Below are 60948 nucleotides of genomic sequence, written 5' to 3' on the forward strand. Positions count from 1 at the left end.
ATATGCTTATCTTACAAAAATAATTGTATTTAAGGGGTTAATTTTCTATGGTCACCTTCACATCTATCTTTGTATCTGATAATACCAACAGTAGTTAGAGTTTCACTGTAGGCCTGTTACAGCACTAAAGGAGAGTCTGGCCCTCTAAGGATTTCCACCACCTATAAGAAAACAGAGCATGATTCTAATTCTAAATCAAAATAAAAAAAGTAAACCGAGACTCAAAATCAAAATCAAGAAATAGAAACAGAATCAGAATCGATGACAAACACACCCTAAATATAGATTTTATAATGATTTTTTTGCAACGGGTAGCACTCCTTTCGTGACGGGTTCTAATATCCCACGTCTCGTACTTATATTAGAGTAAGTATTTTACAAATCATTGAATAAAGCAAAATAGAAAGTTTAGGTTTGTAGGCTTCTTAGGTTGTTAAGTACGAGTAGAATAGTTGTTTTACATAATAGCAAGTTTTGGAGAAAATAGAGTTAGGAGGTGTAGTTAAAGGAGGACTCAAAGACATCTTTGTAAATTACCTACGTGCAAGGGGGTGTGGCACGATTTCACACTTATTTTAGAGAAAGAGTTAGTTTTTCTTGTTCTTTATGGATTCAAAGAACACCCTTCGTGGACTCAAAAGTCTATTTGATTGGAGGTCGACGGCGATCAACCCACCAACTTGTTCTTTGCGCTTCCGGCTTCCCTAGGTGGTATCAGAGCCCTACGACTTTCCATGGCTTCCCACGAAGAACTAGAAAATCAAGAGACCGTGATGATAGAGATGTTCAATACTCTCCGGGCTACCGTTAATCAAATAGCGAAACAATTGGCACGATTAAAACCTATTGACTGCGAGCAACCCAATATCGACGACGATGATCGACGACGGCACGCTCAAGCTCTACCCCAAGTTTTGCCCCTTGGCCCTAGAGTTACATATTTTCAAAACGATGATTACTTTAGCGAGGAAGAATTCAAAGACACCATCCATCCGAGGTATATCCATCGAGCTCCGCAAGCCACAGCTGGTGATCGCGACTAGGGGTGGACATGGTTCCGGTTCGAACCGAGGAACCGAGCCGAACCGGCACATATGGTTCGGTTCGGTTCGGTTCCATATTTATATGGTTCGGTTCCGGTTCTGATATCCTGGAACCGATGGAAATTCGGTTCGGTTCTGGGTTTGAGATCCCGGAACAGAAAACCGAACCGGGAACCGACCCTCACCTTAAAACCCAATGCCTCATCGCTTGATAAAATCACCCCACGCCCTATTAATTCACCCCTCTTTAACGTGTTGTTTTGCCTTTAAAATTTTAATTCACCTCCCAAATTTGTGCTTGATTATTCCAAATTTGTGCATGTTTGTAGGTCATATATAATTTTTGCATTGTCCAAATTTGTGCAAATTTGTGCCTGATTATTCCAAATTCGTGCATGTTAGTCTTTGTAGTTCATATATAAACAGGACCGAACCGATTATATACGATTAGGCAAAATATCTACATTTGGTGAAGGTTGGGTAAACCCAGAACCGAACCGAACCGAACCGATTATATATGGTTCAGGTTCGGTTCGGTTCGGTTCCAAACATATATGGTTCGGTTCTGGTTCCATTTCAGGGAACCGATTATATATGGTTCGGTTCTGGGTATAGCCCAAAATCGAACCGAACCGAACCATGTCCACCCCTAATCGCGACTATCGTATAGAGGTGGAATTGCCCGAGTTTAATGGCCTACTCCACATCGAAGATTTCCTTGATTGGCTTGCGGCGGTCAAGAGATTTTCCGACTACATGGAAGTATCTGAAGAAAAGAAGACGAAACTCACCGCTACCAAGATAGAAGGAGGAGCTTCGACATGGTGGGAGCAACTACAACTCTCGCGTACAAGGATGGGAAAGTGACCAATTCAGACATGGTCCCAGATGCCTCAAGTCCATCGTGAGAGGTTTCTACCTATTGATTATGATAAGATTCTATTCCAGCAATACCAAAATTGACGACAAGGAAGTTGATCAATGCGGCAATACAAAGAGGAGTTCTACAGACTATCGTCTAGGAACCATATTGCAGAGACTGAGACACAATATGTAGCATACTACATCGACGGTCTTCATCAAGAAATTTATGATCATGTAACTCTTCACCCGGTTTGTACACTATCAGAAGCAGTAAAGATCACTCAACACAACAAACTCTTCAGATGCAAGTACAAGGTTAAGGACAGAATTTGCAACGTCATCATTGATGGAGGGAGCATGGAGAACTTAGTGTCAAGGAACATGGTAAAGAAGCTCAAGATAAAGATAGAGAAGCACAAGCACCCTACTCCCTACAAGCTTGCTTGGATTTCAAAGGCTAATGAAAAAAGGTAACTGGACATTGTCGCATCCCTTTCGAAATTGGTGCCTTTAAAGATGAAGTACTTTGTGATGTTATTAATATGGATACATGCCATATTTTGTTGGGGAGACCTTGGCAATTTGATAGTGATTCAATTCATTAGTGAAGAGGTAATGTCTTCGTTGTTTGCCATGACAACAAGAGTTAAGTGTTCAACCTTTGGTGGATGAGAAGGACCCCAAAGCTTCTCAAGTGGAGGGGCAATCATGTTCGATGGTAATGGAGTCACTTGCCAAATTCAAGAAGAAGAATCAGATATGAAAAGACGCCAAAAGGAAGCATAAGAAGCTGCTTAAAGCTAATGCTGAGTACAATACCAAAAAGACCAAGCGTCGACGTGCCAAAGTCTTTCAAGTTGGAGAACGACTTCACCACTGAACTCAAGGTCGAGTTCTCCTAAAGTGGAGGGGATTGATGTGGTCTAACATCCAACGTTTGCTAGTCATGTTGGGATAAGTATTTTACAAATCCTTCAATGAAGCAAAATATAAAGTTTAGGTTTTAGGCTTCTTAGGGTGGTTGAGTCGAAGTAGAATAGTTGTTTTACACAATTAGCAAGTTTTGGGAAAAATAGGGTTAGGAGGTGTAGTTAAAGGAGGACTCAGAGACTTCTTTATAAATTACCTATGTGCAAGGGGTTAGGGCAGGATTTTACACTTATTTATATGAAATAAAAGCAAACTTTCTTCTTTCATGGAGTCGAAAGTCTATTCAATCGGAGGTCGAAAGCGACCAAACCCAGACTTGTTCTTCGCACTTCCGGCAACACCATTTCATTGGGCAAATTTTCGTCGACCGTCTATAATAGTCGAGGGGCCAACAAACCTCTTGTCGGCTTTCGTGTGTTGCAGGCGGCCGCATGAAATGACTTTTCCAATCTCGTAAATATTAACTTGTGGAAGTAAGGATACTTTTTATGTTATTAAATTGATTTTTTTCAACTATTTGACTTTTTTTCTAGTTTTTTTTGTTATTAAAATAGATTTTTTCCAACTATTGACCTTTTTTCAGTTCTCGTAGGGACCGTGCGGGTAATGAAAACAAGACTGTATTTTTCTAGAAGCTGCCTATAGTAGAAATTTAATAGTGTTTGTTAGTGTGCTTTCTCTTGTAATTGACTAGCTCCCCGTTTTCCCTTTCTTTTTTTAATAAATCTCTATGGGCGCTGATATCCCCCCCCTGACGGTTTGGCTAACGTTAAACGTTAGGATTTAACGTGTATGCCACTTTCCCACCATTTGACCTCTCTCTCTCCACACACACACACAACTGAAACAGTTGGTGGGCCCAACAGAAACCGTTGGTGGAATGGTGGGCCCATCTTTGAACAACATAGGCCCCGCCCATACCACACCATAGGATAATCCAAACCGTCCATTTGATGGGCCATAAACGTAAATAGTTTGCGTCCCAAAATATCATTTCCATAGGCTGAACTTAGCCCTCCGATCTAAATAGAAACTACATCTTATGCAACCTTTATAGATTGTAGGGTTGTGATCATCCTATGGAAATGATTTTTGGGGCACAACCTATTTTCATTGTGGCCCATCAAATGAATGGTTTGGATCATTCTATGGAGTTGGTCGTAAAGTAACATTAAGGCCCGTCCACAACATAGGACGATCCAAGCCGTCCATGATTTGGATAATCCTATGGAGTTGGTCGTACAGTAACATAAAGGCCCAATCGTAAGCCCCACCGATATTTTTTCAAGTTGAAGCGTACCGTCCACAACATAGGATGATCCAAGCCGTCCATGGTTTGGATCATCCTATGGTGTGGTTCATACAGTAACATTAAAGCCCAATTTAGGCCCCACCCATATTTTTGAAAATGAAGTGACCGTCCAGACCATAGGATGGTCTGAGCCATCCATTTGATGGGCCATAAAGTAAATGTCTTGTGGCCCCAAAAGGGTTGGGCCATCAAATGAATGGTTTGGATCATCCTGTGGTCGTACAATAACATTAAGGCCCGTCCACAACATAGGACGATCCAAGCCGTCCATGGTTTGGATAATCCTATGGAGTTGGTCATACAATAACATTAAGGCCCAATCGTAGGCCCCACTGATATTTTTCAAATTGAAGCGTACCGTCCACAACATAGGATGATCCAAGCCGTCCATGGTTTGGATCATCCTATGGTGTGGTTCGTACCAATTTAGGCCCCACCCATATTTTTGGAAATGAAGTGTACCGTCCAGACCATAGGATGATCCGAGCCATCCATTTGATGGGCCACAATGTAAATAGGTTGTGCCCCAAAAATCATTTCCGTAGGATGATCAAAACCCTACAATCTATAGAGGTTGCATAAGATGTAGTTTCTATTTAGATCGGAGGGTTAGTATCAGCCTATGGAAATAATATTTTGGGACGCAACCTATTTACGTTATAGCCCATCAAATGGACGGTTTGGATTATCCTACGGTGTGGTATGGGCGGGGCCTACGTTGTTCAAAGATGGGCCCACCATTCCACCAACGGTTTCAGTTGGGCCCACCAACTGTTCCTGTTGTGTGTGGAGAGAGAGAGAGAGAGACGGTCAAATGGTGGGAAAACGTTAGCCAGCCGTCAGAGGGGAGGGGTGGGTGGGAATATGAGCGCCCATCTCTTTGCCGTTCAAGAAAACATAGATGGGCCCATTAGATAATGCATTTTAAATTTAATATATATTATCCATGAGATTAGTGAAATTATTTTGCTACCTGATAATGTTCATAAAATAATAAATCAAACTCAGCTCATTCAATTTTTAGGCAAACTAAAAATTAAAGATGACATTCAAACAGAGTAAAACAAATTAATTGTAAGTAGAATTCAGGGGAAATCGATTTACTAGCATCCAAATGAGCCCTTAGGCCCTGCACGTTATGGATTTTAAGAACTGATTTTTAGTTTAAAACTGATTATTGGTCTCAAAATTAAACACAATTCTGAGTCAAATAATCAGTTTTGGACCCTAAAATCAATTGTCAAAATCCAAAACAAAGAGGGCCATGTTACTGGAATGATAGGACCCACATCCGAAATGACGGATCCTACCCTTCGTCTAGCAACAATTGACGATGAAGGCCTTTGATCAAAGGGTTAGGAACAAACTGAACAGTCGATCAGAGTAGATTTATAAGATTCTCTAGATGAAGGTTTCGGACCATATTAATTTCATGTGGGTGGGCCTAGATCAGGTTGCTAACAGCATGAATGTTTTGGGGACTGAAAAGTGTATGACCTGCAGGGGTGTAAACGGATCGAATTCGAATCGGATATGGCTATATCCGAATTCGATTACAGTATACACTATCCGAATTCGGATTCGGATTCGAATTTGACGGATATTTAATATCTATTACCGAATTCGTATCCGTCGGATATTGTTCGAATTCGGATATTATCCGTATCCGTTTATCCGGTAAATTCGAACATTGTATTGCAGCTTCTATAGTCGTCCATTTACCATCAATGACTATGGCCTTTTTGCTCTAGAATTCTCTAGAAACTATGACATCTTCATTCAATCACCATCATCCATTTGTCTCTTTCATCCTACAACCCACATTTGTTGCTTCATAAAGAAGGCATGTCAAATTTCAAGAATGCCCTTAAAATGGGAGATTACTTCATTTCCTGCCCAAAACAATTTTTGTTTTTGTTTTTTTCTAAAAAGAAAATTCACTTTTCTTTTAGAAACAAAAGATAGTGTGTCATTACTAAAAATAAATATTAATGATGTTATTAATAATAAATAAAAGGGATTTACTTCTCGGATTCGGATGTTAAACGGATCGGATATACCATTTACCAGATTCGCATCTGCTAAGAGCCGGATATCTCATAAACGGATTCGGATAATATCCGCTTGAAATGGATCCGGATAATATTCGCTTTAAACGGATTCGGATGCAGACGGTAATCGAATTTTCGAATATCCATTTACACCCCTAATGACCTGGTATTCTTGTGGTAAGAACTCTGATTTGTGTCCTGGAAATTATTAGGAAATTGGAGTTTTTATGCTGAAATTTTATTTTTAATATTTTGGAAATTGCCTAGTGTAGAACTTGGTATTCTGTAGGTAAGAACTCTGGGTTGTACCTAGGAAATTATTAGGAAAGTGAGAGTGTTTAATTTTTAAGCTGAAATTTTATTTTTAATATTTTGGGAATTGCCTAGTGTAGAACTTGGTATTCTGTAGGTAAGAACTCTGGTTTGTACCTAGAAAATTATTAGGAAGGTGAGAGTGTTAAGCTGTCATTTTATTTTTAATATTTTGAGGACTAACTACTTTGGAACCTTGAAAATGTGAATTTTTTGCAAGAAAAACTACTTTCCGACGGAAGTCCATGTGTGAATTAAGGAATCAAACACAAAGAAAGCATTTACACAAGAGAATACAAAACAAAATTGCGTGGAAAACTCTCCGGGAAAAAACACTAGGAGAATCAGTCTAAAAATCTACACTAATTAAAATGGGAAATGCAACGTCTCTATCAAGTCTTCACCCAAAAACTTGAAGAAATACACAAAATTAGAGAGATACAAGGGTTATCGTCTTAGAAATTACAATTCTCAACTTCTCATAGCAAACACACATTCTAATTTTAAAGGTGGAGAAATAAGAAATCCCCGTGAAATCTCCATGCCTCAAGAGGATTCAATGGCACAATAAAAATCTTCAAGACTCTCTCTTACTTTCTTTGTTTCCTATTCTAATAGGATTCTAATGTGCGTGGATGTGGGGCTCAAATCATGGGGACGGACCCAATCTCCCCCTTCATACCCATGAGGAGGGAACACCAACCATGACCCCTAACTTCCAGTGTATATATACTAGCTATGTTTATGTTGGTATTTTAATACAAAAATCGCCCTTATTGGTATTTTACAAAGTTCTTTTGTTTACAAAAGGAAGCCACTTTGGTTTGGAAAATGAGTTTGCTCAATTCCTTTAAAAAAAGCGAATAGTCCTGTATTGGAAAGTAGAGAAAAGTTTCATGTGTTTATATAGCTTTTGACTTCTTTAGCTTTGTGAATGAGAAGAAGAGAAAGGGGGTCTACGCGCATGAGTCATCAAGTGGACCCGGTGGGCTTTTGGCTATACCACACGCGCGCCGCCCGGGGCGGCTAGGCCGGCTGCGCATTTGAGTCAAGGTTTTTCCTTCCCCTGTATTTTAATTTTTGTTTCTATCCGTTTAACTTCCCTTTACCTTCACCGTTATTGATTAGGTAAGTCAGCGTACCTGAGTAAGCCGGCTTACTTGAACGTCATTAACTGGGTAAATAAGGCCGCCATTAATTTTACAAATGACTGAGCCGTTCCTAAACGTTGTGACTGTTGGAATGCGACCTTTGGCATCTGTAACGTCTTTTGAACGACTCTGTTCTTAAAAGGCGTTCTTACTCCAATAAAGGGTATGTTGAACGAACATATTTGGTTTATAAAAGATGATGTTCTCTGTGGTTTATAGACACTACAACAGAACGAAAAAATACTGTTTTCTTCTTGTTTTTCTTATCTTCTGTAAACAGAGATTTCTCTGTTTTCTTTTATTTTTACGTATTTTGTTGGGCGATTGGAGTGTTCGGGTGGTTCGAATCTCCTTGATCGTGCAGTTCTTGGAGATCAACGGTGCGTCGGGCAGTTGTATCATGGGGGTGATTGCGGCAAGTAATCTATTGCATCAGAATTAGTTTCCGCAGAGGAGCAAATTCACCTTAAAGAGAGCGACATAGTCCATGCCTCATCTCGCCGCATCGGAAAAGGTTTCACTAACATCGTTTGTTTGTTGTTTCTGTTTCTCAACAGAAGTCTGGTAAGCCCTATTATTCCCTAAATCTACAAAAAGTTTAAGGTGAATTTGATTATCTCTATATAATATGGCATCACGCAATAAAGTTTTATCGGATTCCTCCAATCCGAATAAACATTTTCGTTTTAACGGTGCAAACTTTAAGAGATTGAAGAAGAAGATGTTCTTTTATCTATCCATGAAAAGGTAGCCCATGTATTAACTGAAGCAAAGACATGGAGATTGGAACTGGAACCGACTCGTTCGGTATTGAAAAAATAGTGAAAGAATCTGATTTTTTGTGTCAAAATTTTATTTTGAATAGCCTTTTCGATGAATTGTATGATTTTATAGTGACTCTCAAGACTCTAAGTCACTATGGGAAGCATTACAGAAAAAATATAATATTGAAGAGGCGGGTTCAAAGAAGCATGTTGTTAGTAAATACTTTAGATTTTATATGGATGATGAGAGGACTGTTATATCACAGACACATGAATTACAGAAATTGGTCCATGACATTCTTCCAGAAGGAATGGTCATTAGTGAATAATTTCAAGTGGCTGCTGTGATTGACAAGTTGCCTCCTTCATGGAAAGATTTTAGAAATTCTCTTTTACATAAATCTAAAGAATTTTCAATGGAAAGTCTTTTTGTCCATCTTCGGATTGAAAAAGAGAATCGTAACCAGGATAAGAAAGAGAAAAATGTTAGTATTGTAAATGTTATTTCTGTTGTTCAAAGCCCAAACCAGAAACCGCAAGTGAATCTGAAGCCTAAGAAGAAGTCGATGAAGAGGAAACATAACCAAAACTGGGGTACCAATAAGAGTCAGAACCAGAACCCCAAAAAGACTAGTGATTATTCTAAGGTTGTGTGATACAACTGTGGCTTGAAAGGGCATATTGCCCGGATGTGTCGGCAAAAGAAAGGTGCACAAGTTTCTCAGGTCAATGTGATTGAAGAGCCACTTGTGGCTATGATCACTGAGGTGAATGCCGTTGGCGGGTTTGATAGGTGGTGGGCCGACACAGGGGCTTCTCGTCATGTTTGTTTTGACAGAAGTTAGTTCAAGACTTATGCACCTGTTGAAAGTGATAAGAAGGTATTGTTGGAAAACTCTCACACCACTAAGGTACTTGGAACTAGGGATGTTGAACTCCGATTCACTTCTGGGCGGAAAGTGCTGTTGAAGGATACTTTTCATACTCCTGAGATGAGGAAGAACTTAGTTTCTGGTTTTCTGTTAAATAAGGTTGGATTTAAACAAACCATTGAATCTGATCAGTACATTGTAACTAAGCATGGATCATTTGTTGGAAAAGGATATACTTGTGATGGGATGTTTAAACTTAATGTTGAAATGAATAAAATTTCTTTTTCTGCTTATATGCTTGATTGTGTGAACTCATGGCATGCTAGATTATGTCAAATAAATAAGATGTATGGTATGAGTACACTTGGTTTAATCCCAAAAATAAAGTTAGAAGATTTTCAAAAGTGTGAAACTTGTAGTATGGCAAAAATAACTAGAAAACCTTTAAAAAGTTTTGAAAGAAATTCAGAGTTATTAGAGCTAGTCCATACTGATATCTGTGAGTTAGATGGTATCTTAACCCGTAATGGTAAAAGATACTTCATAACATTCATAGATGGTTTTTTTAAGTATTCAATCATTTATTTGATAAGACAAAAGAGTGAAGCCTTGAAATTATTTAAAGAATATTTGTTAGAAGTTGAAAATCAGTTTCTCATGAAAATTAAGAGACTTAGAAGTGATAGAGGTGGTTAGTGTGAATCACTAGAGTTTACTGGATTTGTGAAATCTCTAGGGATTATACATGAAACCACTGCACCTTACTCTCTCGCTTCAAATGGGGTTGCAGAAAGGAAGAATAGAATATTAGATGAACTTATTAGATGAACTTACAAATGCTCTATTCCTAAGTTCAGGAGCCCCTTGTAACCTATGGGGTGAAACAACTCTAACTTCAAACTATGTTCCTAATAGGATCCCAAATTATAAAACTAAAGTATCACCACTTGAGTTATGGAAAAATATGAAACCTAATATGAGTTACTTTAGAGTGTGGGGTTGTTTAGCCTATATGAGACTTCCTGATGTTAAAAGCCCAAAACTAGGAAGTAGAGCCATAGAGTGTGCCTATGGGTTATTCATTGATAAGTAAAATATATAGGTTTCTTGACCTAAAAAATAATGTGATTGTTGAATCAGTAGATGCTTAATTTTTTTAGGACAAATTTCCTTTTAAATCTAGAGTAACTGAAATTGAAACTATTGTAGATAGTGGGGGTACTAAACATAGTTTAGATGAACACACTGAAATTGAAATTGAACCAATGCAAAGTAAGAGGGCTTAAATAGTTAAAGATTTTGGCCCTGACTTCTATGCATTCACCTTATAGGGAGATCCATCTTCCTTAGAAGAAGCTTTATCCTCTTCGGATGCTGATTTTTGGAGAGAAGCCATCAATGATAAGATGGAATCCTTGATATCTAACCAAACATGAAAATTGGAAGACTTGCCTCTATGATGTAAAACTATTGGTTGTAAATGGGTTCTTAGAAGAAAACTAAAACCAGATGGAACTATAGATAAGTTTAAAGTAAGGCTTGTGGCCAAAGGCTTTAAACAGAAGGAGAACATAGATTTCTTTGACAGTTACTCTCCAGTTACAAGAATCACATCTATAAGAGTCTTAATTACAATGGCAGTCATCCATAACCTTGTTATCCATCAAATGGATGTAAAAACTGCATTTCTGAATGGTAGTTTAGAATAGGAGATCTATATGGATCAACCTGATGGTTTTGTTGCCTTTGGTCAAGAAAACACAGTTTGTAAATTGTTGAAATTACTTTATGGTCTTAAACAAGCACCAAAACAATGGCATGAAAAGTTTGATAATGTTGTTATATCAAATAGGTTTAAGCCTAATTGAAAAAGGTAAGTGGGAGAGAGAATTTAGTGGGTGTGTTACGGTGGAGAAGGAATCCCACTTATGGGTTTCTTTATTTGACGAGTGAAAAATCGTTAGTAGGTTAGAAAGAAAAAAAAAGGAAAGAGAGAGAAGGAAGAGAAGAAGAAAAGGAAGAAAATTAGGGTTTTTCTTGGTGGCTCTTTCGAGGGTTTTGTGTGGGATCAAAACCAAGGATTTGGAGCATTCTTCTTGGAGATTTTCCCCATGCCGTTGAATCCTCTCGTTGCATGGAGACTTCGCGGGGATTTGGGCTTCTTCGACTTGAAGAACGAAGTGGGTATTTTTTGGTGAGAAAGTGGGTTTTGTTGTTCGCAATGAGGTAACCCTTTATCTATCTTATTTCTTGTATGGTCTCAAGTTTCGGGTGAAAACTTGAGAGAAAGATGTTGTATTACTTATTTTGATTAGTGGATATTTCGTCGGATTCCCCACGTGGTTTTTCCCTCTTCGTTTGAGGGCTTTCCATGTAAATCTTTCGTGTTCTTTTGTGTGATTGCTCTCTTGTTGGTTTGGTTTCTTTTATCCACATATTTATTTGCTTCGTAATTTGAGTGGGTTTTCTTCGGCTAAAAACCCAACACTCTCTTCCTGCCATAGTATGGGTGATGTATTCTACATCTGTCATAAATAAGGCAACACACTTCTAGAATTTCGACCGGTAAAAAATGTTTCCCTTGAAAAAGTGAACAAATACTCCGTAGTTGACTTTCTACAAACAAGTTCATCTACCCTATCAGCATCTGTCAAACCTTGTAAGACTGATTTTGAACCGCCAAAGCTAAAGCCGAACTTGGAATTTTCCCTCAAGTACCTCACAGTCCATTTCTACTATTGACAGCTTTGGTTGCTGCTTTGGGAGTGTGCAAATCTTGCACATTTCCATAGTTAATACATTTATGTCTAGTCATCAGGGATAAGAAATTATCGTGACATCTAAAAACCTACTCAAAACTACAAACCATATTTGAGTTTTCCGCTTCTCATTTCGGTGACGCTTTTTTTCTTTCCTTTGAGCGTCTTCCCTCTTTCCTCCGATAACCCTAAGCTGTAACTGGACCTAGAGCATTTCGACGGATGGTCCGATTTGAAATGGATTGTGACTTAGACTCAAAATATTATCCGAATGACACTTTGAAAAGAATCAGATAACAGGTTGTTACAATTCAAAGTGGATCCTTTTTGACACCCTTACTGCCAAGTATATACAAGTACTAGCATTCCTTGCCATGTTATGAATGGGTGTAAAACAATGGCCCCACCTATCAAAAGATGAAATGCAAAATGGAGGGCCCCACCCTATGCATGGGTTTGGATGGAGATGGTGGGACCCATCAATCAAAATATGAGGTGTGCAATGGTGGGCTCCGCCCCATAAACAGATGAGGAGTGTAATGGTGGGTTGGAGAACAGGAGAAGGTGGGCTCTACCCATCAAAACATGGTGTAAAATGGTGGGACCTGCCTATCAAAATATAGGGTGTAAAATGGTGGACCCTATTATTTGTTTGGGTGGAGATTCTGGCCCCATCCCATCAAAACATGAGGATGGGCCCCACCCATTGCTTGGTATCACGCGAAAAAATTATTTTGAAAAACAATTTCGATGTCAAAAGACCAACAAAATAGTGTGCCCCACTTCACGTATTTCCATTTTAAACGGTTGGAAATGGGAAATGATATCTGCGCCAAGGTGTTTCGATAAACAAGCGCTCCACTTGTTTGTCGTGTAGTATTTAAAGGGTTTAAAGAGCTTTTTGAGAACCGTAATTTCCTCTGAAATCCCTTTAAATGCTACACGACAAACAAGTGGAGCGCTTGTTTATCGAAACACCTTGCGCAGATATCATTTCCCTTGAAAAATTAGCTGCATTAGTAATAGAAAACCGGTTTTCAAGGGCATAAGGCTGACATTAGCAAAATCGAAGCAGAGTAATGCAACTAAAGAAAATTTAAAAGTTAGCAAAACCAATTTTTTAAGGAGGAAAGGTTGACATGTATATGGTGTTGGGGAATTCCACATGAAAGCAAATATCCCACATCGGATGAGTGGAAGGATGTGGATGGGCTTATAAGGATTCGGGCTCCCTCCCCTTAATGGCTAGCTTTCGAGGAAGAGTTCTACCCGGGTCCAAACATATGGACCAAGGTTTTCAGCCAAAATCAAATTAGTGTACAAATAAATAACGGCAATACATGGGGAAAATGTGATCAGTGACAAAACCAATTTTCTAGTGGGTCAAAAACAAGCGAGTGTGGATATCATTTTCCAATGTTAATTTCAATAGTCAAATAATTAAAAGTGTAGATATGCTGCCGTGGAATCTAGTGGCACTCAAATGGCCTAATGCGGGATTAAAAAAAGAGTGGGGTGGAAATAAGAAAAGGCCAGAAAAGGGCAAATTGTCAATAGCTTTGGCAGGCCGGTGTTGAACAATAAAGCCGATGAGACTTATGAATGTCGATATTCACATTGCAGCTTGTTTTGATAATTGATAGATACAGCCATTTTCTTTATTTCAAACTCTTTTAATTCATTGAAATCGGATTTAATGCCCCTCTCATAGTAGTCTTTTCCAAAGTGCATAGGCCAACAACTGGAGGGTCTTGTCTTACCATATATAATCTATTTCAAGCTCTAACTAAATTACATTGCACTTAACTTCCTTATTTTTGTTTAGGGGACTGATATTGAGGCCACCATGTTTTGATACTCATCTTGTTTTCCGAGTTTTTATATGGTGTATGGGCGTATAGTCCAAGATTTTAGTCCCTTATTTTTCAAAAAGTACTGTTCGGGTCACTTCATAGGATGATCAAAACCGTTCATTTATTGGGCCACAACATAAATATGTTGTGCCCCAAAAATCATTTCCATAGGATGATGCTAACCCTCTGATATGCAGAGATTTCCATAGTGTGCAGTTTGTATATAGATTGGAGGGTTAGGATCATCCGATGAAAATAAATCTTGCAAATGAACGGTTTGGATCATTCCATGAAGTGGGTTGTACAGTCCTTTTTTGAAAAATATCGGACCACCCGGTCTCACACCATATAAAATGTCCTTGTTTTACATATTTTATCCAGCTGTAAAAGGCAATTACCATTCCTAAAATGCTCTCAGAGGTTAATAGAAAGTGTAAAAGAAAGTGAATTATCCCCAATATCAAAATGTGGTTGTGCCGACATCAGTAACCTCTATATAAATTCCAAGTATAACATGAAATCCATTAGCAAAACTCTCTCTCTCTAGCTGAATGAAAATAAGCATATGTGCTTGTTTTTCAATGCCATTAATTTGATGGGCCATCACAGAGCAACCAAGAGGAATCCTTTTTTTTATTGTACTTGATCAAAGGTCTAGAATCATCTGATGAAAGGAAACCAAGGGCGATATGCTGAACTTGTGATGGCCACCAAAATTCATGAACCCATCAAATTCATGGCCACTGAATATCCAACTGACCAATAAATTCCTTACAACGACTATTCATCTTTGACAAATAAGTAGGCTGCTATTGGTGCGGCATTAGTGCCGTATGATAATTAGTTTTCTTTAAATAATGATAGTCAATAATATTGTCAGCTAATACAAGCAAGAAAAAGTAGAAGTGGGGTGTAGATGTTCAATGATTCAAAATCTTTGTCTCTCCGCAGATATCCAGTAAAATTGGAGTAATACTGAGAAGATTCATGGCCCTACGCAAGGATGACACACTAATCGAGAAATGGTCCAAATTTATACTCTTAAAAAAAAAAAAAAGGCGAAGATATTTTCACCCCCGTAGTACCCATGTGCCCCCCTTATAACATGATTTGACGACAAAAAGTGTTAAAGTTTCCCACTAGTCACGTGAAATTACGTCATAAGGGGGGCGCATGCCTACTGCAGGGGGTGAAAATATCATCTCCCAGAAAAAAGTGTCATCTTTACCGAGCTATAGATCAAATTACAAAATTCTACAAATAATCTAAACATTTTTTAAAATTAAAACTTTCCAAAAAAAATAAAAAAATCCAAAGATTGATCTGGCGGATCATGGACTGGCGGGCCCATCTCAAGATAGAGCATAACAGCAACCAAGGGTCCCACGTGTCTTTTTGGCCACTAGATTTTTTGACAAGTTTTGGCATGTTCTAATTTTATATCAAGTGGTATTGTAGCCACAAGAATATACATCATCCAAACCCATTTTGGATGAAAGATTATCACAATTTTCTAATTAAAAATGAATTTCAACTCTAATCCGCCAAATTCACTTTTATATATTACTTGAAAATATGGCAAGAAACTCAACTTCTTTGAAAATTTAGCCAAACAACATGCTATCTCTTTCTTTCTTATTCAATAATAATAACAGATGCAAACAACCCAACTCTTCCCAAATATATTTAGACCTTTTCAGACTCTGTAACTATACAATAGACGTGGTAGGTGAGAGAGAGAGAAGAAAACAAAGATATATACCTTCTCTAAACTTATGTAGTAACGCTCACAAACCATCTTATAAATACTTCTACATCTTCCCTTATTTTTTAGGAAGAGATCGCCATGGAGACTCTTCTACACTCTCTTGTGCAACCTCTTCCTTTGCTGATCTTATTCCTTTCTCTATATTTCCTCTCCAAGGCTTTATTCAAAAGCAAAAAACTTCCCTTCCCGCCAGGCCCGACGCCGTTGCCGATCATCGGAAACATGCTAATGATGGATCAATTAACACACCGCGGCCTAGCCAAACTTGCTCAAAACTACGGTGGCCTTCTCTACCTCCGACTTGGTGTCCTCCACACCTTCTCCGTCTCTACTCCGGCCATGGCTCGCGAAGTCCTCCAAGTTCAAGACAACCTTTTTTCGAACCGGCCCGCGACAATTGCCGTCCAATATTTAACCTACAATCGAGCCGACATGGCCTTCGCCCACTACGGACCATTTTGGCGGCAAATGCGCAAGCTATGTGTCATTAAACTCTTTAGCCGTAAACGGGCTGAGTCATGGAACTCAGTCCGTGACTCGGTCGAGTCGACTCTCCGAGTTATCTCCGACAAGGCCGGATCCACAGTTAATATGGGGGAGCTCATTTTTGGACTGACAAGAAATATAACTTACCGGGCCGCATTCGGGTCCAACTCGGAGGATGGGCAGGACGAGTTTGTGTCCATTTTGCAAGAATTCTCTAAGCTTTTTGGGGCCTTTAATATTGCAGATTTTATTCCTTGGGTACGATTTTTCGACCCACAAGGATTCAATAAGAGGATGAAGAAGGCTAGGGAGTCTTTGGATGGTTTTATAGACAAAATTATAGATGATCATATGGCGAAGAGAGAGAAGAGAGAGGAAGATAAAGATATGGTGGACGATCTACTCACCTTCATCGGTGATGGCCGGCCGGAGAACGTTGAATCCGACGATCTTCAGAGCTCACTCAAGCTGACCAGAGATAATCTCAAAGCAATCATAATGGTAAATGGCAGTCCACTTATTACCGAGTTGACTCAGTTTAGTCGAGTTTTAGGATTTTAAAAGAGAGTTTTCTTTCATGGGTATTGCCAGCAACCCAGAAGGAATTTCTTTGATTCTTCAATTCTCTCTCGAGTTTGATACAATCTTATCATATTATAATTAGGGCTTCGACCGACAGTTCTTCTCTACCTTGAATATTGCCAACAACCCTAAATGAATTTCTTTGATTCTTCAATTGTCACTCGAATTTAATACCATGGGCTTCCCCAAGTCTAGTACCTTTTACGTTGGCAAAACTCCTTTGAATCTCTCAAATTATGGCCACAGTTAGCCGAACGCCATTTCAAACCGAATTTTTGTTTTTGTTTTTTTGAAAAAAAAATGCATTTTATCGGTTTGCCGTCTAATACTCCATTTAAAACATTTACAGTAAAAAAACTCCTTTTTTCTGAGGAAAGCATTTTAATTAAATGCATTTTTTGTCTAACTTTCCAAGCTTACCCCACTATATTTTGTAAATGACAATTTTAAACACTTTTTTTTGTGTTTCCGTTTTTTAATACGTTTGTTTTTAACCAATACTGTATTGAACTCGAATTTTTCCTGTCCCGTTTTTTGCCTAATCACAATTTGCTAACCGTGTCAACCGAGTACTTAGCCATCAACTGAGTACCCTACAGTAGTGTGCCAAGTTGACTACCTAAGGTTTGCTTTGCATGCCTTTTGACCTGCATCTGTGTTCTGAAACATTGTTTGATACAATCTTCTCATATTATAGGACGTGATGTTCGGCGGCACAGAAACAGTAGCATCCGCGATCGAATGGGCATTATCGGAGCTGATGAAGAACCCCGAAGAACTTCAAAAAGTTCAAGAAGAACTTGCCCAAGTCGTGGGTCTTAACCGAAAAGTTCACGAGAGTGACCTCGAAAATCTCTCATATCTAAAATGTGTCGTTAAAGAGACTCTCCGACTCCACCCGCCTATCCCACTCCTCCTCCACGAAACATCCGACGAATGCGAAGTCGCCGGCTACTCAGTCCCTGCCAGGTCAAGAGTAATGGTGAATGTGTGGGCGATTGGGAGGGATAAAACCGCATGGCAAAACGCGGAATTATTCAAACCTTCGCGATTTGAAAAAGAAGGAGCTGCAGATTTTAAGGGGAATTTTTTTGAGCTAGTTCCTTTTGGGTCGGGAAGGCGATCTTGCCCTGGAATGCAATTGGGTCTATATGCTTTGGAATTGGCTGTGGCGCAATTTCTCCATTGTTTTACATGGGCTTTGCCTGATGGAATGGAGCCATCGGAGCTCGATATGGGAGATGTATTCGGCCTCACGGCGCCGAAGGCTCAGCGGCTTATTGCTGTTCCAACTGCCCGTCTAAATTGCCCTCTTTTTTAATTATTGATGTGGCAGAAGCGTGCGAAACAAAGGCGAAGATCACTGTCTTACATCTATTGTCAAGGTTTCTGTGGTTATCTCCCATTTTAAATTTTTCGTTCATATGTACACAGACAATAACCCTTTTCAAAGCTGTTCCATCCTTTTTGTTTCACTTCTATTGAAAATAAGATCAGTTCTTAGAAAGAACAAGCTAAAGGGGGTGAAAATATCATTCAGAGAGAGAGAGAGAGAGGCATGTATGTAATTTAAGAGAACTGATTCAGTAATTCTCTCTTTCTATAATAAATCTGCTTATCTTCTTACGGAAAATTTATCTACGAAAATGCTGATTTTTCGGCCAATGTAGAGGCAGATAGACTAGCTCGGTCCGGTGTGTCTAGATGTGCAATACAAATTTTTTATTCTTACAATGTTTTTATAATTGCACTAAATCATGATGTCTCTTATTATTTTACCAGCTGTCAAAGTTTATCACAATTCCGAAAAAGCTGTTAGAAGCCAATTAAAAAGCAAAAGACAAGGTGAGTTAGTGCAATTATCAAAATATGGTAGTGACAACATCAGTTGCCTATTTTTTCCTCTCAAAGAAGTGCACTTATTATCCCCCGGCAAATTAAAAGAAGTGGGAAGCACAAATGCTGAAAACTTCTCTAAAAAGTAATAAAATACCACTAATTTTGTTGTTATTTCTAGGGTTGGTGGAAAACACCAAAAGACCTCAAACGATATCATTATCAACGACTATGAGAGAATTTTGCTCGGCCATATTTGGATTGCAGGAATTTTAACGAAAAGTTTGTAATAGAAAATATTTCTGAAATTTTGTATTTTTTTATGCACAAATAATATAACTTGGACCAACCCTTAGAAGGGCCACTACCTACATCGGTTGTGCCCCAAAAATAATTTTCATAGGTTTATCCGAACCCTCCGACCTATAGAGGGTTATACGTTGATCCAAATCGTCCATGTGATGGAACACAATTGGTTCTGCCCGTAAAATCATTTCCATTGGTTGATCCTAGCCCTCCAATCGATATAGGCTGATCCTAGCCGTCAATCGATAGAGGTTTCCATAATTGTTGTTCATCTTCAATTACCTGGAACCCGTCAATATAAAGTAGTTCTTTCCCCATTGTCATTTGTCTTTACCTCTTCTTGATATTTTTTTCCGTAATTGTCATAGACAGGTACCCGTGTCGGTACTTTTCGTATGTAGATTACAATTTTACCCTCAAATAATTTCTCATAGAGATAGATGTTAGATATCAGCAAAGGGGTTAATGGTAAAAGAGTAATGCTGTGTAAATCTAAGATAAAAAGAAAAGAAATTCCTTTTCTCTCTCTCTCTCTCTCTCTCTCTCTATATATATATATATATATATATATATATATATATATATATATATATATATATATATAGAGGAAAATGATTGTGAGCTTGAGCGTTGGAACCTTATGGTGAGCTTAAGCTCTCAAACCAATGAGGCCCACATTGTTAGGATGATCCAAGGCATTCACTAGAAAGGGCCTTACATAGATAGGGTGTGTACAAAAATCAGCTCCATAGGATCATCCTAACCCATCCATCTGTGGAGGTCAAAATAGACAGACCACAAATCTGCTCATTTTTGCCCTCCACTTTTGGAGGGGTTAGGATGATTCAATGGAGCTGATTTTTGGTACACACCCTATCTATGATAGGGCCTTGCAAATGAATGGTTTGGATCCTCACAGAAATTGTGGGACCCATGTGAATGATGCAGTCAAGCGCACCATTTGGTTCCAACGCTCAAGCGCACGAACATATTCCTCATATATATACATATATATATATATATATATATATATATATATATATATGTATATATATATAGAGAATAGAGTTCCTAAGGTGTCACCTCATATAGCTTATATGAGGTGGCGCTTACAAAACATAAGGGGCCCACATTTTTGGGGTGATCCAAACCACGCATTTGAAAGGCCCTTAGATGGATATGGTGCCTGCAAAAAATCAGGTCCATAGGATCATCCTAACCCTTCCATTTATGGAGGTTAAAAATAGGCAAATTTATGGAGGTTTATACCCATCCATTTCAACCTCCACAAATGGAAGGGTTAAGATGATCCTATGAAGTTCATTTTTTGGGCACACCCTATCTATGTGAGGGCCTATCAAATGAATGCTTTGGATCATCCAAACAAAGTAGGCCCCTTATGTTTTTAAGCGCCACCTCATATAAGCTATATGAGGTGACACCTTAGGAACTCTATTCTCATATATATATATATATATATGTATATATATATATATATATTAAGGTGAAGAAATGCTTTCGTATCGTTTCTTTTTTTTATCATTAAACCCCATGACCTGCGGAGAATGCCAAAAGTGGTGAATTGAAAGGACTTACATCAGTGTGACGGATTCAGTGACGGGTGCATTTAATGACTGTGCATAAGTGTTTTCTCCTTGTCTTTTGCTGGACAATTTGGGCTTTTCCATATTTTCAAGGCTCCAAGGCTGCTATTGATCAGCATGTAGACGCAATCACAAATCTGGTGAAAAGTGAACCTGTGTGGCTGCTCTCACGTGCAACAGCCCATCCTCCTAATGCCTTTTGGGATGGACGTCCTTTTCTTCTCAAATAATAGCATTCTGAGTAAAGTCTATGGAACGGGGCAGGATTTGGATGTCATGTAAACCTTGGGAAAACCATGAGCTTTATTTTGTTTGGATGCAAGTTAGCTAAGAGAGGGAGAGAGGGAGAGAGAAAAAGTTAGAGAGAGAGAGAGGAGGATTTCCTATGAAATCTTGTCTTTTTGAGATATTTTATACGAAAAAAGAAGTGATACCATGTCACCAGACATGCAATTATTCCACATTTTTGTTGTCACGTAATCTCTAATGATTTGGCTGTTACTTTTGCAAACAAACACACCAAATAATCTAAAAAGTGCATTTTTTTCCTCAGGGATTGCTTGAGGATCCCTTGCACTTGGCATCAAAACAGAGCCAAGACAAAACGAAAAGTAAACTGAATTTTCCTTCTATTTGGTCTTTACTTTGACACTTAACGTGCATCCAAACAGACCTAAATGGATAAAGCCATCATTCCGATGCAAAATGGAAAGCACCAGTGAGAACACCTAAAGCAACAAGACTTATTTCTTTACATGATTTTAGGGGCAGTGATAAATCGACCCCCAAATATCTTAAATAGACCCCCGTCTTTCTCTATCCCCTTTCTCTCTCTAACCCAAAGGAGAGAGAAAGACACATAGGGGGGTCGACTAAAGACATATGGGGCCGATTTATCACTCCCTAATTTTAGACAACCAATGCTTTTGACGTGGTTTTCTTCTGTGTCCTCTCTTCGACAATGCTCTAGTGGCTTATTCTCACTTTTTTTATGGCACCATTTGCCAGCTTTGCGGTTGTATTAGGCACTCAGCTGTCACTTTTTCTTTTCTTTTTTTTTTGATGAGTAAGCTGGGGTTAGGCGGGACCCAACCAGAATTCATTAAAAGAAAAAGAAATATACAACAAGATTAGGGAGGCTCAAAGGCCAGCAAGAAGGGAACAAGCTCTCAGCATAGCAGTATCCAAAGAATACAAGAGATCAAAACAGACCCCGCAAAACAGCAGCCCGGTGGCCAGAACAATCTACATTCGGATATAAATCTTCCCTTGGGAGTCATTTAGCATGATCTAGTTCTGTTCAGGCGCAGCCGAGGAGGGGATGAGATGCTCCCCTTTGGGTCTGAATTCACGCTTGGATAGCATGTCTGCTGCTTCGTTTGGTGCGTCACTCGGATCGCGAGGAAGGAGTTCATGGCAGTATGAATGTGGTAAATTTTTTCCAGTTGAGTCCATGGGATTTCGGATCGGCCATTGATGATGTCCACAGCAAATTTTGAATCGGATTCAATCCAAACCTTTCTAAAATTGTGAGCAATTGCAAGATCCATCCCCTGTTGGATAGCAGTCAGCTCTAGCGCAAAGATCGGCTCAGGGTCTGAATTGATCGAGAACATGGCAATGCATTCCCCCAAGTTCTGTCTTAACAGACCTCCAATACTACCTCCAGCCTCTACAAGGGAGGCGTCGACATTGACCTTAATCTCGTCGATCTTTGGAGGCTCCCAGACGCAGAAATTCTGAGAGATCTCTTTGGGCCAAAGCTTGTAGTTAAATAGGCGAGCAGCACTAAGGTTTTGGGGATTGGGATCATCAGATAGCTGAAGCCCATTCAACTGGAGCTTAACTTCAGATAGAAGTTCGTTCAGAATCTGAGATTTGTGGGAGCTTTTGTTCTCGAAAATTCTGAGATTTCTTTCCCGCCAAATTTTATACGTAGCAGCAGTGGAGCATTGACCATGACCATTACATTTCTCTTTGAGCCATGCTATTTCATCGATGAGAGACTTCTTCGGCTTTCTTCTGAATCCAACACGCCACAGAATCGAACGCCATATCCAGGCTGAGAAACTGCAGTTAAAAAAGAGATGATTTATAGATTCATTTCCAGAGTTGCAGAGGACACAATTTGTATCAAGCTGGTCTCCGAAGTTAATTCTACCCTTGGTGCTGAGCTTATTCATTATGGCTTTCAAAGTGGTGAGTGAATATCTCGGGATGTGGCCTTTGAACCAAATGATATCTTTCCAAGGAACTAGGGGGGAGTGGATTCAAATTGATTCTCATGCGCTTCTAGTAGTGAACAATCCAGCTGAGCTGGGTTTCCAAATTACTCTATTTCTGCCGTTGCAGTTGAAGGAACCCTTTTTCAGGAATTCGAATACTTCACTGAGAGATGGCTTAGATAAGAAAGGTTCTCAACCATTAGCGCTATGGATTTGGGAGAGAAAATTTGCTGAGGCAAGAGAGGAGTCGGTACAGGATCGAGAGAAGAAAGAAGAGAGCACACCATGAGGGTGCCACGGTTGGTCCTAAAGCTCGATCTCTTCTTCATTGCCGACATTATAGCATATAAAGGGCATACCAAGACTCCTTGCTTTGAACATCCCTCTGACTCCCCAAGAAGGTTTCGGCAGGAACTTCATGGTCCAAAAGTTTTTTCTCTTAACATACTTAGCTTTGAACCATTTCAACCAGAGAGAATTTTTATCTTGCATCGAATTCCAAAGGATCTTCAGCTAAAAAGCATTATTAATGTCTTCAATCTTTCTAATACCAGCACCACCTTCACCTTTTGGTTTGCAAAAGTCATTCCAACCCGTGGAGTGGAATTTTTTCTGAGAGGGGTCATGGCCCCACAGGAAAGCTCTGCAAATTTTTTCCAAGCAATGGATTACACCTTTTGGGAGATTGAAAGCAGAAGCCCAGAAAACTTGGAATGAGTTGATTACTGTTTTGATAAGCTCCCCTCTACCAGCTTGACTGAGGTGGGAGCTACTCCAACTGGAAATTCTTCTTCTAATTTTTTCAGTAAGGGACCAGCAGTCCTGAGCTCTGAGGTTGGATGTGAAAAGAGGAATACCTAAATATCTGATTGGCATCCTGGCTTCCCTGATTTTGAGCACTTCTAAGATACTTCTTTTAGTTCTCGAATCAGTCCCAGAGAAGAACACCTCACTTTTATCAAGGTTCGCTTCAAGCCCAGTAATCTTGGAGAAGTTTTTTAAGCAGGAAAGAATGCCTCTGGCTGAGGAAAGATCCCCATTTAGAAAGAGCATCAGGTCATCAGCAAATAATAAATGGGTTATGGAAATGTTTCCTTGGTGAAAAGGGATCCCAATGTGATTTTTGAGCAGGGCTTTTTCAATGATAAGGGATAGCATCTCCATGGAAATACAAAAAAGGAGGGGGGACAAGGGGTCTCCTTGACACAAACCTTCGAGGAGTGGAATCGCCCCTGGGGGATCCATTAATGATTAGAGAAGGCTGGGTTGTTTATACATGCTTGGATCCAATTGATCCAAGTACTATTAAAACCTTGCCGGGCCATGAAGGAGAGAAGAGCTTCTCTGTAAATACCCAAAAATACCCTCCACTTAAATTTTCGTCCCCCTCCTTAAAAGAGGGGCGTTTTTGTCCGTTGAAATTATCTCTGATTAGGGCTTCCTAATAAAGCCTATAAATACATCTTATGAGAAATTAAGAAACCCTAAACCATCCTTGCAGCCCTAAGAAAAGATCTTCGTGGAGAAAAAGAGGAAGAGCGCGATTCAAAAAAAGATATCGCAAACCAAGGTAAGATTGTTAATCTTTAATGGTTAAATGAATAAAAAGAACCCAAAATTGGGAATTTGATATGAAAAGAGGTGTGATTAGAGCCTTGGTTTTAGTCTATGGCAAACTCCTTTTTAGATCTTGGATTCCTTGGGATTCGTTTCATGTTGAACCCCCCAAAGAACTCAAGTTCAATTTGTTTGCATCCATAGAAACCTTGTTATTTGAGGATTTTCGAGTATAGAATTGGATTAGATGGATTACTCTTGTTGATACGAGTCCAACGGATCCAACCACGCGCGAATCGGACGTCAAACGAAAGAGTTATGGCCATTTTAGTGCAAAAGTGGAGAAAATCGCGTTATGGAGAAATCTGGGTTCGAGCGTGGGGCAGACGTCCGGAAAATGGGGGGGTGCATTCCTACTGCATGGGATGAAAATATCATCTCCCAAAAAAAAAGTGTCATCTTTACCGAGCTATAGATCAAATTACAAAATTCTACAAATAATCTAAACATTTTTTAAAATTAACACTTTCCAAAAAAAAAAAAAAAATCCAAAGATTGATCTGGCGGATCATGGACTGGCGTGCCCATCTCAAGATAGAGCATAACAGCAACCAAGGGTCCCACGTGTCTTTTTGGCCACTAGATATTTTGACAAGTTTTGGCATGTTCTAATTTTATATCAAGTGGTATTGTAGCCACAAGAATATACATCATCCAAACCCATTTTGGATGAAAGATTATCACAATTTTCTAATTAAAAATGAATTTCAACTCTAATTTTCCAAATTCACATTTATATATTACTTGAAAATATGGCAAGAAACTCAACTTCTTTGAAAATTTAGCCAAACAACATGCTATCTCTTTCTTTCTTATTCAATAATAATAACAGATGCAAACAACCCAACTCTTCCCAAATATATTTAGACCTTTTCAGACTCTGTAACTATACTATAGACGCGGTAGGTGAGAAAGAGAGAAGAAAACAAAGATACATACCTTCTCTAAACTTATGTGGTAACGCTCATAAACCATCTTATAAATACTTCTACATCTTCCCTTCTTTTTTAGGAAGAGATCGCCATGGAGACTCTTCTACACTCTCTTGTGCAACCTCTTCCTTTGCTGATCTTATTCCTGTCTCTATATTTCCTCTCCAAGGCTTTATTCAAAAGCAAAAAACTTCCCTTCCCGCCAGGCCCGACGCCGTTGCCGATCATCGGAAACATGCTAATGATGGATCAATTAACACACCGCGGCCTAGCCAAACTTGCCCAAAACTACGGTGGCCTTCTCTACCTCCGACTCGGTGTCCTCCACACCTTCTCCGTCTCTACTCCGGCCATGGCTCGCGAAGTCCTCCAAGTTCAAGACAACCTTTTTTCGAACCGGCCCGCCACAATTGCCGTCCAATATTTAACCTACGATCGAGCCGACATGGCCTTCGCCCACTACGGACCGTTTTGGCGGCAAATGCGCAAGCTATGTGTCATTAAACTCTTTAGCCGTAAACGGGCTGAGTCATGGAACTCAGTCCGTGACTCGGTCGAGTCGACTCTCCGAGTTATCTCCGACAAGGCCGGATCCACAGTTAATATGGGGGAGCTCATTTTTGGACTGACAAGAAATATAACTTACCGGGCCGCGTTCGGGTCCAACTCGGAGGACGGGCAGGACGAGTTTGTGTCCATTTTGCAAGAATTCTCTAAGCTTTTTGGGGCCTTTAATATTGCAGATTTTATTCCTTGGGTACGATTTTTCGACCCACAAGGATTCAATAAGAGGATGAAGAAGGCTAGGGAGTCTTTGGATGGTTTTATAGACAAAATTATAGATGATCATATGGCGAAGAGAGAGAAGAGAGAGGAAGATAAAGATATGGTGGACGATCTACTCGCCTTCATCGGTGATGGCCGGCCGGAGAACGTTGAATCCGTCGATCTTCAGAGCTCACTCAAGCTGACCAGAGATAATCTCAAAGCAATCATAATGGTAAATGGCAGTCCAGTTATTACCGAGTTGACTCAGTTTAGTCGAGTTTTAGGATTTTAAAAGAGAGTTTTCTTTCATGGGTATTGCCAGCAACCCAGAAGGAATTCTTTGATTCTTCAATTCTCTCTCGAGTTTGATACAATCTTATCATATTATAATTAGGGCTTCGACAGACAGTTCTTCTCTACCTTGAATATTGCCAACAACCCTAAATGTATTTCTTTGATTCTTCAATTGTCACTCGAATTTAATACCATAGCTTTAAAACTCCCCCGCGTCAGCCCACGCATGGGCTTCCCCAAGTCCAGTACCTTTTACGTTGGCAAGACTCCTTTGAATCTCTCAAATTATAGCCGTAGTTAGCTGAACGCCATTTCGAACCAAATTTTTGTTTTTGTTTTTTTGAAAAAAAAATGCATTTTATCGATTTGCCGTCTAATACTCCGTTTAAAACTTTTACAGTAAAAAAAAACTCCATTTTTTTGAGGAAAGCATCTTAATTACATGCATTTTTTGTCCAACTTTCCATGTTTACCCCCACTATATTTTGTAAATGACAATTTTAAACACATTTTTTTGTGTTTCCGTTTTTTACTACGTTTTATTTTTTAACCACTGTATTGAACTCGAATTTTTCCTGTCCCGTTTTCTGCCTAATCACAATTTGTTAACCGTGTCAACCGAGTACTTAGCCAGCAACTGAGTACCCTACAGTAGTGTGCCAAGTTGACTACCTAAGGTTTGCTTTGCATGCCTTTTGACCTGCATCTGCGTTCTGAAACATTGTTTGATACAATCTTCTCATATTATAGGACGTGATGTTCGGCGGCACAGAAACAGTAGCATCCGCGATCGAATGGGCAATATCGGAGCTGATGAAGAACCCCGAAGAACTTCGAAAAGTTCAAGAAGAACTTGCCCAAGTCGTGGGTCTTAACCGAAAAGTTCACGAGAGTGACCTCGAAAAGCTCTCATATCTAAAATGTGTCGTTAAAGAGACTCTCCGACTCCACCCGCCTATCCCACTCCTCCTCCACGAAACATCCGACGAATGCGAAGTCGCCGGCTATTCAGTCCCTGCCGGGTCAAGAGTAATGGTGAATGTGTGGGCGATTGGGAGGGATAAAACCGCATGGCAAAACGCAGAATTATTCAAACCTTCGCGATTTGAAAAAGAAGGAGCTGCAGATTTTAAGGGGAATTTTTTTGAGCTAGTTCCTTTTGGGTCGGGAAGGCGTTCTTGCCCTGGAATGCAATTGGGTCTATATGCTTTGGAATTGGCGGTGGCACAATTTCTCCATTGTTTTACATGGGCTTTGCCTGATGGAATGGAGCCATCGGAGCTTGATATGGGGGATGTATTCGGCCTCACGGCGCCGAAGGCCCAACGGCTTATTACTGTTCCAACTGCCCGTCTAAATTGCCCTCTTTTTTAATTATTGATGTGGCAGAAGCGTGCGAAAAGAAGGCGAAGATCACTGTCTTACATCAATTGTCAAGGTTTCTGTGGTTATCTCCCATTTTAAATTTTTCGTTCATATGTACCCAGACAATAATCCTTTTCAAAGCTGTTCCATCCTTTTTGTTTCACTTCTATTGAAAATAAGATCAGTTCTTAGAAAGAACAAGCTAAAGGGGGTGAAAATATCATTCACAGAGAGAGAGAGAGGCATGTATGTAATTTAAGAGAACTGATTCAGTAATTCTCTCTTTTCTATAATAAATCTGCTTATCTTCTTACGGAAAATTTGTCTAAGAAAATGCTGATTTTTCGGCCAATGTAGAGGCAGATAGACTAGCTCGGTCCGGTGTGTCTAGATGTGCAATACAAATTTTTTATTCTTACAATGTTTTTATAATTGCACTAAATCATGATGTCTCTTATTATTTTACCAGCTGTCAAAGTTTATCACAATTCTGGAAAAGCTGTTAGAAGCCAATTAAAAAGCAAAAGACAAGGTGAGTTAGTGCAATTATCAAAACATGATAGTGACAATATCAGTTGCCTATTTTTTCCTCTCAAAGAAGTGCACTTATTATCCCCCGGCAAATTAAAAGAAGTGGGAAGCACAAATGCTGAAAACTTCTCTAAAAAATAATAAAATACCACTAATTTTGTTGTTATTTCTAGGGTTGGTGGAAAACACCAAAAGCCCTCAAAAGATATCATTATCAACGACTATGTGAGAATTTTGCTCAGCCATATTTGGATTGCAGGAATTTTAACGAAAAGTTTGTAATAGAAAAATATTTCTGAAATTTTGTATTTTTTTATGCACAAATAATATAACTTGAACCAACCCTTAGATGGGCCACTACCTACATCGGTTGTGCCCCAAAAATAATTTTCATAGGTTGATCTGAACCCTCCGATCTATAGAGGGTTATAGGTTGATCCAAATCGTCCATGTGATGGAACACAACATCAATCAGTTCTACCCGTAAAATCATTTCCATAGGTTGATCCTAGCCCTCCAATCGATATAAGCTGATCCTAGCCCTCCAATCGATAGAGGTTTCCATAATTGTTGTTCCTCTTCAGTTGCCTAGAATTCGTCAATATTTTGCAAGTGTCCTGTATGAGTAATATAAAGTAGTTCTTTCGTCATTGTCATTTGTCTTTACCTCTTCTTGGTATTTTTTTCCGTAACTGTCATAGACAGGTACCCTGTGTCGGTACTTTTCATATGTAGATTACGATTTTACCCTCAAATAATTTCTCATAGAGATAGATGTTAGATATCAGCAAAGGGGTTAATGGTAAAAGAGTAATGCTGTGTAAATCTAAGATAAAAAGAAAAGAAATTCCTTTTTTCTCTAGTTATATAATAGTAGATATATATATATATATATATATATATATATATACACTAGCAAAAAACCCCGTGCGATGCACAGGCCGACAAAGAATTGTATAGACCACATCATAGGTTGATCCAAACCGTCCATGTGATGGAACACAACATAAATAGGTTGTGCCCCAAAAATCATTTCCATAGGCTGATCCTAGCCCTCCAATCTATAGAGGTTTCCATAATTCCTCTTCAATCGGATGGTTAAGATCACCCTATAGATTTTTTATTAAAAAAGCATAAAGGAGGGGGGTAAGATTGAAATTATGTGGCTTTAATGGGTGCCTTTATTAAAAAGCATAAAAGAGGGGGTAGGATTGAAAATATGTGGGTTGAATGGGTACATTTGTTAAAGAAAGTCAAAAAAAATAATGTGTAATTCTCATAGAATTTTCAAAAAATTCAAAAAATATATTAATTAGAGTGATGAAATGCTTTGGTATCGTTTCTTTTTTTTATCATTAAACCCCAAGACTTGCGGAGAATGCCAAAAGTGGTGAAAGGAAAGGACTTACATCAGTGTGACGGATTCGGTGACGGGTGCATTTAATGACTGTGCATAAGTGTTTTCTCCTTGTCTTTTGCTAGACAATTTGGGCTTTTCCATATTTTCAAGGCTCCAAGGCTGCTATTGATCAGCATGTAGACGCAATCACAAATCTGGTGAAAAGTGAACCTGTGTGGCTGCTCTCACGTGCAACAGCCCATCCTCCTAATGCCTTTTGGGATGGACGTCCTTTTCTTCTCAAGGGCGTTTGGTTGCCATGCATGTACTATTCATTTTACTTTCCTTGCCCAAGGGTCTATTTGGATGCACCAAAAAGTAGGAGAATAAATGTAAAAGTACATATTTTTCATTTCCCAGCTTTATTTGGGGGAAGTGATATTTACGCCCCCTCTGGTCACTAGGGACACCCAGTGCCAATGTACGTGGCAATCAAAACCCCGGGATTCTTTTGACGTCAAGTACATTAGCCCCCTTGTATTCATTGATACACTGGCACTGGGTGTCCCTAGTACTCAAAAGGGGCGTAAATATCACTTCCCCTATTTGGTTGTTATTTATATTATCACATGGCTGACTTGGTCCAAAATCCAAATACATGCCATTTTGTACTGTTTCAATTTCCTCTTATATATATCAAGAAAAAAGGGAAAGTAAAGAGACGGGAATCCATATCCCTTTTCTTCTACATCAATATTAGGCAACATCCAAACGGACCCCAAATAATAGCGTTTTGAGTAAAGTCTACAGAACGGGGCAGGATTTGGATGTCATGTAAACCTTGGGAAAACCATGAACTTTATTTTGTTTGGATGCAAGTTAGCTAAGAGAGGGAGAGAGGGAGAGAGAGAGAGAGGAGGATTTCCTATGAAATCTTGTCTTTTTGAGATATTTTATACGAAAAAAGAAGTGACACCATGTCACCAGACATGCAGTTATTCCACATTTTTGTTATCAGGTAATCTCTAATGATTTGGCTGTTACTTTTGCAAACAAATATACCAAATAATCTAAAAAGTGCCTTTTTTTTTGCTCAGGGATTGCTTGAGGATCCCTTGCACTTGGCATCAAAACAGAGCCAAGACAAAAGGAAAAGTAAACTGTATTTTTCCTTCTATTTTGCCTTTACTTTGACAGTTAACGTGCATCCAAACAGACCTAAATGGATAAAGCCATCATTCCTATGCAAAGTGGAAAGCACTAGTGAGAATACCTAAAGCAACAAGACTTATTTCTTTACATGATTTTAGGGGCAGTGATAAATCTACCCCCAAATATCTTAAATCGACCCCCTGTCTTTCTCTCTCCTATTTCTCTCTCTAACCCAGAGAAGAGAGAAAGACACATAGGGGGGTCGATTTAAGATATATGGGGCCGATTTATCACTCCTCGATTTTAGACAACCAATGCTTTTGACGTGGTTTTCTTTTGTGTCCTCTCTTCGACAATGCTGTAGTGGCTTATTCTCACTTTTTTTATGGCACCATTTGCCAGCTTTGCGGTTGTATTAGGCACTAAACTGTCACTTGTTTTTTTTTTTTTTTTTCATGAGTAAGCTGGGGTTAGGCAGGACCCTGACCAAAATTCATTAAAAGAAAAAGAAATATACAACAAGATTAGGGAGGCTCAAAGGCCAGCAAGAAGGGAACAAGCTCCCAACATAACAGTATCCAAAGAATACAAGAGATCAAAACAAACCCAGCAAAACAGCAGCCCGGTGGCCAGAACAATCTACATTCGGATATAAATCTTCCCTTAGGAGTCATTTAGTATGATCTGGTTCAGTTCAGGCGAGGCCGAGGAGGGGAGGAAATTCTCCCCTTTGGGTCTGAATTCACGCTTGGATAGCATGTCTGCCGCTTCGTTTGGTGCGTCACTCGGATCGCGAGGAAGGAGTTCATGGCAGTATGAATGTGGTAAATTTTTTCCAGTTGAGTCCATGGGATTTCGGATCGGCCATTGATGATGTCCACAGCAAATTTTGAATCGGATTCAATCCAAACCTTTCTAAAATTGGGAGCAAATGCAAGATCCATCCCCTGTTGGATAGCAGTCAGCTCTAACGCAAAGATCGGCTCAGGGTCTGAATTGATCGAGAACATGGCAATGCATTCCCCTAAGTTCTGTCTTAACAGACCTCCAATACTACCTCCAGCCTCTACAAGGGAGGCGTCGACATTGACCTTAATCTCGTCGATCTTTGGAGGCTCCCAGACGCAGAAATTCTGAGAGATCTCTTCGAAGCTTGTGTTAGGAAATTATCCTAACGGTGGATGTGACAAGTGCAAGATCAATGGCCTAGATCATTTTGTTAGTTGGTTTTGTGAAAAGGCATTAAGTGAAAAGCCATAAAAGAATGGGTGTAAATGTAAGAGACTTTTGGGGAGGGAACCAGCGTGATGAGGAGTTGTGTTTCTTCCCATAAATGTCTATTTATTCTCTCATCCGGTCCCTACTTGCACACAACAATTTCTACATCCTTCTCTTTGAAATCCAAGGCAAAAAGTACTTGCACACAACAATTTCTACATCCTTCTCTTTGAAATCCAAGGCAAAAAGAGAGAGGAAGTCGGTCCCCATCACCGTCTGTTGTGGAGTGAGGAGAAATACCGAAATGGAATCCTTCCAGTGATAGCAAAACGATATTCGGCTTTCGGTATGTTCCCTTTACTGTTTCAATTTCAATCTATATGGTTAATTGTGATTTTCTCAAAGTTGGACCGCCAAAGATCCGTTGCCCGTGTTCCTTTTATGATGAACACTTACATGTGGTATCAGAGGGTTCCGGCGAGAAAATGGCGAGAAAAATCGCATTAAAAGTGATTGAAATAGAGTTTGTGAAAACTTGTATTTTGAGTGCCACCATCAATTCTGGAGTCGGATCGATGATTAAATGGCACTGAAATGTTGCTTATGTTCCCATAAATCCAACGCAACAAACGGTTCGTCGATCCGATGTCTGGATTGCGTTTGGCGGCGATTTAAAGATGAAAATTTTAACTTTTTGGGAAGTTTTGGACTTCGCCGGAAAACAGTGTGCCACCGGCGACCGGAGATTTTCTGGCGTGGTTACGAAGTTCGTCGAGAGACGAGTCCAACGGCGTATTCTGAGCCTCAATCGAACTTCAAACAAAGCCGCAATAATAAATCGAACTTTGAGTGTTTTTTCGGATTTTGCTGGAATTTTTACTATTTAATGAAGAAGACGATGAATAGTATCGGGCTTGGCGGGTCGAACCGGGCCGCGCGGGCCCATCAAGGATCCGCAACGGGCTTTTCAATTAAAAAGGGCCCAGTAGACCCTCTAAGCCCACCAGACCGCTTGGCCCAACCTGACCTGGACCGGCCCATAGTCCTAAACAGCCCAAATCTGTGTTTGACTCAGTTTGGCCCATTTGTGTGAGATTTTTTGTCAGATTATAGCGGTTCTAGAGGTTTTGCACCCTTCTGAATCCATTTTTTGGGTCAGTTTTGGCATTTGGTATCTGTATCATATAGGTATAGTGTAAATTCAAAAACTTTTGATTTTTCAAGTTGGTTTTTTAGTCAAATATTTTAGGGTTTTAGCCCAAGTAAAACTAGTTCCGAACGTTTTGCAACCCTTTGAAACTATTTTTGCTATCCATTTTGCCATTTGAGCACTGTATAATACACTTATAGTGTATTTTTAACACTTTTGACTTTATAAATTTGGTTTTGAGTCAAAAGTTTTGGAGTTTTGGGCTCATATTAGATTGGTTCCTAAGGTTACAGACCGTTCTGGACCTATTTTTGAGGTCATTCTTGGTATTTAAGCATTGTATGATATTGTTACAGTGTAAAATCAAGTCTTTTGGTTTTGTAAGTTTGATTTTAAGTCAAATATTTTGGGGTTTTGGACTTCGGTTAGACTATTCCTATGGTTTTAGACCATTCTGAACCCGTTTCCAAGGTCTGTTTTGGTGTTCGGAGTCTGGATTTTAAAATTTCAGTGTAATTTTATAACTTTTGAATTTTTTAAAGTGGACCTTGAGTTTAATTTTGATTTCAAACTCTTAAAGAATTAACTAAATGCCATGGAGACCCAGTTATGTAAAGTTTTGATGTTGTTTAATGATTAAAACTCAGTCAATGAACACCTTTGGTTTCTAATTCTTAACTTAAGAACCCCTATATGTTGTTTATATGCTTTATGTTTTGTATATAACTTAAGGGTTAAAATGATTAGTTGAAATCATATATGGGACTAAACTTTTAACTTGAATGCACATTAGTTCATGCCAGATATGCTTAAAACCCAAGCTTATGGTTATAATAAACTGATGGTGTGTATTTTCAAAACCTAAAACATTGAATTATGTTTGATCATGGAACTTGAAAGTTGGTTTTGTATACACAAGTTTATTACGTTGTTCATTATTTTTAGTTGAAATTTAACTATATCTTGTTATGATTGGTCACTAAATGAATGAACAAAGAACTGCGATTCCGACTGGGAAACGAAATCGCTTAAGGTTAAGTGGTTAATTTTGAGAACCGTGTCGCATACAATGACACATTTATGGACTATGAACCACTTTCAATTGCGAGTATTTATCCAAGAGCAATACTTAGCCTAACGGATGACTGTTGTTTTGCACAAATAGGCAATGTGAGAGGGCTAGGCCTGGATAACATGGTTTGGGGTTATGCTTCTGCCCAACGGTGATATGCGCCTCAAGTATAGGGTTATCTGGCCCTAGTTGGTCTCATGGGAGAGCCAATTGTGTGCTGTGGCACGGCCCAACGGACGGCCCACGGTGATACACCTGGTGTCTCGCTAGAATCACAGTATTGTGATTTTCTGAATTGAAAATCGTTTGTGTGTTGTGGCACGGCCCAACGGACGACCCACAATGACACGTCTGATGTTTCGTCGGGGTCACATTTTTGTATTTTTTTGTGATTCTGGGCAATCTAACTAATTTTCCCTTAAGATAAATTGATTGAGTATTGTATGTGAGAACCAATTGTGTGCCGTGGCACGGCCCAACGGACGACCCACGGTGATACACCAGTGTCTCTTCATAATCATGGTATTGTGTTTTCTAAAGTAGAAACCAATTCTGCATCATGGCACGGCCCAACGGACGGCCCACGATGGCACATATGGTATCTAATTAGAAGCACACTTATGTATCATCATGATTTTATACATTTTAGTCATTCTTTTCAGTTGGATTGATTAAAATCGTGGATTGAGTTAATTAAACTCCATTTGTGGACTGAATATGTGTTATAAGAAGTGAGCATGTTTGGAACTGCAAGTCTGTATCTGTGACATTGAAGTTGTTGGTATCTTAGTGTCTTTTCTAGATACCGATTATGTTGAGTACTTTAGTGGGTCAGAAACCTTAGCAAGTGATGGAATAGATCTGCATAATTCAAGACTACAAAAGGCTAGACTATGTATCATTGAATGACAGGCTCACTAAACCCACATCTCAAAGATTCTTATGAATAGTGGGAGTTCAATGTTAGTATCACTCTAGTAGTAATGGTAGACCTCCATTTTTTATGCAATTCGATATGTTTTTAAGACTCGAAAATGCAAAGGAGTTCTTAAATGTAGTTAGCGAATATTTTAGAGGATCATTGGAAGCACTTGCAAATACCCTTATGATGTGTTTTGATAACCTTAAAGTATATTCACCAAAGTTGTAGTTTTGAGCACACTTTGAAAGGCTTTAGATTCAGAATATTGGTTGTGCTCACTTTCAACACACCTCTTGGTTATTTTAAATGGCAACATTAGAGTCCTGAAGATATAGACTAGTCTTAGCATTATCAATTAAAGAGAGTGAACTTAGTATCAAGTGCCATTATCTTGAATAATAAATGACACATAAAGTATGGATCTCTTAAGTTCGATATGGCCTGGAATTAATACCATATCTTTGTATATTATGATTTCTATTTCGTAAGTACTCCGGAAAAAGATTTGTGAATAGATTAAGGCATTACTATTCACATTTAGAATTCTATGTGAGGTCTTGGTGCGAGTTAGGTGCTTAGTAGAGGAGAGTATACCATTTTATCGGGAAATAGAATAAAGGTGGCTGTTGAATCCATTATTACTCGCCACTCTTTTCTGAAATTTTGGTTTTATATGAACTAGAAACCTTATTCTAGAAAAACTTGATTCCTTTGGCTATGAATCAAGGTCTGGAAGTATAATGGATTCTCTCTAGTTTTTCATTTTCCATTTAGTGATTTTGGTTCTCTTCAGGGCAATCCTTATTGACTTGGATTGCACTTCTCTCAAGGTCAGACTTGGCCCACCTTGCATTAGAATGAGATAATCAGTATTGTTAGAAATAAATGAAATCGCGTGAACAAGAATTTATCCAATCAGTGGCTTAAGTTTTTTAACCACATATCTGAAGATAGTTGGGTAAAAGAAGAATTCTAGATTCACTTGATTTTATCGATTTAAACAATGATACGGGGTACATTGAAGGAGAAATATACAAAGATTAATCGGTTTAGGGTGTCACCAAGAGTATTGATCTACTAAAGGTCATTCACAATGACATCTTGGATCTTTGGACTCTGACAGTTGGTGGCGGAAGGTGTTACCTGATGAACACATTTATGTGTGAATAGTAGTGATAGGAAACATGCATATTTTGTCATTTAAAGCAGTACTACTAATATTTTGTGTGTTTCTGGTGTTACAGGGTTATCTATGGATTTTTACAAAAAAAGAAGCTATAAAGATAAAAAGGGCATCGGTTTGTTGAAAATCAAGAAGTGGGTGTAAATATCACTTCTCTTATACAATGTTGGCACCCATTTACACATCAGCTCTCACCATCCTCACCCACGTCGTACCAAGAGCTCACAACGAACTAGTCCCATTTGCTATTTTCATCTTTGATGCAGGGGCAGTTCTGTCACAATGTTGCTGGTCCGTTTTTCAACCACATGTTTAGGGTATTAAATGACAAAATTAGGGAAAGTGGTAAACTACAAAGTTTTAGGTCTTCTCAAGATCTTTCCAACAAGTACTTTTGGCCAAAATGTGGAGCAGCGGTTAAAAAGTTATTGCTGATTTAGTAGACTGTGACTGTGAGCCTACTAAATGGACTGTTTGGATCATCTTGTGAAAGGGATTGAGAGAACCATCAATGTACATTATGATCCATCAAATGAACGGTTTGGATCTGCCTTAGAAAATGATTTGAAGGGTACATTCTAATTTACGTTGCAATCCACATTATAGAGTGATCCGAACCATCCATTTAATGGGGATGGTGGGTAGCGATTGTCCATTGAAAATGGCTTGCGGTTACCAAATTGAAGTGGGTTATTAACATTAGAATTGAAGTAGTGGGCTGTTTTTAATGTAAATCAAGATGGGCTGTGGATATCAAAGTCATGGGCTGATATTTAATTGGGTTTCTAATGGACACTAGAAAGTGGTTCGGCTATTGTGGGGAAGAATATGTGAAAACCACACATGTGGAATCACGCATGTGGGACCACTTTAGGGCTGCTGTTGCTATTTCCATTCCATCTTGAGGCAATTGAATAGTGGCAACTTCTTTAATTAAGAAAAGCCACGTTACTATTACTGATGAGGAAAGTGAGTGACATCATTGCTAAATTTTTAATAGGCAATAGTCCATTAGCTTGCCAAGTGTAGTTGCTAGTTGCCATTTCTAGTATTCAACAAGATATCTAGCTATGATTTTTTTTTGGCAAGCCACTACATAGAGCTGCTATTCCTATTTGTTTCAACTATGGGATGGCATATAGAAACATTATAATTGGAAATGCCAACGAGCTATGAGCTTCGGTCACATACAGTTTATAAAAGAAGGATGACATTTTTCTAATAGTGGGGATTCTCTTGCTATTGTCTATTCAACTTCTAATTATATCCTTTCCTTGCAAGGTGAAGAAAATAAAATGGCAACTCTTCTATTTGGGTAAGTTGATCACACGTTTGAAATTTTTTTTTGAAAGACAACATGGAACGTCTTCTATATCCTTTCCAATGGATGATCTGAGCCGTTGACTTGGTGGATATTTTGGGGCAATCCAACCCTTGTTTCCCTAAGCTTAAACTAGGCAATTCTTTCAGCCTAACTCCATAAAAATAAAAAAAAGGGCTGGAATTTAATTGATTCTTTTTTTCTCCCACAGTGGAGTTCGGCTCTCTCTCCATCCTCTCTACAAGATCTCTCCCATACTCTTGCTCTCTCCCTCTATGCTTTTGCTTGTTCTTTCTTTCTACTCTCTCTTATTCTTTCTTGCTTTCTTTTCAAGCTCTTTTTCTTTTCTTTCTCTCAATCAAGGAACGATCCAACCGTCCGAGATCCTAGTCCAAAGCAATACCAAGGCTTGAAGGAAGGTGATCAAGGATTCAACTATTGCGAAGAGGAGAAAAAGACTAAATGTTCTTTAATTTTTGTTATTTCTTTCAAATCTAGTTCAATGTATTTTTGTTTAATTTCAATTAAATGAGAAAGTACTTTGTGTTTTATTTTATTTTTCAAGTTCTTAATGACAATTCTCTTCTCTATTCTCTCTATTTTCTATGTTTCTTTCCCCTTCTCCATGAGTAGCTAAACCCACTATACTTAGGGTTTAGATGAAGCCATGGGGAAAGAGAAAGAGAAGTAATTAAAACAAGTGACTTATATAACAAATTATGTAGGGTTTTGTTTTTGTACAAATCTCAATCATCCATGTCATTGGCCTTCCCCTTTCGTATGGATGATTGTTGATTAACAAAGATTAAATTCTATATAATTAATATAAATTAGAGGGTTAATTCGATTAAATACCCATAAATAATGACATCTTTTAGATCTTATTATTTATTGACTGTTTAGTTGTATTTTCAACCTAATTCAAGAGTTGTTTTAATTAATCAATCTAATCCAAACCCATGGTGGATTCTAACCCTAAGTAATCTTTTATATTGAATTAAGATTTTTACACTATTCCAAATTACTTTCGTAATTTTTCAATTAACTTAGACCTTTAGAATTTTAGTTTTCTAAGTAAATTAGATAAGTAGTTAATCAAGATCATTAGAATTTTGGTACACTTTGCCTAAATTAAGATTTCCAAATCAAGATCGTAGTTGAATTTGATTCTTAGATTGAATAGAATACACGCTTATATATAGTGTTGGCTCCGAGGTCTAAGTCCACGGAAATCCTGAGTCCATTCCAGGCAACATTATATCATAGCTAGTATTCTAATCGGTACAAGAATAGGATTGACAACTAGATTTCTCTTCCCTGAGTTCGACCCGTATTTACACGATCCGTGCACTTGCGGTTATTTAATATTTCTAACATTACCTTTTGGTTAAATTTTTTAGCCATATTTAAATGTGTCTCTCTAATCAGAAGTAGGATGCCCTATCTTTGTTTGTGATCTATAAGGTAAGAGTCGAGAATTAACTTGACATAAACGATCAAAATAATAAGGGTCATTTATGCAACTCTCTATTGCCTAAGATTGTGGGTTAAAACTCTTAAAACACCAATGTATTTTGTGATCCAAGTAAGGCTGTGCCTAAGACCCTTTAAGATTTATGGGTCATAAGGAAGCTGAAATTGGGAAACATGCAACTTTTGGTTGTTTACATGAGGCAAAAGTTTATAACCCACGAATATAGTGATTAAGCTCTATGACCATAAGTTGCAATTTCATAGATTATCTTAAAGTATTTAAGGATTTTAGGTTCTGTTGATTGACCCATAGTACGTATATTGTCGGAATTAAATGTGCCAAGACTTCTAAAGGATGGTGACCTTAGTGGGAGTATAGTGTCTTTAATAAAATCACCTTTAAGGAGAACCAGATTGTAGTACCGGTACTGGTGATCCAAGAGAAGGTGGTACCAATGCTCATTGGAACATTAAAAGACATATAAGTTAACAACCCACATTATAGATGTTTTGGTGGTGACGACTACCGAACAATCCTTGAGGCTAAAGAAAGAGGCACATAGTCTGTAGACTTAGAGATTCTGCTTAAGGTTTAGAGCAGACTTCCCGACAATTGTACGTAAAGTTTCATCAAGTACTCTTTATGTTAAGTTTTAAGGAATTGTCACAGGATAATGGATATATCTTAAGGTCAGAGGAGTAATATTATTTTTCTCGTGTTATGTGTTGATGGTATACTACTTGCTAGTAGTACTTAGCCATGTTCAATGATATTCATACAAAAGAATTCAGGTGAAGCATCCTACATAGTAGGAGTTTAGATTCACCTAGTTGGGACTCGAGGATTGCTGAGATTGCAGAAAGCCTATCTTGGTAAAGCCCTAAGTATTGAACATGGATAAATTACTCCATTTGTAGTGTTCCTATAGTTAAGGGTGATATATTCAGTCAGTTCCAAGGTCCCAGGATCGATTCATTATAGGAGCAGATAAAGAGGTTCCCTAATAGTTCCGCAATTGGGGTCTATTGAATGTTTAAATCTGCACCTATCTGTGTATAACCTATATGGTGGGCAAATTTAGAAAGTACCAATGTTATTTATGTATGGATCATTGGAAATTTGCCAAAAGGTTATATATTGTCTGTAAGGGACTAAAGATTTAATGCTCACATTAAGTAAATGAGATAACCCTAGTGTGATTGGTTAATCTAATTCCGACTGTTGTCGGAACACCTAGAGTTCTGCTCTAGTATATTTTGCAGAAAGTCCTAAATCGTTGAAGAATGTCAAATTGACACTCAGTTGCTTCCACCTTGGGTACGGAGTTTATTGTGTACTTCAAGGCCTTGTACTATGCCTTGAAGTCGCGGAATTTTGTCTCAGGGTTTTATCTTGTTGATAGTCGACAAGTTACTGAGAATGTATTGTGATAATTCCGCTGCGGTTTTACAATTCCAAGAATGACAAATCAAGTAATGGGGTCGATGTATTGACATATTGTCGTGAGGAAGTTCAGAATCAGTGTGTATCTGAAGATTACATAAGCACCGCACTTTTATTGGCGGATCCTTTGACTGAGGGCTTGTCACCAAAGCTCTTCAGAGAGCATGTAGCGCGCATAAGGTTGGTTGACACTTTTGATAGCCTATGACAGTGGGAGTCTGCATTAGGTATTGAGATACACTGTTGTGATCACATTTTATTTTATGATTCTGATATATATTATTTTCTACCGCTCCATTTTTGTGCACATTACGTAAATGGATTGTGAGTAAGAGGTAGAATGTCTGTAGACTGTTTTGGACCATATTTACATCTTATGCATGTATGCGTTTACATTCATGTTAGTAAGTATTACTAATGATATAATCGTGGGGTAGGCTATTGGGTAGAGTTGGTGACCCAATGGTTACATGGTTTATTGTTAGTAGTTTTTGCTGAACGGAATGTTGTGTTTATTATCTAACTAACTTAAAGATATGATCCTTATGTTTGGCTCAAAGATCTTGCTGGCCAAGTGGGAGAATGTTAGGAAATTATCCTAACGGTGGATGTGACATGTGCAAGATCAACAGCCTAGATCATTTTGTTAGTTGGTTTTGTGAAAAGGCATTAAGTGAAAAGCCATAAAAGAAGGGGTGTAAATGTAAGAGACTTTTGGGGAGGGAACCAGCGTGATGAGGAGTTGTGTTTCTTCCCATAAATGTCTATCTATTCTCTCATCCGGTCCCTACTTGCACACAACAATTTATACATCCTTCTCTTTGAAATCCACGGCAAAAAGAGAGAGGAAGTCGGTCCCCATCACCGTCTGTTGTGGAGTGAGGAGAAATACTAGAATGGAATCCTTCCAGTGATAGCAAAATGATATTCGGCTTTCGGTATGTTCCCTTTACTGTTTCAATTTCAATCTATATGGTTAATTGTGATTTTCTCAAAGTTGGACCGCCAAAGATCCGTTGCCCGTGTTCCTTTTATGATGAACACTTACAGCTTGTAGTTAAATAAGCGAGCAGCACTAAGGTTTTGGGGATTGGGATCATCAGATAGCTGAAGCCCATTCAACTGGAGCTTAACTTCAGATAGAAGATCGTTAGGAATCTGAGATTTATGGCAGCTTTTGTTCTCGAAAATTCTGAGATTTCTTTCCCGCCAAATTTTATACGTAGCAGCAGTGAGGCCAATGCTGATGGCAGTGGAGCGTTGACCATGACCATTACATTTCTCTTTGAGCCATGCTATTTCATCAGTGAGAGACTTCTTTGGTTTTCTTCTAAATCCAACACGCCACAGAATCGAACGCCATATCCAGGCTGAGAAACTGCAGTTAAAAAAGAGATGATTTATAGATTCATTTTCAGAGTTGCAGAGGACACAATTTGTATCAAGCTGGTCTCCTAAGTTAATTCTACCCTTGGTGCTGAGCTTATTCATTATGGCTTTCAAAGTGGTGAGTGAATATCTCGGGATGTGGCCTTTGAACCAAATGATATCTTTCCAAGGAACTAGGGGGGAGTGGATTCGAATTGATTCTCATGCGCTTCTAAGTAGTGAACAATCCAGCTGAGGTGGGTTTCCAAATTACTCTATTTCTGCCGTTGCAGTTGAAGGAACCCTTTTTCAGGAATTCGAATACTTCACTGAGAGATGGCTTAGATAAGAAAGGTGCCCAGCCATTAGCGCTATGGATTTGGGAGAGAAACTTTGCTGAGGCAAGAGAGGAGTCGGTACAGGATCGAGAGAAGACAGAAGAGAGCACACCATGAGGGTGCCACGGTTGGTCCCAAAGCTCGATCTCTTCTTCATTGTCGGCATTATAGCATATAAAGGGCATACCAAGACTCCTTGCTTTGAACATCCCTCTGACTCCCCAAGAAGGTTTCGGCAGGAACTTCATGGTCCAAAAGTTTTTTCTCTTAACATACTTAGCTTTGAACCATTTCAACCAGAGAGAATTTTTATCTTGCATCGAATTCCAAAGGATCTTCAGCTGAAAAGCATTATTAATGTCTTCAATCTTTCTAATACCAGCACCCCCTTCACCTTTTGGTTTGCAAAAGTCATTCCAACCCGTGGAGTGGAATTTTTTCTGAGAGGGGTCATGGCCCCACAGGAAAGCTCTGCAAATTTTTTCCAAGCAATGGATTACACCTTTTGGGAGATTAAAAGCAGAAGCCCAGAAAACTTGGAATGAGTTGATTACTGTTTTGATAAGCTCCACTCTACCAGCTTGACTGAGGTGGGAGCTACTCCAACTAGAAATTCTTCTTCTGATTTTTCCAGTAAGGGACCAACAGTCCTGAGCTCTGAGGTTGGATGTGAAAAGAGGAATACCTAAATATCTGATTGGCATCCTGGCTTCCCTGATTTTGAGCACTTCTAAGATACTTCTTTTAGTTCTCGAATCAGTCCCAGAGAAGAACACCTCACTTTTATCAAGGTTTGCTTCAAGCCCAGTAATCTTGGAGAAGTTTTTTAAGCAGGAAAGAATACCTTTGGCTGAGGAAAGATCCCCATTTAGAAAGAGCATCAGGTCATCAGCAAATAATAAATGGGTTATGGAAATGTTTCCTTGGCGAAAAGGGGTCCCAATGTGATTTTTGAGCAGGGCTTTTTCAATGATAAGGGATAGCATCTCCATGGAAATACAAAAAAGGAGGGGGGACAGGGGGTATCCTTGACGCAAACCTTTGAGGAGTGGAAACGCCCCTGGGGGGATCCATTAATGATTACAAAGAAGGCTGGGTTGTTTATACATGCTTGGATCCAATTGATCCAAGTACTATTAAAACCTTGCCGGGGCATGAAGGAGAGAAGAGCTTCTCTGTAAATACCCAAAATTACCCCCCACTTAAATTTTCGTCCCCCTCTTTAAAAGAGGGGCGTTTTTGTCCGTTTGAAATTATCTCTGATTAGGGCTTCCTAATAAAGCCTATAAATACATCTTATGAGAGATTAAGAAACCCTAAATCATCCTTGCAGCCCTAAGAAGAGATCTTCGTGGAGAAAAAGAGGAAGAGCGCGATTCAAAAAAAGAGATCGCAAACCAAGGTAAGATTGTTAATCTTTAATGGTTAAATGAATGAAAAGAACCCCAAACTGAAATTTTGATATGAAAAGAGGTGTGATTAGAGCCTTGGTTTTATTCTATGGCAAATTTCATGGTAGATCTTGGATTCCTTGGGATTCGTTTCGTGTTGAACCTCCCAAAGAACTCAAGTTCAATTTGTTTGTATCCATAGAAATCTGGCTATTTGAGAATTTTCGAGCATAGAATTGGATTAGATGGATTCTTCTCGTTGATACAAGTCCAACGGATCTAACCACGCACGAATCGGATGTCAAACGAAAGAGTTATGGCCATTTTAGTGCAAAAGCGGGGAAAATCGCGTTATGGAGAAATCTGGGTTCGGGCGTGGGGCAGACGTCCGGAAAATGGCGGACGTCCGTGATTACCACGTTTGGCGACAGTAGAACCTCGGACGTCCGTAATTTTCGGACGACCGGCGCGACAATTTTTCCAAAACATCAAAAATTCATAACTTATTCGTTTCTTGTCCGTTTTCGACTCTCTTGTAGTCTATGGATAGCTGAAAACGTCATCTTTCTGTTAAAAATAGTTTCAATAAATTTTAGAAACTTTTTAAGAATGATATCACCAAATTACAAAAAGTGGCCATAGAATGGGTTACCTTTTTGGGCCCTTATTTGTTATTTATGTTTCGTTCAGATCAGGACATTGAATCGTAATCCGGGTTAAGGAATCGAGCATCTTTGAGGTACATAATAACGTACTACTTTGGGGATTATAAACCCTGTTTTTCCTTTGAATCAGTATTGACTTTAGAAATCTGTATTGATGCCATTGAACTTCTGAACTAGCCTTGGTCTAGTATGTATGCCTCTGTTTGGCCTATTTAGTGTTTTATCACTATTATTCCGAACCTTAGAAATAACTGTTATGAATATCTGTTCTGAACTCTGAACCATTGAACCTATCAGTTTGAATTCTGAATACTTTGAATCATTTGAATATTAACTTTGAACACTTTTGAAAACTTCTGTGGAGACATCGATGAACTCTGGACCCTGCCATGTGGGGGTAAAATATTTGATAACTCTGGACCCTGCCATATGGGGGTAAAACATTTGGCAACTCTGGACCCACCGTAGGAGTAGTACACTGGAACTTCTGGACCGTCAGTGGGATAAAACGTTGGCCCTGTCGACTTGTATCTGAACTTCAGGAATCAATTCCGAACACCGTGGACTGTTGGTGTATAAGCAATAACATGTCTTCTGAACCATGCCGATGACTCTGAAGTGTATTTGAACTCTGAACCTTCTGTATTTGAACTCTGAAGTGTATTTGAACTCTGAACCTTCTGTATTTGAACTCTGAAACTTCTGTATTTGAACTCTGAAATGTATTTGAACTCTGAACCTTCTGTATATGAACTCTGAAATCTCTGACTTGATCCGAACTCCGACTTGAATCTGCTTTAAGCACCTTTAATTCAGAACCATATTTGACATGCACTTATAACTGTTTGTGCCTATGAATCAGCTAAGACCTTTGAACTCAGTTTTGACTTTGACTATCTGATCCTATTGAATCCTGTCATGTTAGACTGTGCTTAGAGTAGTGCATTATTATGTACTGAGCTTTTCAACTGACTGTGATTATTTATCATTTTTCAGGTCTTGGCCCTCATGAGATTAACGAGGAACAGGACTTTTAGCTGGGATTGGATTTTGGCTCAGGAGACTGATTTTAGTTTATCTGTTTTCCATTCATTAGGAAGTGAGTGCTTTGAATAAAATGTAAAGACATCATCATTATTATTATTATTATTATTATTCCGCTTTGACTCTTTGGGGAGAGATGAGATTTTAATTGACTCTGTTGGGTCCGCATTAACTGAATTTGATATACATTTTATTATGAATGCCAGGTTAATTGTGTTATCTGCTTTGTAGCCTTGTACATTTGTGAGACTTGTCTTGCAGGTGTACGACGCCGCCACGTCCTACGCCCAGGGTGGGGTTTGGGGCGTGGCATTCTCTATTTATATTATCAAAAGCCTTTGCTAGATCGATCTTGAGACAAAGAGATGGAGATGCAAATGAAAGGTGAAACTTATGAAGGATGTCATGAGTAAGGAGAATATTCTCATGGATTGATCTTCCCCTGATAAAGGCAGACTGAGATGGGTTGATGAGGCTATCAATTTTGGATTTGAGTCTATCAGCTAGGATTTTCGTGATAATTTTATAAGTGAAGTTACACATGGAGATAGGGCGGAATTTGGAGGGAGAGGATGCATCAGGGCCTTTTGGAATGAGGGAGATAAAAGTGGAATTTACCTCCGAGAGCAATTTCCCATGGTTGAAGAAGTTCTTGATAGCTTTAGTGAAGTCGTTACCAAGAACATACCAGAAAGATTGGAAAAAGGAGGCGTTGAAACCATCCGGCCCCGGAGCCCCGGAGCTTTATCACCGTTAGCTTTGAAAACAGTAGCTTTGATTTCATCATCCGAGATAGGGATAGTGAGGCTGTCGGCATCTTCTTAAGACAAGATTCTCAAAGGATTTGGGACTTGTTTGGTCTGAACTTTTCTGTTATTTAAGATATTCTTGAAGTGATCAACAAAGATATCTGATATTTCCTGCAAATCTGTGGTGACACTCCCATCAGCTCTTTGGATTGCCCTCATGTTGTTTCTGTTATGATGAGACTTGATAGCTGAGTAGAAAATTTTTGTATTTGAATCTCCAAGCTTAAGCCATTGGACACGAAACTTTTGCCTATAAAGTGCTTCTTCCATGGCAGAAGCATGGATTAAATCTTCACATAAAGAATTTTCTTTTTGAATCAGGTCTCTATCCGCAGGATTTGCTGCAAGAGAGTTCTGGGTTTCTTCGAGGTTTTTCCGAATTATAGGAACAACATTATTGATCCTGCCGAAAACATCCTTATGCCACTGTCTAATCTTATTTCGAACTTCTTTGAGCTTCTGAGTTAGGACATACATGGGGTTCCCTCTAACTTTGGTTTGCCAGGCCATTTCTACGATTGGGTACAAGGATGTGTCAGCAAGCCACATATTCATGAATTTAAAAGGTTTGGGGCCAAGGCTGGGATGAGGGAATAGCGAAACTGTGATTTTGCAATGGTCTGAGATATTGTGGGGGAGGAAATCTGCAAAAGAGGAAGAATTTTGGGTAATCCATTGATCATTCACGAGGACCCTGTCAAGCTTTGCAAGTTTTCTCTCTGCAATAGAGCTTTTGTTGTTCCAAGTGAGGGTGTGACCAATCGCATTGATATCAGCAAGGGAGCAGACTGAGATACACGAACTCAGCTCCTCCATCTCACTTAAGGACCCCAGAGAACCTCCAAATCTTTCATTTGGATAACGAACTACGTTGAAATCTCCTACCACCAACCAGGGGAGATGAGTTCGGGAGGCGATCTCTTCCATATCCGACCAAAGAGATCTTCGAGAGACATAGTAGTTGTGCGCATAAATGACAGTGAGGTTGAATCTGAATTTCGATTGCAGAAAAACAGCCTCGTAATGAACAAGCTGACTAGATTCTTCATGAACATGAATTTCAACCAGGGTTCCATAGGATCCAAATCCTACCTTTGATGACAAAGGAATAGTTGCCATACGATCTCCATCCTTTATGTATAAGATCGGTGTATTCCTGAAGTTTGTGGGCCTTTGCTTTAGTTTTCCAGTAAACAGCAGATGGGGAGGTTTTTTGCAATGATGAAGTTAGTAACCTCCTTTCTCTTTGAATTGGAGCAGATGCCCCTAATGTTCCAGGCTCCTAGAATCATCATGAGAAGAAGAAGAAGAGTTTGGGGGGAGAGCGGCTCTATTTGAGTCTTCTTAGCTTTCACTTGTTATCAAAATGATAAACACTCCTCTGGTGGTCACCCTCCACATCTTGCAACAATTTATGCATATGGCAGTCAACTATCTTTGATCATTCATAATATCGCGACTCCAGTTCCACTAATCATCCTACTTTTGATATGAATGCTCCCCACTCTCCATCTAAGCACCACAGCATGGAGTAAGCCCATGTAGACAATGGCCAGGGTTTGTGCATTCTTCAACGAACCTTCCGTAAGAGATCTGAAGGCAGGGCTAGGAAAGGCGATCATTGTCCCAAATTCAAAGACCAACTAAATTGGAAACCAAATGTTGATGGTGGATTCATGAAAAAGAGTGCATGGGAGCAGATAATAACTCCAAACACATCAGCTCCATAGGCGAAAACCATATGGTTTACTGGTCACATCCCAAAACGTGCGTTTACCATCTGGAAAGCAATCCAAAATAAACTTAGCCCAAGTGACAGGCTCGCCTTCTTGAGAAGCAAATTGAACACCACTCGCAGCCTATGTAAAATTGACCATGAAGACATAGACCACCTATTCTTCATATGCCCATACTCAGCATGGGTTTGGAGGTCCATCCTAAGGAGATTCACATGCAGAAGAAAACCTTGCAGGCATCTTGCAGAAGAAGAATGGATTCAGACTACCTTCAAAGGAAAAGTTCAAGCCTCAACAACAATAAAAATAGCATTTGAGGCTGCTATCTACAATATTTGGTGGGACCGGAATACAAGGATTCATGACCACAAAGAACAGCACAAAACTGAAGTCCTCCATAGCATCTTGCAAATCATCAAGGACATACTTAATTTTCTAAACCTTGAAGATGACAACAGTACTAAAAATAACTAGATAGCAACAAACATTGGCTGCCCATCCAGACAAAGAGATCACATACCAAAAACATGCTATTGAGAGAAGCCACCAGAGCAGGTCCTAAAACTTAATATAGATGCTTCTTTGAATGGACGAAGCAACAATGTGTGGAATTTTGAGAGACATGAATGACCTCATACGCAGCATATTCTCCACTAGCATGAAAGCCAAAGAGATTCATGGACTAGAGCTAAATGTAAAGCAGTCAAAATATGGGTAGAATCTGATTCTTTAATGGTTGTAAATATCATCAAGGGCTCCTACAAGTTCCGTTGGAAGAAGAGTCGCACACTAGCCAAAATCAATGAGAGCTTAACTCATTCCAAAAGCTGGAGTATCACGTGTGGAGAGAATCTAATGCAGCCCTTGAATTCTTAACAAAGACTGATTGCCCATGCAAAGGAGAAGAAATCGCCCTCCTCATCATTCCCCAAGTCCTCTTGGACATCGTAAACAGGGATAGATCAAGAACCCTTTATGAGAGAATGTAAATCATTTTATTCATTAATGAACAGGTAGGGGTTTGCCCAACCACAGCTTTCTCACAAAAAAATGATATGTAAGCATGTTGAATGAAAGCAAACAAACATAGACATTTGCATGAGGAATTTTTCTATTCAATGGTGATAAATGCATTTACCGATATATTATGTATGATTTATACTATTCTTGTCTAACATCTAGGTGATGTTAGACTATACGCTCTAAAAGCCACCCCGATGTAATGCATATGATTAAATTAATGAATTTCTTGAAAATTAATGGGTACATAAAGGGAATGTGTTACGTGCTTTGTTACATTGGCACATGTTTGTCCTTATGTAGCATCATAGGAATGGCTCATGAATTCATAGATATCAAGGGGATAGAGAGTTATGACATTCCAGTTCTTTGCAGACCAAAAAAAGGTTTTTGGTTGGGTTGAGACATGACATCGCTTCCTGTATACAACCAGCATAAAATATTGCCTCCATACACGAATTGGAGTGGCCTATCTCGGTCACTGGGGTAGTCGACCTTAAGCAGGAGGAATGGGTGCCATAAATGGTTCATGCACTAATCATGATCATATTCTAGAATAGCCTGTGGACAAGAAAAAAGGATAAAGCTCTTTGATGCAGGCTGGAGCCCACGAGGGATGGCCAAGATCAAAATGATCTCAACCAAGAAAGGGAAGGTTTTTGGTTGGGGTTGAGACATGACATCTCTTCCTGTATACTACCAGCATAAAATATTGCCTCCATACACGAATTGGAGTGGCCGATCTCTGTCACTGAGGTAGTCAACCTTAAGCAAGAGGAATGGGTGCCGTAAATGGTTCATGCACCGAACGAGATCATATTCTAGAATAGCCTGTGGACAAGAAAAAAGGATAAGGCTCTTTGATGCAGGCAGGAGCCCACGAGGGATGGCCAAGATCAAAATGATCTCAACCAAGAAAGGGATAGTTCCGGGAATCCTCAATCGGAGGCAACGGATGTCACTTGACGTTGCTAATCGCGGAAGCCACTCGATGCGACCAAGCCACAAGCTTGATTCGTAGGAGGAATCACTCAACTCCAAGAGCAAGAAAACTTGCAGAGAATATTTTTACAGCAATCCAAAGTCCTTTTCCTTCCATTCTCATTCATGCTTATAGATATTACAACAAAAGACTTGTAGTCCAAGACTCCATAAATGCATAGACACATTTCCTAGACACACACAAGTTACTAGCTAGTCAAAGCACTCTTCAAGGCAATTAAAGCAAACCACAACTTACTAAGAAAACTACAACTTTCCAAAAACTAAATATTAAAGACCAAAGACTAGTATTAAAGACCAAGACCAAAATAATAAATGTGGCTGCATGTGACTTTATGCTCCTGCATCATTCTCCTTCGCTTGACTTCAAACTCCAAACATGACCCTTCATTTGTCCTTAGACCTGAGGGGTCATATTGGTCTGTGAGCCATCTCTATGGCTCTATTCTACTTAACGGTAGTTCTAGATCACTTAAGGGTAGTGCTGGCTCATAGGGTAACCCACGAGGTCAATAAAAAAGCCCGACATGGAATCCTCCACCTCTTATATAGAGGAATGTCACTTATAGTTTCAATCATAGCACGGGCCTCTAAATTAGCATAGCTAGATGATTCAATAAATTGTTTAACAAAAGGTTTTCGAAATACATACATACATATATATAGTTTTCAAAGAATTTACAGATGTATTTGTGGCCCCAAACGTATGGATTGAAAGCTATAACTTGGTGCGGGTTAAGGGGTTTGTAAATGTCCACCCCCCATGGGGCCCAGCCAGGTAGGTGAGGATGTGGAGGAAGGACATACAAATAGATGTGATTAGAGGTATTATAATGATCTGACGGTCACTTCGCGGTAACATCCTGGTGGGGCCACTTACCTAAGTGCAGCGTAAGCCCAATGATTCGACCCATGGCAATCTTCTGTCATGTTTTGATAATTCCAAACACAACTGATTTATATGTACTAATTGTGTTTGTTGTTTAAGTGATTAGATTTTAGCAAAGTATTAAAGTCAAGGAGGCATGGGTCAAGGCAAAGGCAATCATGAAGATCAAGGAAGCCAATAGAAGAGGAAATTCATGAAAGGAAGAAGAAAACTAGAAGAAGAAAGCAAATTAGAAGAGACAAAGCCAAGTTTTCTTAGTTTAGATTGTAATATACGATCCCTTAATGAGTAACATCAAAAGGAATTTAAAGGGGGAGTAAAAAGGGCTAAAAAGACCAAAATTGATAAAAGGATAAAGTGGATTCCAAAGGTGGAGTCCAAACTTGTTTGGACCCATATTGGATCACATTTTATAAGTTAATTGAGCTAAATTGGTAAAATGGATTGTGAGGGTGGTGTCCCAATATATTTAGACCTACATGAAGGAAGGTTATCCCCTTCCGGCAAGACCGTTATGCGCAGCGGAACAAAAATCGCATAGAACTTTAAATTTTTCTTTTCGATCTTACTTTTGCCCAAGATCCTAGAGTCTAGATTAGTTAATTAAATTAATCAAACATAAATAAATACCTCTTTGAAGAAGAAATCAAGGAATCACGCTGCTTGATCTACTCCTCGAACGCCTGCGATCGTTCTAAACGCCGCGCACCCCGCAAGTTGAACCGATGGATTATTTTTCTTTGCTTGGACTATTGTGGATGTAAATAACTCTTATTCACCTATTTAAGGTCTGATCTAATCAGTACCTTTGTTGTAGGGAATAGACAAATTGATTGAAAGCCTTTCTCTTTGAAACTATTTCAATTGGAAGAGAAATAGAGAGAGATAGAGAGAGATGGAAAACTATTTTTCCAAAGGGGGGAAGTAAGGGAGAACGAATTTTTGAGTATTTCACACTTGAAATTTCGTTCTCCCCTCTCTCCTTTATATAAAGTAGAGTTTTTGTTTGATAAATTATTGTTTCTCTCTCCCAATTCCAATCCAATTGAGAAACCAACTTGAATTGAGACTCCTCGAGTGAATGGGACTCTCCCAAACCTCCAAGGCTGGGTGGGGACACTTAAGACACATGGGAGAACGTGTATGGATGCCTCCCTCCAGCCCTTGTGGCCTTATCTCATAAGAGTTGGTGTTGGAAACAAATTGGTTGCTTTGTAGATCCTATAATTTAGCAATTCTTATCCAACAAGAAGTTTGAGTGCAACTCAAAGTCCTTGAGCAATTGGGACTCTTTTCTGCAGTTCTCCAAGTGATTTAGGAGTATTGTGGGCCCCACAAACCATATCCAAATGTGTAGTCCTATCCCAATTCCCAATTCCATTCCAATTTTGCAACTTTTGCAAAACCGGTTTGAGAATAACTATCCTCATATTTGTATTACACATTATTATGCTTATTATCAATCAAATTAATAATACATAATAATGTATATTAATTACATAATAAATTAATAAATCAATTAATAATTTAATTGATTAATAACTCACATCCAATGGGAGTCATTTCGGCTCCAATTTGTCTTCGAAAAATTCTCTTACTGTCTCTTGTTACTTACTTAACAAGGACATGTATGTATAACATATATCAACATTTATATATATATATAATTAATATCCACATTAATCTAACGGATCATATCCGTCCGTGCAATTACATAAAATGCGGAGCCCTGATCCATTTGGATGTTACTGGGTCATTCGAGTTATGAGTGGGATCGTCGCAGGGATCCGACGGTCAATCCTGCAGAACCCTATGGTGGGCCCCACTATGATCTCGCTCTGTAGTTAAACTACACTCGCATTAGGTCAGTGGCCTCCATCAAGACGTAACCCTGAAGATGAACGTCAGATCATCTTACCCCTAATCACATCATGTATGTGCAAGTCCTTTCTTCGTAACCACATCTACTAAGTTGAGTAATACAGGAGGCGGACACCATTTACCCCCTTGACCCACTCTTGGTATACCATTTTGATCAAGCGGAGTTTGGCCTCCAAATGCATTTGTAAAATCCTTTGAAAACAATTCAATGTTTCATAAAACTTTCCGATAAACATTTTATCAAATCCGCCTAGCCAGGCTATTTAATAGGCCTACCGCTCTGACAAAATTGAAGATGTCAATCCCTAAATTTTAGGACAAAGAATCCCTTGTTGAGTATCACTATTGGTATCGAGGGTTTGCTCTAGGATATAACTCTATCTGAATGTGAGTCTAAATTAGAATCACTATAAGATAGACTAACACCCTAGAATGGACCGACAAACCAATAGGATCCCTCAGGTCTAAGGACTTGTGAAAGGTCCTGTCTGGAAGAATAACTTTATACTTTCTTGTCCACAAGTTGTTCTTTATTTAATCCGGTTCGGTTACACGATCCAATTGTTGCACCCACTCTTCTTGCTTAGGATCCACTACCCAGATGACTGAGATAAGTCACCTCATGACACGTGCATGTAGGCAAGACTGGTGCTAGTTGTATACAGAAAGAGATGTCCAGTGTCTTTCCCAACTAGAAACTATTAAGGCTTGCATAGAAATGAGATGTCATATCTCCTTGCTCCCTTGGATCTGTGAATCCTTTGAGCATGGCATTTCTACTATGCTACCTAAGGACGAACATGTGTCAATAAATAAGCACATCACACGCATTCATTAATATAGTTACCCATTCATGTCTTGAAATAAACCTTTATTGATTAGAAAATGCCATTCTACTGGCTTTTCAGGGCATATACTCTAACAATCTCCCACTTGCCCTCAAAGCCAGTCATGCATGTATCTTAGACCCATTTTCTCCAGATGCTTGTCAAATACCTTTTAACTAAGGGAATTGGTCAAAGGATCTGCCACGTTGTCCACTGAAGCTACTTTAGCAATAGCCACATCCCCTTTATCGATAATCTCTCGTATCACATGATATTTTCGAAGAGAATCAAGGTTAAATAGACCAAAAATGACAGACTCGCCAACAGACCAATATGACCCCTCAAGTCAAAGACATGTTAAGGGTCCTGTCTGGTAGAATAGCTCAATTATCTCCTGTGCACAAGCCATTCTAACGTGATCCTGTTCAGCACGCAATCTCATTGTCGTACTTATTCTATCTTGCTTAGGGTCCACTACCCAAGTGATTGAGATAAGTCACTCCACATCTCATGCATGTGGACAAGATAGATGCTAGTTGTATACAAGAGGAGATGTACAACCTCAACCCCAACCCCAACTAGGAACTATTAAGGTCTGCAAAGAACCGGAATCCCATATCTCCTTGCTCTCTCGGATCTATGAATCCATGAGCATGGGTTTCCTACTTTGCTACCTAAGGACAAATACGTGTCGATAACAGGTAACATGTCACACATATTTAACCTTTAGTTACCCATTAATTGTCATGAAAAGAAAATTTTATTGAATAACATACGAAATATACTGGGTTTTAGAGCACCAACTCTAACAAATCTGTGGGACTTCAAGGAACTTCGTGGACGCAGCTCCTCAGGCTGCCTCCACACTGGCCATTGGGAGCTAAATAACGGCAGTTTAAGGCTCCCTTGCCTATATATTGGCCTCTAAGCTTCCAAAACATAACCAACTCACTCCCTTAACCTACTTGATCATTCTTTTAAGAGTGTAACACTCTTGTGCCTTTATTTGGAGTATCCAGTTAAGGGAATGGATCTAGGAATTGATCTTGTACATCCCTAAGAGTGAATTATTGTCGTGAGCTTAGTGAGCTATCTACATTGAGAGAGGTGTTCGTATTTTTCATTTTCGTTACATTGTATTTGACGAGTTTTTGGAGACCTGTCTCCTTGGGCTAGTGTTAGAGACATAGAAGCATCTCTTGGTAGGGATCTTTACCAAGGTTAGGAAGATCGGTTGTAACAGTGGGATCTTCACCAAAGTTAAGAAGATCATCTTAGTAAAAGCCATCGATGATTATTGTTGGAGTGGATGCACGTCTTGGGTTTAACATCGAACCACTTTAGAATCTCGGTGCACATTCGCTTACCCTCCTCTCTATCTGTACTTGCACTTTGATTTTATCTTTCTCGCATTTAATTGTTTAATTTGTTCTTTTGATGTTAATTTTGTTAATTAAGTTTGAAAAGAAGCAAAGATTTTCTAAAACCCAATTCACCCCTCCCCCTCTTGATGGAACCAAGTATGAGGAATTAAAAACCCGTATGAGTTTTTATTTAGAGTCTTTGAATACTGAGATTTGGCATGTTGTTAAAATGGATTTTTGATTCCTCAAAAGAAATGGGGTAAAAATGACTTTAAATAGTTTTATTTAAATCTAATAGCTATAAATGCAATTTGTTGCTCCTTGTCTCCAAATAGTTTTGAGAATATTTCAACTTGTAAAAATGCCAAAGAGATTTGGATTTCACTTGAATATATTTATGACAGATATGCTTGTCTCTTTGCATTAGTTAACTATGATGCTTCTCATGAACACAATAAGATGTCTTATAAGTAATTGTATGATATTTCTCACAAGCTTTTGAAAAAAAATAGAATCTCAAAAAATCAATTTCCAATTTAGAAAATGAAATAGAAAATTTGAAAATATAAATTGATATAATCTCGTCCAAAAACAGTGATTTGGTTCAAGTTAATGAAGAATTGATAAAGGAAAATGAAAACTTGATTAAAGAATGTAAAGTTATTGAAAAAGAAATGAAAAATCGAAAATTGATTCATCTCATGAAATCAATGTTTTGAAAGAAGAAGTGAATAAGATGAAATCAAGAAATGAAAATTTGGTTTTTGAGAACCAAAAATTACAAGAAGGTAATAGTGGATTAATTTGCAACCATAAAAGTTGTGATAGTTGTCCTTAGGGGTGTAAATGGATATTCAGAAATTCGATTACCGTCCGCATCCGAAACCGAATCCGTTTAAAGCGAATATTATCTGAATCTGTTTCAAGCGGATATTATCCGAATCCGCTTATGAGATATTCGGCTCTTAGCGGATGCGAATCTGGTAAATGGTATATCCGATGCGTTTAACATCCGAATCCGAGAAGTAAATCCTTTTTATTTATCATTAATATTTATTTTTAGTAATGACACACTATCTTTTGTTTCTATAAGAAAAGTGAATATTCTTTTTAGAAAAATAAAAATAAAAATAAAAATAGCCCAAACCCATTCCATCAAAATAACCCAAACCCATTCCATCATATACAAAAAAAAAAAAAACCAAAGACCACTACCAACACTATCGTCCATCCCCATCGCCTCCATCTCTCTCTCTCTGCCTTTGTTTTAAAAGGAAGAAGATGATCTCATATATTTTAGGGTTTGAGAGTTAATTTTGTGAAGAGAATGTAGAGGTCTAGTTTTAGGGTTTGGAAAATTCATTCGAGTAAGTAGGAGAAAAAAGATAAAGTGCTGCAATAAAATGTTCGAATTTACCGGATAAACGGATATGGATAATATCCGAATTCGAACAATATCCGATGGATACGAATTCGGTAATAGATATTAAATATCCGTCGAATCCGAATCCGAATCCGAATTCGGATAGTGTATACTGTAATCGAATTCGGATATAGCCATATCCGCTCCGAATTCGATCCGTTTACACCCCTAGTTGTCCTTCTACTAGTCTATTAAATGCAACTATTATGGTAGATTTTAGTTATAAGTTTAGTTATAAAAAGAGTTGCAACTATTATAGACATTACAAATTTAGTTATAAGTTTAGATTTTTACAAAACAACAAATTAATTTGGATAGAAAAAGAGTTGTTATGTAGGATAAGATTACTTGGACCCAAAATTTTCTGGGTTCTAAAAGCCCCAAGTTTATTCTTTTTTATGTATAGATTAGTTTTATGGGCCTCTGCTTAATTTGATGTATTCTTGAAAACTAAGACTATGGATGAATTTTAGAAATCTTTTTCAGACAAAGGTTCAACCCTAATGTGCAATCTCATGATTCCTTTTCAAAACCCCTCTTATTTGGCATATTTAAATAAAAAAGGAAGAGTTTTATATTGAATTATTCCTTGGGGGAGATTCAAAATTGTATATTTAAATCTTTCAAAAAAATATTCTCTCCATCCTCTTCTTTTTGTTGATGACAAAGGGGGGAGAAATTGGACGTTATTGTTTTAAAGCTTCATGTTAAATGGAATTATTAATTGATTTAAAACATATATTTAGGGGGAGTTTTATTGCATATCCTTTGTGGGTTTTCATCATCAAAAGGGGGGATTGTAAGCCCAATGGTTCAACTCTTGGCAATCTCCTATCTCGTTATGATGATTCCAAACACAAGTGATTTATATGTACTAATTATATTTGTTGTTTAAGTGTTTAGATTTTAGCCAAGTATAAAAGTCAAAAAAAGCATCGACCAAGGTGTAATACCCAACCCTTCCGTAGAAACTTTTTAAATGGGTGCCATTATAAAAAAAAATTGGCATAAATTTTAAAAGCTTACAGGGGGTGCAATTATCGAAATTGAGCTTAAGTTTTGCGTAAATTTTGAAGGGGTGTCTTTATCAAAATATCAACGATGGATAAGAGCTTTATATCTTAACTATAAATACTAAGTTTAGGCCGATTTCTCGAGAGAAAGAAACCCTAAACTAGAGAGAGAAAAGAAGAGAGAAAGAGAGAGAGGAGAAAGAGAAGAAGATAATGGACCTGGGAGATCTAATCATCGGGGACCGTTCCCATTAATGGAAAGACCGATTTGAGGTAAAAATTATATTTAGATTATAGATTTGGTGTTAACTTCTTAGATTATTTTGATTTCATTAAAATTAGGGTTAATAAAGTGGGATTTTCCTTTATTTCCTCTTTCCGGAAAAGTTTTGGCACGATTCTGGCAAGTTTTTATGCCTCTTTGGAAGTTCTTCGCTCTAAGCTTTCCAAAGAGTCTGGCCACGCCCAATTCCGATGTAAAATGTGTGAGTTAGAGCCTTTACTATGCCGAAATTGATGAAAAATCGTGTCTAGGGGGAAAGACCCAGTCCCGAAGGGGCGGACGTCCGCTCAATAGAACCACTCAATAGAACCCTAATCGGGCGGACGGCCGATACTACGGTATCCCCCAACCACTGGGTAAAATGATTGAAAGATAGGAAATGCTTGATATTTCAATATCTCCAAACTTAGGGTAAATCTGGTTGAAAGATAGTTAATACTTGATACTTTGGTATCCTCAACCACTGGGTAAAATGATTGAAAGATAGGTAATACTTGATACTTCAGTATCCCAACCACTAGGTAAAATGGTTGAAAGATAGGTAATACTTGATACTATGTATCCCTGACCACTAGGTAAAATAGTTGAAAGATAGATAATACTTGATACTACGGTATCCCCAACCAATGGGTAAAATGGCTGAAAGATAGGTAATACTTGATACTACGATGTCCCCAGCCACTGGGTAAAATGGTTGAAAGATAGGTAATACTTAATACTACGGTAACCCCAGCCACTAAGTAAAATGGTTGAAAGATGGGACATGGCTAAATGGATGAAAGATAGGAAATGACTAAGTGGTTGAAGGTAACGAAAGATAGGAGAAGGGCCCCAAGACAAGAGCCCATGTACTGCTGGTCAAGGCAGTTTATTTGCATGATATACAATTTGAGTACCTGAGTTAGACATGTGTGTGTCTATTGCATGGTGGATGGTCGGATGTACTCTTGTCACTTGTTTTATTGACCTTGTAATGCAAGGGGTTGCTATGATTTATTGGCATACATCTAATTACATGTTACACAATTTGGCCCATGAGTTAGCCTTGTGCAAAAGTTTTACCTAGCTAGTGATGGGATGTGTTGTTATTACTTATTTTAGTTGGTTTGGATAATGTAGGGGCTTTATTAACATGTTTTATTCATGTGTTATGTTATATTACCATGTGTTAATGTTCATTTAATCATTTTTATATGCTTTGGCCTCACGATTTTCTTTTGTCATGTTAGCATATTGGGCTTTTAGCTCACCTTGCTGATTACAAATTTTCAGATTCTGTGACCTGCTTTGAACGTGATTGAGAGGAGCATCAAGTGGACACAATTGGATTACCTTGTCTTGGTTGCTACTTATTTTAATTCAATGAATCGTTGGATTAAACCTTGTATTAGATTCATTGATTGGTTGTCTTTGATACTTGCTTAATTTGTAGCCTTGTACATCTGCAGATCTTGTCTGCAGGTGTACGACGCTGTCACGTACCTGGCCATGGACTCGGTTCGGGGCGTGACACACGGATAAGGCAATCATGAAGATCAAGGAAGCCAAAAGAAGAGGAGACCCATGGAAGGAAGAAGAAGGCAAATTGGATGAGCAAAAACAAAGTTTTCTTAGTTTAGATTGTAAAATATTTTCCCTTAATGAATTGCATCTAAAGGCGCCTAAAGGTAGCGTCCAAACTTGTTTGGACTCATATTGGATCACATTATATAAGTTAATCAAGCTAAATTGGTAAAATGGATTGCCAAGGTGGTGTCCCAATACATTTAGATCCACATGGCACTCTCATGTGATGGTTAAAATAAGGTAGAAGGCCACAAAGAGTATCACCAAGGATCAACCAAAGATAATTGCCTCCTCGGAGCTCTGTAGGACTTCACAGAACTCGGTGGACGGAGCTCCGCGGGTCCTCACGGAGTTCCGTGAACAATTCTGTACAAAAATGAAATAGTTGTAATTCCAGCGCATAGCTCCGTGGGTTGCCTCTGCACTAGCCATTGGGAGCCCAATAACGGCTAGTTTTGGGTTCCCCTACCTATATAATGGCCATTAAGCTTCCAAACAATAACCAACTCACTCCATAGATCTACTTGATCATTCATTTGAGTGTGTAACACCCTTGTGCCTCTATTTGGATTATTCATATAATGGTTTGGATCTAGGAATTGATTCTGTACATCCCCGAGAGTGAATTATTGTTGTGAGTTTAGTGAGCTATCGACCTTGAGAGAGGTGTTTGTATTTTTCATTTTCTTTACATTGTGTTTGGCAAGTGTTCAGAGATGGATACCCATCTCCGTGGGCGAGTGTTGGAGACGCATATCCATCTCTTGGTGGTATCTTCACTAAGGTTAAGAAGACCGATTGTAACGGTGGGATCTTCACCGAAGTTAAGAAGATTATCTTAGTGAAAGCCATCAATGGTTGTTGGTGGGGTGGATGTAGGTCTTGGATTTAAGACCAAACCACTTTAAAATCTCGGTGCACATTCTCTTATCCTCCTCTCTATCTGTGCTTGCACTTTGATTTTATCTTTCTCTCTTTTAATTATTTAATTTGCTCTTTTGATGTTAATTTTTTTCATTAAGTTTCAAAACGAGAAAAGATTTTCTAAAACCCAATTTACCCGCCCTTGAGCCTAACGCATAGTTTTATTTTCACCGACCGTAGTATGACTACAGAGCGAGGTCGTAATGGGGCTCTATGAGTCCTATAGGATCGATTGTCGAATCCCTACAACGATCCCACTCACTACTCATTTGACCCTTAAGGATTCTTAGAGAATCCGGGTCTTGGATTGGGTGGATGAGATCAACTGTATGAGAGATACAGGGAGGATTTAAACCGTAATTTTGGTGTATGCGCCTGAGGGTATATACCATAGTAGTAGTGTATGGAGATTAATTAATTAATTCTCATTGGATGAGAAGTTTCTAATTTTTTAAACTCTCCTTTGGATAGTTCCAAATTGGTGGAGAATAATTAATTGGATTAATTATCGGAAGAACTTTCTAATTTTTGAATTATATTTTGGATAATTCCTAAATTAATTAATTAAAGTACAAGCTTGGAGTATTTGATTTTGAGAAATAAGAGAGAGAGAGAGAGAGAGAGAGAGAGAGAATAAGTTTCCTTATTTAATTTTTTGGAAACAAATTTGAAAAGGAAAAGAAGTTTTCTTTTTGCAAAAATTCTCCCGAGGAGTAAACATATGGAAATAATGTAAAGGGGATTTTCATTTAAATAAGGAAACCTAAGTGTATTGGGCGCCTATAGCTACTTGCCCAACCCTAACGCATATGATATATAAAGAATGAGAGGAAGAGAGAATAGAATGGTTATACATTTTTTTTTTCTCTCTCTCTCTCTCTCCCTCCTTTCTTCCCCAACAAGTTT

At 38.7% G+C, this 60948-nt stretch overlaps 6 protein-coding genes and 1 non-coding gene across 7 annotated transcripts; 3 read left to right on the plus strand and 4 right to left on the minus strand.

Annotated features, from left to right (window-relative positions):
- Positions 1-14850: 14850 nt before the first annotated feature.
- On the plus strand, positions 14851-14948 carry LOC143855364 (U6 spliceosomal RNA). Its single transcript, XR_013237856.1, has one exon. It is a non-coding gene; the product is annotated as a U6 spliceosomal RNA (small nuclear RNA).
- A 666-nt stretch (positions 14949-15614) lies between these two features.
- On the plus strand, positions 15615-18395 carry LOC143855018 (cytochrome P450 84A1-like). The gene is made up of 2 exons (XM_077365176.1): positions 15615-16666; positions 17445-18395. Exons 1-2 carry the CDS (start codon positions 15758-15760, stop codon positions 18066-18068), a joined length of 1533 nt encoding a protein of 510 aa, XP_077221291.1. The 5' UTR covers positions 15615-15757; the 3' UTR covers positions 18069-18395.
- Positions 18396-21773: 3378 nt separating this feature from the next.
- Positions 21774-22676, minus strand: LOC143853891 (uncharacterized). The gene has a single exon (XM_077363589.1). It carries the CDS (start codon positions 22674-22676, stop codon positions 21774-21776), a length of 903 nt encoding a protein of 300 aa, XP_077219704.1.
- Positions 22677-25224: 2548 nt separating this feature from the next.
- Positions 25225-28011, plus strand: LOC143854296 (cytochrome P450 84A1-like). Its single transcript, XM_077364177.1, has 2 exons — positions 25225-26267; positions 27080-28011. Exons 1-2 carry the CDS (start codon positions 25359-25361, stop codon positions 27701-27703), a joined length of 1533 nt encoding a protein of 510 aa, XP_077220292.1. The 5' UTR covers positions 25225-25358; the 3' UTR covers positions 27704-28011.
- Positions 28012-31405: 3394 nt separating this feature from the next.
- On the minus strand, positions 31406-41990 carry LOC143853892 (uncharacterized). The gene is made up of 2 exons (XM_077363591.1): positions 41548-41990; positions 31406-31868 (listed from the first exon to the last, which is right to left on the minus strand). The coding sequence occupies exons 1-2, from the start codon at positions 41988-41990 to the stop codon at positions 31406-31408; spliced, it is 906 nt and encodes a 301-aa protein (XP_077219706.1).
- A 109-nt stretch (positions 41991-42099) lies between these two features.
- Positions 42100-43197, minus strand: LOC143853893 (uncharacterized). Its single transcript, XM_077363592.1, has one exon. It carries the CDS (start codon positions 43195-43197, stop codon positions 42100-42102), a length of 1098 nt encoding a protein of 365 aa, XP_077219707.1.
- Positions 43198-46126: 2929 nt separating this feature from the next.
- Positions 46127-47233, minus strand: LOC143853894 (uncharacterized). The gene has a single exon (XM_077363593.1). The coding sequence runs from the start codon at positions 47231-47233 to the stop codon at positions 46127-46129; it is 1107 nt and encodes a 368-aa protein (XP_077219708.1).
- Positions 47234-60948: the final 13715 nt, after the last annotated feature.

The sequence above is a fragment of the Tasmannia lanceolata genome, unplaced genomic scaffold (assembly GCF_043159265.1).
Source record: "Tasmannia lanceolata isolate RefF3 unplaced genomic scaffold, GAP_Taslan_0.1 ptg000020l, whole genome shotgun sequence".
NCBI lineage: Eukaryota > Viridiplantae > Streptophyta > Magnoliopsida > Canellales > Winteraceae > Tasmannia > Tasmannia lanceolata.

Excerpts from the sequence above, each read along its gene's own strand:
- LOC143855018 (XM_077365176.1), top strand. The coding sequence starts at position 15,758 with ATGGAGACTCTTCTACACTCTCTTGTGCAACCTCTTCCTTTGCTGATC. Across the intron at positions 16,667-17,444 it reads ATCTCAAAGCAATCATAATG|GACGTGATGTTCGGCGGCAC; the intron begins GTAAATGGCAGT and ends CTCATATTATAG.
- LOC143853891 (XM_077363589.1), bottom strand. The coding sequence starts at position 22,676 with ATGAATAAGCTCAGCACCAAGGGTAGAATTAACTTCGGAGACCAGCTT.
- LOC143854296 (XM_077364177.1), top strand. The coding sequence starts at position 25,359 with ATGGAGACTCTTCTACACTCTCTTGTGCAACCTCTTCCTTTGCTGATC. Across the intron at positions 26,268-27,079 it reads ATCTCAAAGCAATCATAATG|GACGTGATGTTCGGCGGCAC; the intron begins GTAAATGGCAGT and ends CTCATATTATAG.
- LOC143853892 (XM_077363591.1), bottom strand. The coding sequence starts at position 41,990 with ATGAATAAGCTCAGCACCAAGGGTAGAATTAACTTAGGAGACCAGCTT. Across the intron at positions 31,869-41,547 it reads CGCTTATTTAACTACAAGCT|CTTCGAAGAGATCTCTCAGA; the intron begins GTAAGTGTTCAT and ends TCCTAACACAAG.
- LOC143853893 (XM_077363592.1), bottom strand. The coding sequence starts at position 43,197 with ATGGAGATGCTATCCCTTATCATTGAAAAAGCCCTGCTCAAAAATCAC.
- LOC143853894 (XM_077363593.1), bottom strand. The coding sequence starts at position 47,233 with ATGGCAACTATTCCTTTGTCATCAAAGGTAGGATTTGGATCCTATGGA.